Source organism: Bombina bombina, unplaced genomic scaffold, assembly GCF_027579735.1.
Source record: "Bombina bombina isolate aBomBom1 unplaced genomic scaffold, aBomBom1.pri scaffold_1432, whole genome shotgun sequence".
NCBI lineage: Eukaryota > Metazoa > Chordata > Amphibia > Anura > Bombinatoridae > Bombina > Bombina bombina.
Window position 1 is genome coordinate 1 of NW_026512776.1, and position 61,726 is coordinate 61,726.

Below are 61,726 nucleotides of genomic sequence, written 5' to 3' on the forward strand. Positions count from 1 at the left end.
GTGTTTACCTGTGTGTGTGTATGAATATATGTTAGTGTTTAGCTGTATGGTTGTGTATGAATATATGTATGTGTTTACCTGTGTGTGTATGAATATATGTATGTGTTTACCTGTTTGTGTATGAATATATGTATGTGTTTACCTGTGTGTGTATGAATATATGTATGTGTTTACCTGTGTGTGTATGAATATATGTTTGTGTTTACCTGTGTGTGAATATATGTATGTGTTTACCTCTGTGTGTGTATGAATATATGTATGTGTTTACCTGTGTGTGTGTATGAATATATGTATGTGTTTACCTGTGTGTGTATGGATATATGTATGTGTTTACCTGTGTGTGTATGAATATATGTATGTGTTTACCTGTGTGTGTGTATGAATATATGTATGTGTTTACCTGTGTGTGTGTATGAATATATGTATGTGTTTACCTGTGTGTGTGTATGAATATATGTATGTGTTTACCTGTGTGTGTGTGTATGAATATATGTATGTGTTTACCTGTGTGTGTATGAATATATGTATGTGCTTACCTGTTTGTGTGTTAATATATGTATGTGTTTACCTGTGTGTGTGTGAATATATGTATGTGTTTACCTGTGTGTGTGTATGAATATATGTATGTGTTTACCTGTGTGTGTATGAATATATGTATGTGTTTACCTGTGTGTGTGTGTGTGTGTATGAATATATGTATTTGTTTACCTGTGTGTGTGTGTGTGTGTGTGTGTGTATGAATATATGTATGTGTTTACCTGTGTGTGTGTGTGTGTATAAATATATGTATGTGTTTACCTGTGTGTGTGTGTGTATATGAATATATGTATGTGTTTACCTGTGTGTTTGTGTGTATGAATATATGTATGTTGTTACAGAAGCATTAGTTATTTTGTTGTGAAGAGCTTATTTCCCAGCAGCAATGCCTGAACCAGCAAGCCAGCGCCTAAGAAGGGCTCCAAGAAAACCGTAACAAGTATCATTTCATAAAGAGTTAACTCTTTTTTTTCAGCTTTTAGAAACTATTGTCTAATCACCTCTGGAGCCAGACTGCTAATTGATAAGATGAACTTGTAAACTTGTTATCTTAAGTACTGTAATCCTATTGTGGCCTGTCAAAGGACAGTGCTCTCTATCTAAATGTGTGATGGGGGATTTTGTGCTTCCCCCCCTCTCCCCTGGGAGTGCCCTGTGTGCATGTAACCTTAATAAAAAGCAGGCTGGGCATCCCAGTCCTGAGTTCTTGTTTGACCCTCAATCGCAGCGTTGACTCGTTCTTGTGGGCAGAAGGGTATCCTAGCTGTACTGCAGCTAAGGGAGATTATTCTATATTTGCGAGACTCATATAGAATACTATGGAAAGCAGCTTCTCCCCTCTTTAGCAATAGGGATCCAGGCTACTAAGCGGTCCATCTCTCAGCGAGACTAAGGGTAACCGTAACATATGTGTTTACATGGGTGTGTGTGTGTATGAATATATGTATGTGTTTACCTGTGTGTGTGTGTGTGAATATATATATGTGTTTACCTGTGTGTGTGTGTGTGTGTGTATGATTATATGTTTGTGTTTACCTGTGTGTGTATAAATATATGTATGTGTATACCATTGTGTGTATGAATATATGTATGTGTTTACCTGTGTGTGTGTGTATAAATATATGTATGGGTTTACCTGTGTGTGTGTGTATAAATATATGTATGTGTTTACCTGTGTGTGTGTATAAATATATGAATGTGTTTACCTGTGTGTGTGTGTATAAATATATGTTTGTGTTTACCTGTGTATGTGTATAAATATATGTAGGTGTTTACCTGTGTGTGTGTATGAATATATGTATGTGTTTACCTGTGTGTGTGTGTGTATGAATATATGTATGTGTTTACCTGTGTGTGTATAAATATATGTATGTGTTTACGTGTGTGTGTGTGAATATATGTTTGTGTTTACCTGTGTGTGTGTGTATGAATATATGTATGTGTTTACCTGTGTGTGTGTGTATAAATATATGTATGTGTTTACCTGTGTATGTGTATAAATATATGTATGTGTTTACCTGTGTGTGTGTATAAATATATGAATGTGTTTACCTGTGTGTGTGTATAAATATATGTTTGTGTTTACCTGTGTGTGTGTGAATATATGTCTGTGTTTACCTGTGTGTGTGTATGAATATATGTATGTGTTTACCTGTGTGTGTATAAATATATGTATGTGTTTACCTGTGTGTGTATAAAAATATGTATGTGTTTACCTGTGTGTGTGTATGAATATATGTATGTGTTTACCTGTGTGTGTATAAATATATGTACGTGTTTACCTGTGTGTGTGTATAAATATATGTATGTGTTTACATGTTTGTGTGTTTGTGAATATATGTATGTGTTTACCTGTGTGTGTGTGTATAAATATATGTTTGTGTTTACCTGTGTGTGTGTGAATATATGTATGTGTTTACCTGTGTGTGTGTATGAATATATGTATGTGTTTACCTGTGTGTGTATGAATATATGTATGTGTTTACCTGTGTGTGTGTGTGTGTGAATATATGTATGTGTTTACCTGTGTGTGTGTGTGTGTATGAATATATGTATGTGTTTACCTGTGTGTGTGTGTGTATAAATATATGTATGTGTTTACCTGTGTGTGTGTGTGTGTATGAATATATGTATGTGTTTACCTGTGTGTTTGTGTGTATGAATATATGTATGTGTTTACATGTGTGTGTGTGTATGAATATATGTATGTGTTTACCTGTGTGTGTGTGTGTGAATATATATATGTGTTTACCTGTGTGTGTGTGTGTATGATTATATGTTTGTGTTTACCTGTGTGTGTGTATAAATATATGTATGTGTTTACCATTGTGTGTATGAATATATGTATGTGTTTACCTGTGTGTGTGTGTATAAATATATGTATGGGTTTACCTGTGTGTGTGTGTATAAATATATGTATGTGTTTACCTGTGTGTGTGTATAAATATATGAATGTGTTTACCTGTGTGTGTGTGTATAAATATATGTTTGTGTTTACCTGTGTATGTGTATAAATATATGTATGTGTTTACCTGTGTGTGTGTATGAATATATGTATGTGTTTACCTGTGTGTGTGTGTGTATGAATATATGTATGTGTTTACCTGTGTGTGTATAAATATATGTATGTGTTTACGTGTGTGTGTGTGAATATATGTTTGTGTTTACCTGTGTGTGTGTGTATGAATATATGTATGTGTTTACCTGTGTGTGTGTGTATAAATATATGTATGTGTTTACCTGTGTATGTGTATAAATATATGTATGTGTTTACCTGTGTGTGTGTATAAATATATGAATGTGTTTACCTGTGTGTGTGTATAAATATATGTTTGTGTTTACCTGTGTGTGTGTGAATATATGTCTGTGTTTACCTGTGTGTGTGTATGAATATATGTATGTGTTTACCTGTGTGTGTATAAATATATGTATGTGTTTACCTGTGTGTGTATAAAAATATGTATGTGTTTACCTGTGTGTGTGTATGAATATATGTATGTGTTTACCTGTGTGTGTATAAATATATGTACGTGTTTACCTGTGTGTGTGTATAAATATATGTATGTGTTTACATGTTTGTGTGTTTGTGAATATATGTATGTGTTTACCTGTGTGTGTGTATAAATATATGTTTGTGTTTACCTGTGTGTGTGTGAATATATGTATGTGTTTACATGTTTGTGTGTGTATAAATATATGAATGTATTTACCTGTGTGTGTGTGTATAAATATATGTTTGTGTTTACCTGTGTGTGTGTGAATATATGTATGTGTTTACCTGTGTGTGTATGAATATATGTATGTGTTTACCTGTGTGTGTATATGAATATATGTATGTGTTTATCTGTGTGTGTATGAATATATGTATGTGTTTACCTGTGTGTGTATGAATATATGTATGTGTTTACCTGTGTGTGTATGAATATATGTATGTGTTTACCTGTGTGTGTATGAATATATGTATGTGTTTACCTGTGTGTGTATGAATATATGTATGTGTTTACCTGTGTGTGTGTATGAATATATGTTTGTGTTTACCTGTGTGTGTGTGTGTATGAATATATGTATGTGTTTACCTGTGTGTGTATAAATATATGTATGTGTTTACCTGTGTGTGTGTGTATGAATATATGTATGTGTTTACCTGTGTGTGTATAAATATATGTATGTGTTTACCTGTGTGTGTATGAATATATGTATGTGCTTACCTGTGTGTGTGTGTATGAATATATGTATGTGTTTACCTGTGTGTGTGTATGAATATATGTATGTGTTTACCTGTGTGTGTATGAATATATGTATGTGCTTACCTGTGTGTGTGTGTATGAATATATGTATGTGTTTACCTGTGTGTGTGTATGAATATATGTATGTGTTTACCTGTGTGTGTGTATGAATATATGTATGTGTTTACCTGTGTGTATGAATATATGTATATGTTTATCTGTGTGTGTGTGTGTATGAAAATATGTATGTGTTTACCTGTGTGTGTATGAATATATGTATGTGTTTACCTGTGTGTGTATGAATATATGTATGTGTTTACCTGTGTGTGTGTATGAATATATGTTTGTGTTTACCTGTGTGTGTATGAATATATGTATGTGTTTACCTGTGTGTGTATGAATATATGTATGTGTTTACCTGTGTGTGTGTATGAATATATGTATGTGTTTACCTGTGTGTGTATGAATACATATATGTGTTTACCTGTGTGTGTGTATGAATATATGTATGTGTTTACCTGTGTGTGTATGAATATATGTATGTGTTTACCTGTGTGTGTATGAATATATGTATGTGTTTACCTGTGTGTGTGTATGAATATATGTTTGTGTTTACCTGTGTGTGTATGAATATATGTATGTGTTTACCTGTGTGTGTATGAATATATGTATGTGTTTACCTGTGTGTGTGTATGAATATATGTATGTGTTTACCTGTGTGTGTATGAATACATATATGTGTTTACCTGTGTGTGTGTATGAATATATGTATGTGTGTACCTGTGTGTGTATGAATATATGTATGTGTTTACCTGTGTGTGTGTATGAATATATGTTTGTGTTTACCTGTGTGTGTGTGTATGAATATATGTATGTGTTTACCTGTGTGTGTGTATGAATATATGTATGTGTTTACCTGTGTGTGTGTGTGTATGAATATATGTATGTGTTTACCTGTGTGTGTGTGTATGAATATATGTATATGTTTACCTGTGTGTGTGTGTGTATGAATATATGTATGTGTTTACCTTTGTGTGTATGAATATATGTATGTGTGTACCTGTGTGTGTATGAATATATGTATGTGTTTACCTGTGTGTGTGTATGAATATATGTATGTGTTTACCTGTGTGTGTGTATGAATATATGTATGTGTTTACCTGTGTGTGTGTGTATGAATATATGTATGTGTTTACCTGTGTGTATGAATATATGTATGTGTTTACCTCTGTGTGTGTATGAATATATGTATGTGTTTACCTGTGTGTGTATGAATATATGTATGTGTTTACCTGTGTGTGTGTATGAATATATGTATGTGTTTACCTGTGTGTGTATGAATATATGTATGTGTTTACCTGTGTGTGTGTATGAATATATGTTTGTGTTTAGCTGTGTGTGTGTATGAATATATGTATGTGTTTACCTGTGTGTGTATGAATATATGTATGTGTTTACCTGTTTGTTTATGAATATATGTATGTGTTTACCTGTGTGTGTATGAATATATGTATGTGTTTATCTGTGTGTGTATGAATATATGTATGTGTTTACCTGTGTGTGAATATATGTATGTGTTTACCTGTGTGTGTATAAATATATGTATGTGTTTACCTGTGTGTGTATAAATATATGTATGTGTTTACCTGTGTGTGTATAAATATATGTATGTGTTTACCTGTGTGTGTATAAATATATGTATGTGTTTACATTTGTGTGTGTGTGTGTGAATATATGTATGTGTTTAACTGTGTGTGTGAATATATGTATGTGTTTACCTGTGTGTGTGTGTATAAATATATGTATGTGTTTACCTGTGTGTGTGTATAAATATATGTATGTGTTTACCTGTGTGTTTGTATGAATATATGTATGTGTTTACCTGTGTGTGTGTATGAATATATGTATGTGTTTACCTGTGTGTGTGTATAAATATATGTGTTTACATGTGTGTGTGTGTGTGTGAATATATGTTTGTGTTTACCTGTGTGTTTGTGAATATATGTATGTGTTTACCTGTGTGTGTGTGTGTGTGTATGTACACACACTTTTGAATATCGGGAAGGGGGTGCATTTTGGAATTTTGCACTGGGAATCTGGTTTCTAGAAACTGCCCTGCACATGTATCAGTAGGTGCGTCTTTGTGTGTGTACGTGGACCAGTGGTATTACATCAGTAGTTGTGCCTTTTTGTGTGTACGTGTACCAGTGGGTGTGTATGTGCATGTGCATCAGTAGGTGCGCCTTTGTGTGTGCACGTGTACCAGTGGGTGTGCATGTGCATCAGTAGGTGCGCCTTTGTGTGTGTACGTGTACTAGTGGGTGTGTATGTGCATGTGCATCAGTAGGTGCGCCTTTGTGTGTGTACGTGTACCAGTGGGTGTGTATGTGCATGTGCATCAGTAGGTGCGCCTTTGTGTGTGTACGTGTACCAGTGGGTGTGTATGTGCATCAGTAGGTGCGCTTTTGTGTGTGTACGTGTACCAGTGGGTGTGTATGTGTATGTGCATCAGTAGCTGTGCCTGTGTGTGTGCACGTGTTCCGGTAAGTGTGCGTGCACGTGTACCGGTAAGTGTGCCTGTGTATCATTGAGAGTCACAAGTCAGTGTACAATTACTGCAAAAAGGGACACATTTCTATTCAAATCACATTTTATTTTGTCATCTTTTGGCTCATTTTCCAGTTTGTTGAGTGTTGGAGGGGGCAAAGGGGTAAGAGGGCATGTAGTTAAGTATAACCCCCTCTTACACCTCAGCAGATTTGCCTGAGAACAGAGAATTTCTAGTGTGCACCCCAGTGACATACCAGATATTCAGGAGTTGACAACTACATCATGAAGACCCAGTGCACCCTTGTTCAGACAGAGAAGCTCTACGTCTTTCAGACACAGCAAGTGAAGGGCTACATAGGGACAGGCGTCGCTCCCCCACACCTCCATAGGTCATACCTGTCTCTGCTTCTTTCCTTGGGAGTGGAGAATTTCGGGGTTTAGGTCGGGATCTGTGAGGGGTCCCGATGGGTGAAGGGCAAGGTGTGTCATCAATAAATGCTGTAATCTCATCCCTAAAGAAGGAACTGGGTATGCCACCCCCCAACCCTGAAGAGCCAGTTATCCCTCCTGCCAAAAACTGGCGCAGAGAAGTTAGCCCTTCTTCCCCCTCTCCCCGTGGGGGTTGGCGCCGGCTCCAGTGCTGAGCATCATGAGTACGGCGTGGGCTGACAGGGCTGCTCCCCCCACGTATATCATCTGAGGAAGACCACCTGAGCAGGAGAGGAGAAGAGCGAGGGGGGAAGAGATCCATCTCATCATGTGACATCCGGCGGGAAAGAGGAACCTGCAGAAAGTAATAGACAACATCATCTTATTGCTGGGTATAGTAAGTCTTGCACTGGCCTATGCTGCCACTTACCTTCTCTGGGATGAGTTTATTCATGCCTAGGACAGATGCCTTGAGTTTACTCATGCCTAGTACAGATGACTTGAGTTTACTCATGCCTAGTACAGATGACTTGTTTACTCATGCCTAGTACAGATGACTTGTTTACTCATGCCTAGTACAGATGACTTGAGTTTACTCATGCCTAGTACAGATGACTTGTTTACTCATGCCTAGTACAGATGACTTGGACTTGAGTCTACTCATGCCTAGTACAGATGACTTGCGTTTACTCATGCCTAGTACAGATGACTTGAGTATACTCATGCCTAGTACGGATGACTTGAGTTTACTCATGCCTAGTACAGATGACTTGAGTATACTCATGCCTAGTACAGATGACTTGAGTATACTCATGCCTAGTACAGATGACTTGAGTATACTCAGTGAGTATAATCATGACTAGCTGGGTTTAGATGAGTAAAATCCTGAATTGAAAGGATTGCCTAAGTATATTCCTGACTTGTTGGGTTTAGTTTAGTACACATGGATTAGAGGAACACAGTACACTGTCTGACATTCACTAAACAGATGGTCCATTATTATATAGAGATTGAAGTGTCAGACTGTGCTGTGTCACCACTAATGCTGATTTTATTGGGGGACTTAAGTCATTATAAATGTTGTCCATCAACAGTAAATAAACTGCTCCAGCTTCCTCTCTTCTATCTCTTTCTTTAGATTCTCTGACAAATGACTCTCACCACCGCAAACACACTTATTGTGAGGGAGTTAAAGTGAGTGGAACTCAAGTACAGGGATAGATATGCTGAACAACTGAAGTCTTTTGAAATAGCTTTACTGAATGAATAGTAAACAGAACAACGGGTACACATACACAAAGGCGCACCTACTGATGCACAGCCACACCCACTAATACATGTTTCAGGAACCCAGGGTGGTTACAGTAATAAAGTCTAGTGAATCTGAATACACTATCTAGAGCAGATTACCCAGCAGGTACTGTTAGTGAGTCTGCCATGGAATACCAGGTAGATACAGAAAACTCAGCAGACACAGGGTACTCAGCGGTTACTGTAGGCGAAGCTGTCAAGGGATACCAAGTAGGTACAGAAGGCAAAGCAGGAACAAGGAAAGCGGTTACCGGTATAGCATTCACAGGAGACTCGGCAGGCACAGGATAACCAGTGGGTAATTTTGCTGAGGCTATCACAGGACAACAGGTAAGTAGAAACATAGATACATAGATATTGACGGCAGATAAGAGCCATAGGCCCAGCAAGTCTGCCCGACCTTACCTAACAGTATAAACTTATCTAGCTCGTAGGATAGCCTTATGCTTGTCCCATGCATTTTTAAAGTCCCCCACAGTGTTTGTTGCTACTACCTCTTGAGGAAGTTTATTCCATAAATCAATCACTCTTTCTGTAAAGAAGTGCTTCCTCAAATTACTCCTGAATCTACTACCCTTTAGCTTGAGCTCATGACCCCTTGTTCTTGAATTTTCTATTTTATGTAAAATACCCACAGCCTCAGTTTTACTAAACCCTTTAATGTACTTGAAAGTTGCTATCATATCACCTCTTTCCCTTCTCTCCTCTAAGCTATACATATTTAGGTCATTGAGCCTATCCTGGTAAGTTTTATTTTTTAGACCATGTACCATTTTGGTAGCCCTCCTTTGCACAGATTCAAGTTTGTTAATATCCTTCTGAAGATATGGCCTCCAGAACTGCACACAATACTCAAGATGAGGCCTAACTAATGATCTATAAAGTGGCATAAGAACCTTACTATTTCTACTGCAAATACCTCTACCAATACATCCAAGCATTCTGCTAGCCTTACTCGCTGCATTACTACATTGTTTACTAAGTTTTAAATCATCTGAAATAATAATTCCCAAGTCCTGTTCCTCGTCTGTAACAGTCAGTAAAGTGTCATTGAGTCTGTAAGTACAACAGGTTTGAGGAAAGCTGTCACTGGTATAGCAGACACAGGACACTTAGCAGGCACAGGATACCCAGTGGGTACTCTTGGTGAGGCTGTCACATGCCTAGAGACAAAAAACAGCTGCCACTGGAGCTGGGTCCCAGCATGGGATGCCGAGACTGGGGAAACAAACCTTGGCGTTCCCTCACATGGAATGCCTAGACCGGGAACGGCGCTCCCTAAGGTAAGTGCCTGACAGTGCCCCCTTTTTAGGTGTAACCTCCAGGGACGGCTGAAAACAGGATGATTGGCTGATACCCAACTGTTATGGTATAACCTGGATATCAAGGGTTAATACCCGATGAAAGATGCCCTGAATATGGGATCAGCAACACATGAACCCAGTTTATTCCCCCCAAACACGAGACCAAGCTCCATCTTGAGGGTAAAACAGAATGTGTTTTATTGAGGGCTATATGCCCAGTATTTATGCAGGTCTCCCACCTGGTTGACACTCCCTAGGAGACCAGATGGGGGATTGGAAGAGTATAGTACATTAGATAGAGAGAAGACGCCCTTTTACAGTATACAATAGAATTACATTACTTAAACAAATAAACAATTAAACACAAGAAAACAATGGAGTCCTTCTTGGCACCTGGGAGTCTGATCTCTGGAGGTGATTAAACAAGGTGAACGCTTATCACCTAAACTTAATTACAGTAAATAATAGCTGATGCCAGGAAACCTGTCTTCAGAAAATAGTTTCTCAAAGCTGAACAAAGTTAACCCTTCCAGTATTGACAGAGGGGTCTGTCACATGGCTCCCTCCTGGTGGGACACTCCGGCAGACCCGGCTTGACCCTTTGGCGGGTCAACTTGGGGATGACCTGACTAGGAGGTGGTAGGAATGTCAATTTGCCGGGACAATCCATCTGCATTCCCGTTATGAGAGAGAATTCCTGTCCGTATAAATAAGGGTTCAACTTCTTCAGTGCCCAGACCAGGGCTAAACAGTCCTTCAAGTTTTTGTTTTCAGAGACACTTCTTTCCAGTTGGAGACAAATCTCATCGGCTTCTTTATGAGTTTTTTGTACCTGCTCTTTATAGGTATCCACAAGCCCTTCATACTGACATAGGGTGCCCTTGAGTTGCTGCACCTCACTATGAGCCAGCGTCAGCTTTTCCTCCAGTGTCACTAAGTTTGTCTTTACTGTTTCATGTTCCACTCTGAAGCTGGTGTTTTCTGCGGTCTGTCGGTTCAGCTTGTCTAGCAGAGATTCCCGTTCTAAACACGCTTTTTCCTCTGCGCTCCTCTTCTCTCCCGCTAGCACTGTTACGTGATTGTTTAACGTGACCATTTCATCTTCTACTTGACTCTTCTCCTTCATCAATGCGTTGTAACGGGACTTTCACGTATCAATAGCGAATAGAGATTTACTGAGCTCAGCGTCCTGGAGCTTAGCAGCAGGTGGGTCGGTCTCGGCGGCACGGGTAGTCACAGGGTTAACATCGGCGGGACCCATGGGAGCGTAGGCAAAAACAAGGGGGGCCAAGTCATTTCCAAGGAGAACATCAGCTGGTAAGTCCTTCATGACCCCCAGATTCACATGTCTAGAGCCCACTCCCCAATCCAAATGTACCCGGGCAACAGGTAGGCGGAACACAGTGCCCCCTGCTACCCTCACAGCCACAGTGTCTCTGGTGTGCTGGTTCTCAGACACCAAGTTCTTTTGGAGCAAGGTCATGGTAGCACCAGTACCCCGTAGACCAGTGGTTCTCAACCAAAGTGACCTCAAGGCCCGGTAAATTTTAGCTGGACATGTCCAGGACCCGGTAGTTTATAGATAGATAAAGAGAGAGAGAGAGAGAGAGAGAGAGTAAGCAGCAGGGATTTGCCCTATCAGTAACTAAGCAGTTCAGTGTGGGTTTAGTGGGGGCCCTGGAGTGTGGGGGTCCTGCTGAGGGTCTGCCGCTGTGAGGGCCATGGAGTGTGAGGTCTGACCCTGGAGGTTGGGGGCCCTTTCTTTGGCCCTTAATGTTGGGGGTTCTGGCTCTGGAGGTTGATGGGCCTGTTGGGGTTAGGGCAGGGAGGCTACCATGTTCATTTGCATAAATTTGAATACATTTGGGTCAGTGTGAGACAGTTTTCCTGGGGCCTTGATTGGTCTCAGTCTGCCCCTTGTGTGCAGTGGGGGCATGACAGCTCAGGGCCCACCAGCAGGGCTATCACGGCCCGTACTGGGCCACGGCCCGGCTGTTGAGAAACCAGGCCGTAGACCACTGACGTCCTTCCCATACACTTTAACCAGTTGCCGGTGCTGTTGCTGGTTATCCCGGTGGGCAGCTTGCACAGGGTCTGCTTCATGTAGGATGCCCCAGCATTCTTCCTCCTCTACGCAGTGGGCAGCAGGCTGAGGGTTACGTGGGTTTCCGCCGGCGGGTCTCCTCCAGGACTGTGCTTGGTTTGCTGTGTTTAGGGGACACTCTGGTCTTTTGTGCCCTAGTTGCTGACATCCGAAGCACTGAATAGGCTTTGAGTAGTCCCGTGAGTTGAACCGGGCTGTCTGAGGATAGTTCATGGCTGAAGGCGGTGTGGTAGAGCGGTGCGCCAGGGGTTGGTAACTGGTAGCTGCTGGGGTGACTGTGGGTCTGTACTCCACTCTGGCAGTGATCTTAGTGGTAGCAGTGTCCAGTTTGCGGGCATCCGTATACTCATCTAAAAGCAAGGGGATGTTGGGATAGCGCTAACGGATAGCTGAGAGGGTATTAGATGTGGATTAATATATATTAATAGGCCACCTGAGGAGAATTATACCATTGATATCTTATAAGAAAAGGTGAATAAATATATATGGGAATGGAAAATCTTCCAAAGTGATTTACGATCTATTGGGGGACCAGATAATCAGATGTAATAAACCCTTCAATATTTTATGTAAGAAATGAGATATAACGGATCAAATATTAACAATTTAATAACAAGGAAACATGAAATTCATAACAGTGATTAATTAATGAAAATAAAAAGATGCCGGCATCAATATATTTAAAAATAATGAGCTAATGTATATATGTGGTACGCTAAAAATATAGTACGTTAAAAAATGATACGCTAAATCTTAGCAATGGAATATAACAAAGTATTAGCTAATATACATGTTAAAAAGGATGAGAAACCCTTGTCTCAGAAGACTGGTGCCTTGGGTTATTTGCACAAAAGTGCTGTAGAAAAGTACTATAGGATGACGGAGTGATCCGTGACCGGTTTACAGTGACCGGTATACAGTAGTCCTCAGGTTAGATATCATCCCCGGGATAGAAGATAAACAACAGAGTACAGAATGTACAAAACAGAGGATAACTCTGAAACCTGTTACTTCAGTTAGATCAGTCCAGCGTTCGGCGTCCGATGTGAACTGTCAGAGTGGCGTTTCCTCGCTTGTGATTAGATCAGGTCCGGGTTATAGTTCAGAGTGATTCTGTTTGAGGCTACCTATAGTCTTGAGGCACAGATATTACCCCAGTATATAGGCAAATGATCAATAAGGTGAGTCTGTGTAAGTAGATCCTGGGACAGGGATTATACATATAGATACGGTTCAATAATATTTAGAACTGCTCAATGTACCTGTCCTATCTACTACCGGTATCACACCTAATATTGGAATAGTAAGTCTCCACAGTAAGCAAAATCAACGCGTTTCAGCCGCCAGGGGCCTCTATCAAGATGCTTACTGAGGCTGTGTTTGATTTTAAATAGCATATGGTCTGTTTCCATTGGATGAAATTCGGCCTATACAATCTATTCATTTGTGAGTATGTTATGCAGTTCCTAAGAAGGTTAATATAACAAAAACATGTACAATATTGTCAAGGTATATGTAAGGTTAATAAATATATATATTTATTCAGATCTGACTGGTCAGTAGAAAATGATTCATTTCTTTCAGACAAACTGAATTCAATCATGGTTAATTCTCCCCCACTGAGAATATCTCCAGAACTCAATTGCAGACAAAATGTCTCCAGAGACATCTCTAGCTAGAGTGTAAAAATGAAATCCATACCAGATTTGTAATTAAAATTTCCCTCTGACACTGAAACATTTGCTTCTTAATTAGGAAGTGCACATTTCATAGCACTCTGTACCCCATGCTATGAGTGAGGACGAGGTGTCTGGAATACCCTCTTGAAGCTGGTCAAAATCATAGGGAAACAGTTTTTATGCACATAGGTGTTAATTGCCCCTAAACATCAAATACACGTCTGCATTGCTAGCTAAACAGAAAATATGTTGTATTGTGACTTTTACAACTACTCATGGATTGACCCCATGCTATGTGGGTGGGGCAGTGAAGGCCTTAGCCAACAGACATGTGCTATGGTGTAACTTTGAAATTTACTGAGAGCAGACAGATTAGCATTTACAATCCATGTAGCATAAGTAAAATTAAATACATTTTACAAAGGGAATGAGGCCAATAGTTTCAGATATGTTTGAAATTATTCAAATAACCCATATATGTATATATAACATGCTTTCCTGTTTTCCAGGTGGAACTAAAAGATGACACATACAGGACGATACATGGGATGAAATAAATCATATCATATGAATGTGCAATAAATGTTTATAAAGTTTTAAATACATCTCTTGAAATATAGTGAGATGGATATATGGAAGTTACTTTGATGTGATATGACTATGAAATATTGACATCTGATATTGAAATATAAATTTTCTGTTAGGCTAAATGAAATATAAATGCTAACAAGAGAAATTTACTAATGCAGTAAATTATATGTTTAATAGGAAAAATGTAATAGTTAGCAATATAAATTATTTAATATAAATAATGTTAGACACATGTTTCATATCAAAATGACCAGAGAGGTAATGTGATCCTACCCATCTGTGATTGATATTGTGAACTTATTAATATGAGGGAATTATGGCAGTTATTACACATTTTAAGAAAAATTTTAAATGTTCAGAGATGTGTTTAAATGCATTGCTATGTTGTATGTCTGCTGCCACCTAAGGGCCAATACCGGTATAGCAGTTAAAGGATTTAGCTGTTCAAAAAAAGAAAAGGATGTGTTTCCGTGGTGACCGAGGGCCAATCCAAATAGACATCCCACCTAACCAATGGGATGGTCAGATCTCGTAGGGCCACTCCCATGGTTTCATAAAGGAGTGAAAAACTTATTTAAGTAAATGCAGCAGGGATAACAGGGACACAGATTTTGCTGACTTGAATGATCTACTGCTGGGCGTTCAAAATACATTCATTCTGAGCAAGCTAATCTACCCTTTTCTCAGTGATTGCAAAAATGTACTTATTTATTTTCTGAGATGAAACAAGGAATCCTTGGTAACTGAACTATCAATTTTGGTCACTTTGGTAACGTATATATATATATATATATAAAAAGAAAGAGGGTTGCAATTAATATTTTAACACAGATATATGCATAATAGCTGTAGTTTAAAGTATAGTTGAGAGACTTAAAGGGAACAGTTTATACTGTAGTTTATATTCAGTCTGTATATTGTTAAATACATATCCTTGATGCTAAATTGTTTTATCTATACAACTATAGAGTTATAACTTAGAATTGGGTTTTACATAAATAATATATACAATTTCTGATGTTTTAATAGAAGTATAGATTGTCCTATTGTTTAAATTAGCACTGTTAGAATTGTGTTGCTTGGGTATTGAGCTGTTAAAGATTTTGGAACCTCATTGTATTAACAGGGTAAAATTAAACTGTAAATCATATTGCTGAATGTTTGTAGCTGCTATTTTAGATCTCATTGTAATATTTTAAATGCAGCTCTGAATGAAAGGCTGGTTTTAAATGTAAAATTGCATGAGCTTTGCATAGCATATTTTATTTGAATAGTTTTAAACGCATATAGGCCTAGATTTGGAGTTCGGCGGTAGCCGTCAAAACCAGCGTTAGAGGCTCCTAACGCTGGTTTTGGCCGCCCGCTGAGTCAGTGATTAAAGGGTCTAACGCTCACTTTTCAGCCGCGACTTTTCCATACCGCAGATCCCCCTACGCCATTTGCGTAGCCTATCTTTTCAATGGGATCTTTCTAACGCTGGTATTTAGAGTCGTTTCTGAAGTGAGCGTTAGAGCTCTAACGACAAAATTCCAGCCGCCTGAAAATAGCAGGAGTTAAGAGCTTTCTGGCTAACGCCGGTTTATAAAGCTCTTAACTACTGTACCCTAAAGTACACTAACACCCATAAACTACCTATGTACCCCTAAACCGAGGTCCCCCCACATCGCCGCCACTCTATTTAAATTTTTAACCCCTAATCTGCCGACCGCCACCTACGTTATACTTATGTACCCCTAATCTGCTGCCCCTAACCCCGCCGACCCCTATATTATATTTCTTAACCCCTAACTTGCCCCCCACAACGTCGACGCAAGCTACTTAAAATAATTAACCCCTAATCTTCCGACCGCAAATCACCGCCACCTACGTTATCCCTATGTACCCCTAATCTGCTACCCCTAACATCGCCGACCCCTATATTATATTTATTAACCCCTAATCTGCCCCCCTCAACGTCGCCGACACCTGCCTACACTTATTAACCCCTAATCTGCCGAGCGGACCTGAGCGCTACTATAATAAAGTTATTAACCCCTAACCCGCCTCACTAACCCTATCATAAATAGTATTAACCCCTAATCTGCCCTCCCTAACATCGCCGACACCTAACTTCAATTATTAACCCCTAATCTGCCGACCGGAGCTCACCGCTATTCTAATAAATGTATTAACCCCTAAAGCTAAGTCTAACCCTAACACTAACACCCCCCTAAGTTAAATATAATTTAAATCTAACGAAATAAATTAACTCTTATTAAATAAATTATTCCTATTTAAAGCTAAATACTTACCTGTAAAATAAACCCTAATATAGCTACAATATAACTAATAATTATATTATAGCTATTTTAGGATTAATATTTATTTTACAGGCAACTTTGTAATTATTTTAACCAGGTACAATAGCTATTAAATAGTTAAGAACTATTTAATAGTTACCTAGTTAAAATAATAACAAATTTACCTGTAAAATAAATCCTAACCTAAGTTATAATTAAAACTAACACTACCCTATCAATAAAATAATTAAATAAACTACCTACAATTACCTACAATTAACCTAACACTACACTATCAATAAATTAATTAAACACAATTCCTACAAATAAATACAATTAAATAAACTAGCTAAAGTACAAAAAATAAAAAAGAACTAAGTTACAGAAAATAAAAAAATATTTACAAACATAAGAAAAATATTACAACAATTTTAAACTAATTACACCTACTCTAAGCCCCCTAATAAAATAACAAAGCCCCCCAAAATAAAAAATTCCCTACCCTATTCTAAATTAAAAAAGTTACAAGCTCTTTTACCTTACCAGCCCTGAACAGGGCCCTTTGCGGGGCATGCCCCAAGAATTTCAGCTCTTTTGCCTGTAAAAAAAAACATACAATACCCCCCCCAACATTACAACCCACCACCCACATACCCCTAATCTAACCCAAACCCCCTTAAAGAAACCTAACACTAAGCCCCTGAAGATCTTCCTACCTTGTCTTCACCATACCAGGTTCACCGATCCGTCCTGGCTCCAACATCTTCATCCAACCCAAGCGGGGGTTGGCGATCCATAATCCGGTCCAGAAGAGGCTCCAAAGTCTTCCTCCTATCCGGCAAGAAGAGGACATCCGGACCGGCAAACATCTTCTCCAAGCGGCATCTTCGATCTTCTTCCATCCGGAGCGAAGCGGCAGGATCCTGAAGACATCCAGCGCGGAACATCCATCCGGACCGACGACTGAACGACGAATGACTGTTCCTTTAAGGGACGTCATCCAAGATGGCGTCCCTCGAATTCCGATTGGCTGATAGGATTCTATCAGCCAATCGGAATTAAGGTAGGAATTTTCTGATTGGCTGATGGAATCAGCCAATCAGAATCAAGTTCAATCCGATTGGCTGATCCAATCAGCCAATCAGATTGAGCTCGCATTCTATTGGCTGTTCCGATCAGCCAATAGAATGCGAGCTCAATCTGATTGGCTGATTGGATCGGCCAATCGGATTGAACTAGATTCTGATTGGCTGATTCCATCAGCCAATCAGAAAATTCCTACCTTAATTCCGATTGGCTGATAGAATCCTATCAGCCAATCGGAATTCGAGGGACGCCATCTTGGATGACGTCCCTTAAAGGAACAGTCATTCGTCGTTCAGTCGTCGGTCCGGATGGATGTTCCGCGCTGGATGTCTTCAGGATCCTGCCGCTTCGCTCCGGATGGAAGAAGATCGAAGATGCCGCTTGGAGAAGATGTTTGCCGGTCCGGATGTCCTCTTCTTGCCGGATAGGAGGAAGACTTTGGAGCCTCTTCTGGACCGGATTATGGATCGCCAACCCCCGCTTGGGTTGGATGAAGATGTTGGAGCCAGGACGGATCGGTGAACCTGGTATGGTGAAGACAAGGTAGGAAGATCTTCAGGGGCTTAGTGTTAGGTTTCTTTAAGGGGGTTTGGGTTAGATTAGGGGTATGTGGGTGGTGGGTTGTAATGTTGGGGGGGGTATTGTATGTTTTTTTTTACAGGCAAAAGAGCTGAAATTCTTGGGGCATGCCCCGCAAAGGGCCCTGTTCAGGGCTGGTAAGGTAAAAGAGCTTGTAACTTTTTTAATTTAGAATAGGGTAGGGAATTTTTTATTTTGGGGGGCTTTGTTATTTTATTAGGGGGCTTAGAGTAGGTGTAATTAGTTTAAAATTGTTGTAATATTTTTCTTATGTTTGTAAATATTTTTTTATTTTCTGTAACTTAGTTCTTTTTTATTTTTTGTACTTTAGATAGTTTATTTAATTGTATTTATTTGTAGGAATTGTGTTTAATTAATTTATTGATAGTGTAGTGTTAGGTTAATTGTAGGTAATTGTAGGTAGTTTATTTAATTATTTTATTGATAGGGTAGTGTTAGGTTTAATTATAACTTAGGTTAGGATTTATTTTACAGGTAAATTTGTTATTATTTTAACTAGGTAACTATTAAATAGTTCTTAACTATTTAATAGCTATTGTACCTGGTTAAAATAATTACAAAGTTGCCTGTAAAATAAATATTAATCCTAAAATAGCTATAATATAATTATAATTTATATTGTAGCTATATTAGGATTTATTTTACAGGTAAGTATTTAGCTTTAAATAGGAATAATTTATTTAATAAGAGTTAATTTATTTCGTTAGATTTAAATTATATTTAACTTAGGGGGGTGTTAGTGTTAGGGTTAGACTTAGCTTTAGGGGTTAATACATTTATTAGAATAGCGGTGAGCTCCGGTCGGCAGATTAGGGGTTAATAATTGAAGTTAGGTGTCGGCGATGTTAGGGAGGGCAGATTAGGGGTTAATACTATTTATGATAGGGTTAGTGAGGCGGATTAGGGGTTAATAACTTTATTATAGTATCGCTCAGGTCCGCTCGGCAGATTAGGGGTTAATAAGTGTAGGCAGGTGTCGGCGACGTTGTGGGGGGCAGGTTAGGGGTTAATAAATATAATATAGGGGTCGGCGGTGTTAGGGGTAGCAGATTAGGGGTACATAGGGATAACGTAGGTGGCGGCGGTTTACGGAGCGGCAGATTAGGGGTTTAAAAAAATATGCAGGGGTCAGCGATAGCGGGGGCGGCAGATTAGGGGTTAATAAGTGTAAGGTTAGGGGTGTTTAGACTCGGGGTACATGTTAGAGTGTTAGGTGCCGACGTAGGAAGTGTTTCCCCATAGGAAACAATGGGGCTGCGTTAGGAGCTGAACGCTGCTTTTTTGCAGGTGTTAGGTTTTTTTTCAGCTCAAACAGCCCCATTGTTTCCTATGGGGGAATCGTGCACGAGCACGTTTTTGAGGCCGGCCGCGTCCGTAAGCAACTCTGGTATCGAGAGTTGCATTTGCGGTAAAAATGCTCTACGCTTCTTTTTTGGAGCCTAACGCAGCATTTGATTAAACTCTCGATACCAGAGTTAAATTTATGGTGCGGCCAGAAAAAAGCCCGCAGAGCGTTAGCAGCCCTTTTACCGCCGAACTCCAAATCTAGGCCATAGTGTTGACTCTTATTCTAATTCTCACAAATATACACATTTAAATATGTTAATAAATATTTACTAATAATAAAGAATTCAGGTATTTATATTAATTTTGTTGTCTTAGTAGAAGTATATTGATTGTGGGTTCAGTCTAAAGAAAGATTGTTAAATATATTCCCTGCCATATACTCACACATTGTTTGGAGAATACTGCTAAGATTTTTATAAATATACTGACAATATTGCTCTTTAATGCAATTTATATAAAAATAAGCAGGATATTGAATATATTTAAAACTTGCAAGCAAACATTTAATATTGTCTTATTTGATACGTATCTCTCACTCTCTAATGATCGCAGATTATTATTGAAGTAGATGGTTTTAACACCAAACATCTGTTCCCAAAATAGATGATATTATAAATGAGCTCGGATTTTTGAAGTTTAATTTGAACCTTATACAAATGTATATTAATATTCATTTGTAAAATGTTTCAAAGCATAAATGAACAAATGTTTCAATATAAAAACAACATGGTTTGTTCTAAATGCAACAATCTACATCCTATGTATATAAAAATTGTATTAAATCCATATAAAAGGATCTTTTCCTTATTGTACCATCCAAAATGGAGTGTAAACAATATAAAAAAATATAAAAAAATCTATAAAAGTGTATTATAAAAATTGTTGTGTGAATGTCTGATGGGTGAAATATATAAAAAATATAATATAAAAAATAAAAATTTATAGAAAATATATCCAAATTAATATTTTTTAGAGAACATATATTATATAAAATAGTAGAAGTTTGTACATATGATTTGACAAAGTTCTCATTTCATTGGATCCTTTCTTAAAATTCTAATTAGGTGCTGATAATTAAATTTATATGAGAACAGCATAACATTATATTAGAACAGCGTGCTTAAATCCATTTCTGAATTTAGGCCATAAGGATGGAGGGTTTTAAAATTGAATATAAATTCTGCTTCTTTTTTTGATAGTACAGTATTAATGTTTCCTCCCCTAGTTCCTAAGTTTATTTGTTTAATACCCCAGTATTTAAAGTCTTTTAAACTCCCTTCATGTTTTTCTTTGAAATGAGAATATAGTCTTGTTTCTGAAGATCCATGCTCTATTTTGAGAATATGTTCTCGGATTCTGTCCCTTAAAATTCTACTTGTCTGTCCACGGTAGAAAAAATCACATGAACATTTAATACAATAAATTATATTTCTATCAGAGCATTTTATTAATTGATTGATTTTGGATCTGAAACCATTGTTGGGTGATCTTATTTCTTTTATTTTGTGACTGTATTTACATGACTTACATGAATTACACGGGTAAAAGCCATTTAGTTTTTCTCCCCTAATATCAGTATCGATTAGTTTCCGCTTTTTCTCTTTATATTCGCTGGGTGATAATATATTTTTTAAGTTTTTAGCTTTTTTAAAAATAATATCAGGTTGATTTTTCACTCTGCTGCCAAGTATATGGTCTTGTTTGATCAGATGCCAATGTTTTTTTTAAAAAAAATTCACTTCATAATGTTGTGAACTAAATTCAGTGATAAAGGGCACACATAATTCATCACAATTTGAGATATTATTTACTTTTTCTTTCCTTTGTGTTGATAATAGTGTATTTCTATCTATTTTAGCCACTTCTTGTTGTTCTCCTAATATGTGGTTATGATCATAACCTTTTTCCAGAATTCTTGTTGTTAATATTTGTGATTGTGAGTTATAACTTTCTATAGAAGAACTGTTCTTTTTTATTCTCATATATTGGCCTTTTGGAATATTACGTTTCCATTGGTCAAGATGACAGCTCTCTGAGTGTATGTAGTTGTTAGCGGCTATTGTTTTGAAATAGGTTCTGGTGTGTATTTGATTCTCAATGATTTCTACTTCAATATCTAAAAAGTTTATTTTCTTACTACTATATTCATGAGCAAAGGATATACCCAATTTATTACTGTTTAGGTCAATCATGAATGTATCCAATAGTTCAACATCTCCACGCCATAGAATAAAAATATCATCTATGAACCTGCAATAGAGCACAAGGTTCGCCTCCCAGGGGCCATTATAAATGTAAATATTTTCAAAATGGCCCATGAATATATTGGCATAACTGGGGGCGAACCTTGTGCCCATTGCAGTCCCCTTTGTCTGTAGAAATATCTCATTATTAAATAAAAAAAACTGTTATTCTGTAATATAAAACTAATGGAATCCAAAATAAATTTATTTTGTGCATTAGGTAAATCTCTGTCTTTATCAAGATATTATTTAATTGCCTCCTTTCCTATCTGATGTGATATATTAGTGTACAACGAATTTACATCACAGGTGGCCAAAATATAATTATCATGCCATTCTGAATTTTTTATTTTATTCAAAAAATGTGTGGAATCTCACAAATAGGCCGGTAGTGTGGTTACATATTTCTGCAGGAAGAAATCAATGTACTGGGATAGGCCCGAAGTAAGGGATCCTATCCCAGAAATAATGGGGCGGCCGGGAGGTTTTTGTAGATCTTTGTAGATTTTCGGCAGAAAATAAAAAGTTGGGGTTTTTGGATATGATGCATATAAAAAATTAAATTCTGATTCATTAATAATACCCTCCTCTTTTGCTTCCATGAGTAATTTTCCCAGTTTTATTTCCTGTTGTTTCATTGGGTTTTGTTTCAATTTTGTATAGGTAGTTTTATCCTGTAGTATTCTATTGGCCTCTTCGATGTAATAAGTTTTGTCCATTATGACAATCCCACCCCCCTTATCTGCCGGTTTCACCACTATTTCGGTGTTGCTCTGTAGTTCTTTTAATGTTTCAGTCTCTTTTCTGCTCAAATTCTTTTTCATTGGTTTACTTTGATCTAAAAGTTCTACGTCTCTCTTTATATTTTGTTCAAATCATTTTATATGTTCACTTTTCTCATGTGTGGGAAAAAACGTGGATTTGGCTTTTAAATTAGTATGAATGTAGTTGTTGTGAGTGTCTCTATTTTGTATAGGATTTTTAAAAAAATGCCTTTTTAGTGTCAGTTTTCTAATGTACTGGTTGATGTTTATCAGGGTCTCGAACTTATTAAGTCTGCAAGATGGTGCAACAGTCAGGCCTTTTCCTAACACTCTTTCTTGCTCTTTATTTAAAGTGTCTTTGCTTAAATTAAATATTGCAGCTGTGTTTTCCTTTTTTATCTCTTTTGGGATTTGTTTAGAGGTTCCTCTCCCTCTTCTACCTCTAATCTTCTTTTTCCTTGTATGTTTCTCTATGGTTTTGGTGTTTCTTGGAAAATTCTTGAGCTCCCCGCTATTGCGGGGGTATCCTCTAAAAAATGTGTGTTGGGCATAGTTTCTTCTGGCCTATTCGAATAGGATTGTTTTCTATATTGGTATGTTCTCTGTGGGCTATGTGTTTGCTGTAATGGTGCAAATCTATTCTGCAAAGGTATTCTCCAGTTATGTTCAACATGTGAATTTTTTGGATATATATCAGTATACACATCTGTCAGGTGAGCAGCTTCATGCAGGGTGAAGGGTTTATGGTCCCAAACCCACTCTCTAACTCCTGCTGATAACTTGTCAAAGCAATGTTCCAACAGGAATAGCTGCAGCACCTCTTCCCCAGATACGGCTTGGCACCCCGCCATCCAGTGAGCTGCTGTGCGGTGCACCTTACATGCCCACTCAATGTAGTAATCTCCAGCTAGTTTAAAAGTGTCTCTGAACTGTCTCCTGTATGCCTCCAGTGTAATCGCATACCTGGAGAGCAGAGCCTCTTTTACAGCATTATAATCCCCGACTTCCTCATCTGGAATGGCCCGAAAAGCCTCGCTGGCCCGGCCGGATAATTTTCCGGATAATATCGTGACCCAGTCCTCTGCGGGTACCTTGTATAGGGCACATTGCTTCTCAAAATCCGCAAGGTACCCATCAATCTCTCCTACTGTTTCCAGGAAGTTTTTAAAAGCTGCAAAATGTACTTTTCTCTTTTCCACTGGGGTTGCTGTGACTCGGGCTGCTGCAGCGCTGCTTTGGCGAAGTAGGTTGGCCTCCACAGCTGCTATGACCCGGTCGATAATTTAGGCAGACGGGTTGGGGCCATAATGTGCCAGTCTTATTTTAACCGCCTGGTCAAAGCTTGCTTCTTCGGGGTTCTGTCTGATATGCTGGGCTCATTGGTTCCTTCGGGCCCTGGTACTCCGTCCATCTCGGTCAGTATTGTAATAATCTCCCTCTTCCTGAGGTTACTGGCTTGTTGGCCCCGTTGTTCTAGCAGGTCTTTAAGGGTGGCTCTTTTCAGCCTTTCATACGGTATTCCCATTAGGTCTGGATGTGTAGTTGCTCTTCTGGGCGATGAGGACCATCCCGTCGCTTGCCACCAATTGTTATGGTATAACCCTGATATCAAGGGTTAATACCTGATGAAAGATGCCCTGAATACGGGATCAGCAGCACACGAACCAAGTTAATTTCCCCCAAACATGAGACCAAACTCCATCTTGAGGGTAAAACAGAATGTGTTTTATTGAGAGCTATATGCCCAGTATTTATGCAGGTCTCCCACCTGGTTGACACTCCCTAGGAGACCAGATGGGGGATTGGAAGAGTATAGTACATTAGATAGAGGGAAGATGCCCTTTTACAGGATACAATAGAATTACATTACTTAACGAAATAAACAATTATACACAAGAAAACAATGGAGTCCTTCTTGGCACCTGGCAGTCTGATCTCTGGAGGTGATTAAACAAGGTGAACGCTTATCACCTAAACTTAATTACAGTAAACAATAGCTGATGCCAGGAAACCTGTCTTCAGAAAATAGTTTCTCAAAACTGAACAAACCCTTCCAGTACAGACAGACGGGTCTGTCACACCAACTTCTCTGATCAGTACCATATCCTTTGCAATGGATGAGATATTCCAGTCTCCCTCTATGCAGTCTGGTGTTTAAGATTTCCTCAACTTCAAATTCTTCTGACCTGTCTACCATAACAGGCCCTGGGGTAGGTGGCTTGCAAGATGGAAAAGGGTATGGAACTGCAGGTTTGAGAAAGGGAGACAAGAGAAACTGTATTGATATGAAAGAATGGTGGTAACTGAAGATGAATTGCTACTGGAGAAATTATTTTCTTTATGGTGAAAGGTCCAATGAAGCAGGTACCTAACTTTTTGGTAGGGAGAGTTAATTAAAGATGAGCAGTGGACAGATATTCAAACAAAAAGAGAAGCTCTCTACCAGGAACGAACAACAGCTCAGTAGCTTGTTATATGGCAAGTTACCACCCAGGATAGCTTCTTTTAGTCCAGTTGTGCTTTTCATAAAGGAAAACTTTTCTGAAATATATCAGTCTGATCCCGCTGAGTATGGTCAGTCTGGTCCTAAATACCAAGAAGTTTTCCTCTGAACAAGGAACATGACAACCCCAGACAATTGTTTCTGCCTTCTGTAAGCATTGTCAGTGAGGTATAGCCATATTCCTCTAAGCACACTGGGTGTCACGAACTGTCACTTCTGCTTCAAGTTCGCTTAACTATAAGTAGACTTCAACTGCAGGACTAGATTCAAGTCTCTTAATTACAGTTTCAGGCTTCTGTTGAATTTAAATAAAAGAGAGAAGCGCTCAACCTGAGAACGAACAATAGCATAATAGCTTGCTCTATGGCTAGTTACCACCCAAGAAGCAGCCACTTTTTGCTCAACATGTGCCTTTCACAGAGAAGAACTTTCCTGAAGCATATCAGTATGATCCTGACATAACAGTACAGTCCAGCCCCTAAATACCAGGCAATCCCTCTCTGAACGAGAGAAACAGCAAAACCCCAGACGTACATTTCGGCCTATTGTGGGCCTCACCAGTGAGGTGCAACCATATCCCTCTAGGTACATTGAGCAACGGGTCCATGTCTGGCTTCCCACATCACACTTAGGGAGACTTCCCTAAATGTCACAATTTGCATAAATAAAAAGAGAGAAGCACTCAACCTGAGAACGAACAATAGCATAATAGCTTGCTCTATGGCTAGTTACCACCCAAGAAGCAGCCTCTTTTTGCTCAACATATGCCTTTCACAGAGAAGAACTTTGCTGAAGCATATCAGTATGATGCTGACATAACAGTACAGTCCAGCCCCTAAATACCAGGCAATCCCTCTCTGAACGAGAGAAACAGCAAAACCCCAGACATACGTTTCGGCCTATTGTGGGCCTCGTCAGTGAGGTGCAGCCATATCCCTCTAGGCACTGTTGAATTTACTTGTATCTCTCAAATCAAGACAGTGGAATTGCATCATAAAATAAATTGTTTAAGTACATACCAAAAAATATGTTAGCTGTCCCTTTAAGGATTGAAACATACATGCAAAGAATAAGGCAAGCTGCAGAGGATGATAGATGCAAATAAATATTTGTATAGTAAGAGGAAATGACTCTATACAGTTTCTCCAGGCTGTATATACTGGTCCTTGGTGAAGCTGTGCTAACCCAGAGAGATGATAATGACAGGCTGAGCACACATTCAGCTATGGCACTATATAGACTGTTCCTTGGTGAAGCTGTGCTATCCCAGAGAGATGATAATGACAGGCTGAGCACACATTCAGCTATGGCACTATATATACTGGTCCTTGGTGAAGCTGTGCTATCCCAGAGAGATGATAATGACAGGCTGATCACACGTTCAGCTATTGCACTATATAGACTGGTCCTTGGTGAAGCTGTGCTATCCCAGAGAGATGATAATCACAGGTTAAGAACACATTCAGCTATGGCACTATATAGACTGGTCCTTGGTGAAGCTGTGCTATCCCAGAGAGATGATAATGACAGGCTGATCACACGTTCAGCTATTGCACTATATAGACTGGTCCTTGGTGAAGCTGTGCTATCCCAGAGAGATGATAATCACAGGTTAAGAACACATTCAGCTATGGCACTATATAGACTGGTCCTTGGTGAAGCTGTGCTATCCCAGAGAGATGATAATGACAGGCTGAGCACACATTCAGCTATGGCACTATATAGACTGGTCCTTGGTGAAGCTGTGCTATCCCAGAGAGATGATTATGACAGGCTGAGCACACATTCAGCTATGGCACTATATAGACTGGTCCTTGGTGAAGCTGTGCTATCCCAGAGAGATGATAATGACAGGCTGAGCACACATTCAGCTATGGCACTATATAGACTGGTCCTTGGTGAAGCTGTGCTATCTCAGAGAGATGATAATGACAGGATAAGCACACATTCAGCTATGGTACTATATATGATTGTGTTGCCTTGGGTCTGGAACTCTGACTGCTGAATATGCTCAGTGATATTGGAAGCATCCTTTGAGCTTAAAGTATTTTGATGTATAATGTCCCATAAGTAAGACTTGTTTGCTAAAAAATGTCCTGTTTGGAGGATAGTAGTAGGCTCTTAATCGTTTCTCTAGAGTAATTCTCTATCCCCCACATCATAGTTTATTTTTGCCTGGGAGAGAATATGAGTCAAAAAGGCTACAAGGGGAAGCTAAACCTTATCTCCTGCTCTCTGAGATAATACAGCTCCAATGTCAGATGCATCGACTTCTACATAGAAAGGTTTTCTTTGTTCTGGTAGAATTAGAATGAGTGAAGAGGTACAAAGATGCTTTAGGTTATCAAATGCTTGTTGTGCTTTTTCAGACCATTGAAATTTGGTTGTCTTTTTGGTGAGGGCTATAATGGTTTGAATAATACGAGAGAAGTCTTTTATGAACTTTCTGTAAAAGTTTGTGAAGCCCATTAATGTGGGACAGTGGCAAAGACAAAACTGGGACTTAAAGTGCATAGTACCGGTGCCCCAGTCCATAAGTGGATTATGCCTCCGTAACTAGAGGAGGCCGAGTACCAAAGGCAACACTGGTGAGGTAACTAAATCAAAGGTCACAGACTCTTGATGCCCAGACCCAATTATGACCAACAAGGAAATAGTCTCTTTAACAATGACCCATCTAGGAGCTGAATATGAATTGTCTTTTTCTTATAGAGATGTGGTATCTGTAATCTCTGAGCTAATTGGGTGTCCAGGAAACATCTGCTGGCTTGAAAATCTATCATAGCATTTAAACTGACAGGGTTCTCATCCCACTGCAATGAGATAGGTATGGACAGGTGAGGTTTTGAATATCTAGGCATTCAATCAACAGAGGGGAGGGGAAGAGGCAGTTTACCGCTAGGAGTCTTGGGCTTGGCAGTGCATATTGCCCATGTTTCCCTCAGTACAAGCAGAGAATTAAAGACCTCCTTCTTTGCTTTTCGGTTTCAGAGAGAGGACACCTCCTATTTGCATGGGTTCTTCTGTGGAGCTGACAAGTGAAGGTGGAGGCAGAGTTGGGACATGTCGCCGTCAAAGAGGGCTATGAGCAATAATCCTTTTCATGCGTCTTTCCCTGAGGCAGTGGTCAATTTGGGTTGACAAGAAAAATCAGACTTTCTAACATCTTAGGAACCCCTACTCGTGCCAGCTCATCCTTCAGAGTGTTATAAAGGCCCAACCTGAATTGGTCAAGGAGGGTAGCTTCATTCCAGGAGATTAATGTGGCAAGATAATGTAATTCTATGATATATTCTTCCACATCTTGCCTACCCTGTCTAAGGGTATCTTGGCTTGAGCAGTGGAGGTCTTGTAGGGATCTTCGTATTGTGGTACTAGGCTTTGCAAGAATCCCAATACTCGAGAACAGGACTGTGAGTGCCAAGGAGATGGTAAGCCCATAACTGTGGTTCACCAGAGAGAAAAGAGATAACAGTGCAAACTCCTATGAAGTCTGAGTTGTATGTTCTGGGTTGCAAAGAGAACAGAATCTGACAGGAAGTGATAAAACTCAGAAATTTGGACCAGTTCCCATTAAATTTATCAGGCAAAACAACTCAAGGTTCTGGTGTGATATTCCCAGCTGTCTATGGTACAGGTAAACTGGTAGATGGAGCAGGGGGAGTAGGTCCTTGTGAGGGACTTTGGAATTGCTTTTCCATTCTATTCTGATTTTTTTGTAAGGCACATACTGATTGGGTTACTGCATTTAGTTGCTGTGTTAAGGCTTCAACTATTCTTGCAAGTTCCATGTTTTTGACTGAGTAATTCTGTGAGGGGGTTAGGGTGAGTGCAACTTAAAGGGACACTGAACGCAAAAAAAATATTTTGTGATTAAGATAGAGCATGAAATTTTAAGCAACTTTCTAATTTACTTCTATTATCAAATTATATTCATTATCTTGGCATCTTTATTTGAAATGCAAGAATGTAAGTTTAGATGCCGGCCCATTTTTGGTGAACAACCTGGGTTGTTCTTGCTGATTGGTGGGTAAATTCATCCACCAAAAAAAAAAGTGCTGTCCAGAGTACTGAACCAAAAAAAAGTTTAGATGCCTTCTTCTTCAAATAAAGATAGCAAGAGAACGAAGAAAAATTGATAATAGGAGTAAATTAGAAAGTTGCTTAAAATTGCATGCTCTATCTGAATCACGAAAGAAAAAAAGTTGGGTTCAGTGTCCCTTTAAGTGCAGGAATAGATACACTGAACAGCTTAAGTCTTTTGAAATAGGTTTACTAAATGAACAGTAAACAGAACAATTGGTTGTTCAATTTCAGGGAACCTAGGGTGGGGTTGGGGCTGAAACAGATTACCCACCAGGAACTGTTGGTGAGGATGTCATGGGATACCTGGTAGTTTCAGCAGGCACAGCAGGACAAGGCAAGTATATTTCATATTCTGGAACAAGGTGAGCATATGAAGGAACTTGGTGAGTAACTCTGCTTCAGGAACAAGGTAAGCATACAGAATTACAAGGGAAGTATGTTACTGCTTGAGGAACAAGGATAGCTCACAATAACTCAGCCCAGAGTGACCTGAGAGGAGAAAAAACCTTGGGGTTTCCTCACATGGAACGCTGAGACCTGGAACGGTGCTCCCTAAGGTAAGCACCTGACACTGATAGCCTCAGACTAACTGTACAATGCTCACAGTGTGCTCCAATACTAATTGTGAGCTCCAGTGAGTTACACTGCAGATTGCCCCTAAAGAGCCAAAGCCATCTCTTTGTATTTAGAGGTAAATCAGTATATGACAACATATAGCTAGACAAAGATAAAGAAACCCTCACTATTAGTCTCCTACTCTAATCCGTATAATAATCTGCACTTCATGGCTGTCAGACTGATATCTAACTAACAGAGACACCCCAGACACCACTGAGCTATATTACATAATTAACTAACAATTATTAGACTAGTGTCAGCATCTAACAGATAAATTCAAAAGGATAGAAAAGAGGCATCAATTATAGCACTCACTTAATAGCATTGCCCCCCCCCCCCACATATATATATATATATATATATATACACACAAACACAGTATGTGTATATATATATATATATATATATATATATATATATATATATATATATATATATATATATATATATATATATATATATATATATATATACACACTGTATATATCCAGTAGCTCAGTCCAATAATCACAAATATCACCAACTCAAAGTAAAGACAACCTCAATTGAATACACTCCGGATTACCCACAACAGCCTATTGACTGATTGAAAAGATAGTTAATCAAATCCCTGCTGGTGTCTGTTATGTCAGGGTACAGGTGGATGACATATATATATATATATATATATATATATATATATATATATATTTCTCCTGTTAAGTGTAGTCAGTCCACGGGTCATCCATTACTTATGGGATATTAACTCCTCCCTAACAGGAAGTGCAAGAGGATCACCCAAGCAGAGCTGCTATATAGCTCCTCCCCTCTACGTCATACCTAGTCATTCTCTTGCATCTAACTAATAGATAGGATGTGTGAGAGGACTGTGGTTATTAAAATTAGTTTTTATTTCTTCAATCAAAAGTTTGTTATTTTAAACAGCACCGGAGTGTGTTGTTTTTTCTCAGGCAGCATTAGAAGAAGAATCTACCTGAGTTGTGTATGATCTTAGCGGACGTAACTAAGATCCATTTGCTGTTCTCGGCCATTCTGAGGAGCGAGGTAACTTCAGAACAGGGGACAGCGGGCAGGGTTCACCTGCAAGGAGGTATGTTGCAGTATATTATTTTCTAAGGAATGGAATTGACTGAGAAAATACTGCTAATACCGGTGTAATGTAAGTACAGCCTTAAATGCAGTAGTAGTAACTGGTATCAGGCTGATATGTGTGTATGCTTGCACTGAAGTATTTCTAGGGAATGGCACTTCACTAAGAAAATACTGTATATATATAACTTATAGCCTCTCTGCAGTGAAAGCGACTAGCAACAGGCTTTTTATTAACATCTCATATATTTATATTTAAAACGTTTACTGGCATGTTAATCGTTTTTTCTCTGAGGTACTTGGTGAAAATTTATTTGGGCATTATTTTCCACATGGCTGTCGTTTGTTTTGAATAAAATCAGTTTACTGAGCTTCCCCACTGTTGTAGTATGAGTGGGAGGGGCCTATTTTGGTGCTTTTACTGCGCAGTAAAAATTCAGTCACAAGTCTTCCTGTTCTCCCTGCATGATCCAGGATGTCTCTACAGAGCTCAGGGGTCTCCAAAACTAGTTTTGAGGGAGGTAATCACTCACAGCAGACCTGTGAGACTGTGCTTTGACTGTGATAAAAACGTATATATTTTATTGTTATCCGTTTTTTTTGGTATTAAGGGGTTAATCATCCATTTGCTAGTGGGTGCAATCCTTTGCTAAATTAATAAATTTAATGTGAAAATTTGGTTTCTATAACTTATCCGGTTCATGTTATTTCAACTGTGACAGTTTTTTGTGTGCTTCTTAAAGGCACAGTAACGTTTTTTATATTGCTTGTAAATTTATTTGAAAAGTATTTCCAAGCTTGCTGGTTTAATTGCTAGTTTGTTTAAACATGTCTGACACAGAGGAATCTCTTTGTGCAATATGTTCAAAGGCCAATGTGGAGCCCAATAGAAATTTGTGTACTAATTGCATTGATGCTACTTTAAGTAAAAGCCAATCTGTACATGTAAAGAAAATTTCACCAGACAACGAGGGGGAAGTTATGCCGACTAACTCTCCTCACGTGTCAGTACCTGCATCTCCCGCTCAGGAGGTGCGTGATATTGTGACGCCAAGTACATCAGGGCGGCCATTACAAATCACCTTGCAAGACATGGCTAATGTTATGACTGAAGTTTTATCTAAATTGCCAGAACTTAGGGGTAAACGCGACCACTCTGGAGTGAGAACAGAGTGCGCTGAAAATACTAGGGCCATGTCTGATACTGCGTCACAATTTGCAGAACATGAAGACGGAGAGCTTCATTCTGTGGGTGACGGATCTGATCCAAATAAACTGGATTCAGACATTTCAAATTTTAAATTTAAGCTTGAGAACCTCTGTGTGTTACTAGGGGAGGTATTAGCGGCTTTGAATGATTGTAACACGGTTGCAATCCCAGAGAAAATATGTAGGCTGGATAAATATTTTGCGGTACCGACGTGTACTGACGTTTTTCCTATACCTAAAAGGCTTACAGAAATTGTTAACAAGGAGTGGGATAGACCCGGTGTGCCTTTCTCACCCCCTCCTATATTTAGAAAAATGTTTCCAATAGACGCCACCACACGGAACTTATGGCAGACGGTCCCTAAGGTGGAGGGAGCAGTTTCTACTTTAGCTAAGCGTACCACTATCCCGGTGGAGGATAGCTGTGCTTTTTCAGATCCAATGGATAAAAAGTTAGAGGGTTACCTTAAGAAAATGTTTGTTCAACAAGGTTTTATATTGCAACCCCTTGCATGCATTGCGCCTGTCACGGCTGCGGCGGCATTCTGGTTTGAGTCTCTGGAAGAGACCATTAGCTCAGCTACATTGGATGAGATTACAGACAAGCTTAGAGTCCTTAAGCTAGCTAATTCATTTATTTCTGATGCCGTAGTACATTTAACTAAACTTACGGCTAAGAACTCCGGATTCGCCATTCAGGCGCGCAGAGCGCTGTGGCTTAAATCCTGGTCAGCTGATGTGACTTCTAAATCTAAATTGCTTAACATACCTTTCAAGGGGCAGACCTTATTCGGGCCCGGTTTGAAAGAAATTATCGCTGACATTACTGGAGGTAAGGGACATGCCCTACCTCAAGACAGAGCCAAACCAAGGGCTAGACAGTCTAATTTTCGTGCCTTTCGCAACTTCAAGGCAGGAGCAGCATCAACTTCCTCCGCTCCAAAACAGGAAGGAACTGTTGCTCGCTACAGACAGGGCTGGAAACCTAACCAGACCTGGAACAAGGGCAAGCAGGCCAGAAAACCTGCTGCTGCCCCTAAGACAGCATGAAGTGAGGGCCCCCGATCCGGAAACGGATCTAGTGGGGGGCAGACTTTCTCTCTTCGCCCAGGCTTGGGCAAGAGATGTCCAGGATCCCTGGGCGTTAGAGATCATATCTCAGGGATATCTTCTGGACTTCAAAGCTTCTCCTCCAAAAGGGAGATTTCATCTTTCAAGGTTGTCAACAAACCAGATAAAGAAAGAGGCGTTTCTACGCTGTGTACAAGATCTTTTACTAATGGGAGTGATCCACCCGGTTCCGCGGTCAGAACACGGACAAGGGTTTTACTCAAATCTGTTTGTGGTTCCCAAGAAAGAAGGAACCTTCAGACCAATCTTGGACTTAAAGATCCTAAACAAATTCCTAAGAGTTCCATCGTTCAAAATGGAAACTATTCAGACAATCTTACCCATGATCCAAAAGGGTCAGTACATGACCACAGTGGATTTAAAGTATGCGTACCTTCACATACCGATTCACAAGGATCATTACCGGTATCTAAGGTTTGCCTTTCTAGACAGGCATTACCAGTTTGTAGCTCTTCCCTTCGGGTTAGCTACTGCTCCAAGAATCTTCACAAAGGTTCTGGGTTCTCTTCTGGCGGTACTAAGACCGCGAGGAATATCGGTAGCTCCGTACCTAGACGACATTCTGATACAAGCATCAAGTTTCCAAGCTGCCAAGTCTCATACAGAGTTAGTACTGGCATTTCTAAGGTCCCATGGGTGGAAGGTGAACGAAGGAAAGAGTTCTCTATTGCCACTCACAAGAGTTCCCTTCTTAGGGACTCTTATAGATTCGGTAGAAATGAAAATTTACCTGACAGAGGACAGGTTAACAAAACTCCTAAATGCTTGCCGTGTCCTTCATTCCATTCCACACCCGTCAGTGGCTCAATGCATGGAGGTAATCGGTTTAATGGTAGCGGCAATGGACATAGTTCCCTTTGCACGCCTGCATCTCAGACCACTGCAGTTGTGCATGCTAAGTCAGTGGAATGGGGATTACTCAGATTTGTCCCCTATGCTGAATCTGGATCAGGAGACCAGAAATTCTCTTCTATGGTGGCTCTCTCGGCCACACCTGTCCAAGGGGATGCCCTTCAGCAGACCAGATTGGACGATTGTAACAACAGACACCAGCCTGCTAGGTTGGGGCGCTGTCTGGAATTCCCTGAAGTCTCAGGGATCATGGACTCAGGAGGAGAGTCTCCTTCCCATAAACATTCTGGAATTAAGAGCAGTTTTCAATGCCCTTCTAGCTTGGCCTCAGCTAGCATCTCTGAGGTTCATCAGATTTCAGTCGGACAACATCACGACTGTGGCTTACATCAACCATCAAGGAGGGACAAGGAGTTCCCTAGCGATGATGGAAGTCTCAAAGATAATTCTCTGGGCAGAGTCTCACTCTTGCCACCTATCAGCGATCCACATCCCAGGCGTGGAGAACTGGGAGGCGGATTTCCTAAGTCGCCAGACTTTTCATCCGGGGAAGTGGGAACTTCATCCGGAGGTCTTTGCCCAAATACTTCGGCATTGGGGCAAACCAGATATGGATCTCATGGCATCTCGCCAGAACGCCAAGCTTCCTCGTTACGGGTCCAGGTCCAGGGACCCGGGAGCGGTTCTGATAGATGCTCTGACAGCACCTTGGAACTTCAAGATGGCTTATGTGTTTCCACCCTTCCCGATGCTTCCTCGATTGATTGCCAGGATCAAACAGGAGAGAGCATCGGTGATTCTAATAGCGCCTGCGTGGCCACGCAGGACCTGGTATGCAGATCTAGTAGACATGTCGTCCTGTCCACCATGGTCTCTGCCTCTGAGACAGGACCTTCTAATTCAGGGTCCTTTCAAACATCAAAATCTAATTTCTCTGAAGCTGACTGCATGGAGATTGAACGCTTGATTTTATCAAAGCGTGGATTTTCGGAGTCAGTAATTGATACCTTAATACAGGCTAGGAAACCTGTTACCAGGAAAATTTACCATAAAATATGGCATAAATACTTACATTGGTGCGAATCCAAGAGTTACTCATGGAGTAAGGTTAGGATTCCTAGGATATTGTCTTTTCTACAAGAAGGTTTAGAAAAGGGTTTATCTGCTAGTTCTTTAAAGGGACAGATCTCAGCTCTGTCAATCCTTTTGCACAAACGTCTGTCAGAAGTTCCAGACGTTCAGGCCTTTTGTCAGGCTTTGGCCAGGATTAAGCCTGTGTTTAAGACTGTTGCTCCACCGTGGAGCTTAAACTTAGTTCTTAACGTTTTACAGGGTGTTCCGTTTGAACCCCTTCATTCCATTGATATCAAGCTGTTATCTTGGAAAGTTCTGTTTTTAATGGCTATTTCCTCGGCTCGAAGAGTCTCTGAGTTATCGGCCTTACATTGTGATTCTCCTTATCTGATTTTTCATTCAGACAAGATAGTTCTGCGTACTAAACCTGGGTTCTTACCTAAGGTAGTCACTAATAGGAATATCAATCAAGAGATTGTTGTTCCTTCATTGTGTCCTAACCCTTCTTCAAAGAAGGAACGACTTCTACACAATCTGGACGTAGTCCGTGCCCTAAAATTTTATTTACAGGCAACTAAAGATTTTCACCAAACTTCTTCCCTGTTTGTCGTTTATTCTGGACAGAGGAGAGGTCAGAAAGCTTCTGCTACCTCCCTCTCTTTCTGGCTTCGTAGCATAATACGTTTAGCCTATGAGACTGCTGGACAGCAGCCTCCTGAAAGAATTACAGCTCATTCCACTAGAGCTGTGGCTTCCACGTGGGCCTTTAAGAATGAGGCCTCTGTTGAACAGATTTGCAAGGCTGCAACTTGGTCTTCTCTTCATACTTTTTCCAAATTTTACAAATTTTACACTTTTGCTTCTTCTGAAGCTGTTTTTGGGAGAAAGGTTCTTCAGGCAGTGGTTCCTTCCGTGTAAAGATCCTGCCTGTCCCTCCCGTCATCCGTGTACTTTTAGCTTTGGTATTGGTATCCCATAAGTAATGGATGACCCGTGGACTGACTACACTTAACAGGAGAAAACATAATTTATGCTTACCTGATAAATTCCTTTCTCCTGTAGTGTAGTCAGTCCACGGCCCGCCCTGTTTTTTATGGCAGGTCTAAATTTTAAATTATACTCCAGTCACCACTGCACCCTATAGTTTCTCCTTTCTCGTTTGGTTTTCGGTCGAATGACTGGGTATGACGTAGAGGGGAGGAGCTATATAGCAGCTCTGCTTGGGTGATCCTCTTGCACTTCCTGTTAGGGAGGAGTTAATATCCCATAAGTAATGGATGACCCGTGGACTGACTACACTACAGGAGAAAGGAATTTATCAGGTAAGCATAAATTATGTTATATATATATATATATATATATATATATATAATAAGACAAAAGAAATTGTCTATGTATGAAGCCATATTTGTATCAGATATTATTAAAATAGGGTTGCAATTCTGATGTCAGGAATTTACTCAAAACCCACATGATTTGAATACATATCTCAATACTCAAATGCAGACAGGATGTTCCAAAAACTTCAAAAGAAAGCATTTGCTCCCTAGCTGGAAATACAAACTCCAAAACATTTTTACCACTTCACCACTTGACGAGATTAGATCTTTTTCAAACAAAGATACACATTGTGCCTAGATCAGGATATTGCTACCTGTGGTGAGAGGGACACTGAGTCTGTAATCAGCAGTGAAAAGCTGGTCAAAATCCCAAGGAAATGGTAATTAGCATAGGCTTGTTAATTGCCCCAGAACATCAAATACACGTCTGTATTACTAGCTACACAGAAAATATATGATTGTAACGTTGAAATTCACTGAAAATATAACTGGTATAATTTTGTTTCTTGTAGAACAATGTCTTAGCTGCTGTATTTTGTATGAATATATATATGTACAGTATATTCAGACACATATTAAACATGGAGACCTGAGAGCTAAAATTTCAAGATGTTTTCACTCACACACACACACACACACATATATATATATATATATATATATATATATATATATATACAGGGAGTGCAGAATTATTAGGCAAATGAGTGTTTTGACCACATCATCCTCTTTATGCATGTTGTTTTACTCCAAGCTGTATAGGCTCGAAAGCCTACTACCAATTAAGCATATTAGGTGATGTGCATCTCTGTAATGAGAAGGGGTGTGGTCTAATGACATCAACACCCTATATCAGGTGTGCATAATTATTAGGCAACTTCCTTTCCTTTGGCAAAATGGGTCAAAAGAAGGACTTGACAGGCTCAGAAAAGTCAAAAATAGTGAGATATCTTGCAGAGGGATGCAGCACTCTTAAAATTGCAAAGCTTCTGAAGCGTGATCATTGAACAATCAAGCGTTTCATTCAAAATAGTCAACAGGGTCGCAAGAAGCGTGTGGATAAACCAAGGCGCAAAATAACTGCCCATGAACTGAGAAAAGTCAAGCGTGCAGCTGCCAAGATGCCACTTGCCACCAGTTTGGCCATATTTCAGAGCTGCAACATCACTGGAGTGCCCAAAAGCACAAGGTGTGCAATACTCAGAGACATGGCCAAGGTAAGAAAGGCTGAAAGACGACCACCACTGAACAAGACACACAAGCTGAAACGTCAAGACTGGGCCAAGAAATATCTCAAGACTTTTTCTAAGGTTTTATGGACTGATGAAATGAGAGTGAGTCTTGATGGGCCAGATGGATGGGCCCGTGGCTGGATTGGTAAAGGGCAGAGAGCTCCAGTCCGACTCAGACGCCAGCAAGGTGGAGGTGGAGTACTGGTTTGGGCTGGTATCATCAAAGATGAGCTTGTGGGGCCTTTTCGGGTTGAGGATGGAGTCAAACTCAACTCCCAGTCCTACTGCCAGTTTCTGGAAGACACCTTCTTCAAGCAGTGGTACAGGAAGAAGTCTGCATCCTTCAAGAAAAACATGATTTTCATGCAGGACAATGCTCCATCACATGTGTCCAAGTACTCCACAGCGTGGCTGGCAAGAAAGGGTATAAAGAAGAAAATCTAATGACATGGCCTCCTTGTTCACCTGATCTGAACCCCATTGAGAACCTGTGGTCCATCATCAAATGTGAGATTTACAAGGAGGGAAAACAGTACACCTCTCTGAACAGTGTCTGGGAGGCTGTGGTTGCTGCTGCACGCAATGTTGATGGTGAACAGATCAAAACACTGACAGAATCCATGGATGGCAGGCTTTTGAGTGTCTTTGCAAAGAAAGGTGGCTATATTGGTCACTGATTTGTTTTTGTTTTGTTTTTGAATGTCAGAAATGTATATTTGTGAATGTTGAGATGTTATATTGGTTTCACTGGTAAAAATAAATAATTGAAATGGGTATATATTTGTTTTTTGTTAAGTTGCCTAATAATTATGCTCAGTAATAGTCACCTGCACACACAGATATCCCCCTAAAATAGCTATAACTAAAAACAAACTAAAAACTACTTCCAAAACTATTCAGCTTTGATATTAATGAGTTTTTTGGGTTCATTGAGAACATGGTTGTTGTTCAATAATAAAATTAATCCTCAAAAATACAACTTGCCTAATAATTCTGCACTCCCTGTATATATATGTATATATATATATATATATATATATATATATATATATATATATATATATATATATATATTTGGAAGCATAGATTGTTTTGGGATTTAAAATTAGCATTCTAACAATTATTTCTTATGATGATTGAAAACATATATAAGTCAATGCAAAAATAGGAAAAGGACATGCTGCTGAACTTGTAACTGGTTACTGGGCGTTTGAAATACAAGTATTACAGCAAGGCTAGCTACCTCTTCTCATTGATTGCAAAATATATTTAATTGTCTTCTCAGATGAAACAAGAAGTTTTCTGAAAATTGCATTGTCGATTTTGGTCATTTTGGTAAAGTATTAAAAGGTTGTTAATTACAGATAAATGTCTAAAACAAAAATATGTGCATAGTCACTGCAGTTAAATTACAACTGATAGATTTAAAGAGCATATTTATATTTTAGCTTACATTCATAGCCTGTGTATTTTAAACTAATCCTAAATTTTAAGTTGTTTATCTTTGCAAAATATATATATATATATATATATATATATATATATATATATATATATATATATATATATATATATATATCTTAGAATTGGTTTTAATTATAAGTAACTGAGAATTTATTTCAGTTTAAATAAATGGAAATTTAAAGTAATTGTTTACATTAAGAATAAATGTACTTTTAGTGTCCTAATTAGAATTGTATTAGAATCAATGGTGGCTATATAGCTGATTGTACTGTTGAATGTTAATAGCTTATATTTTAGTCTCATTGTGATATTTTAAATGCAAACTCTGATTTGGGAGGCTATTGTGAATAAGGCAACTTTTATGAACTTTCCATAGCATATTTTAATAGTTTTAAATGTGTATAGTATAGACTCATATCATGGTTCCTACAAATATATTTCAATGTGTTTATAGATATTAACTAATAAAAAGAATTCAGGAATTTATATTAATTTTATGGTTTCTAGTATATGCATATTGATTGAGGGTTTATATAATAGGATAATTATTAAATATATTGTGTTATAACCTGGCCATATACTGACATATTATTTGGAGGCATTGTGTGAGATATTATTAATATTTATCATATTGATATGATATATTTGTAGTAAATAGAAATTATTAGCAAAAAAAAAATCATATTTCGAAATTAATATTATTGAAGGTATAAATTATTTTTTTTGGAAATTTGAAATATTAATTTTCATATTTCAAGATTGATATTAATATTTTGAAAATATTTTTTTTTTTTTGAAAAATTAAAATATTGATTTTCATATTTCAAGATTAATATTTTGAAATATTATTAAAAATGATTTTTTTAAAAATAGATAAAAATATAAATTTTTCATATTTCAAAATTAATACAAATTTATTTTTTATATTTCAAAATTAATAAAAAAATATTTATTTTTTATTTTTTAAAATTAATATTAATTTTTTTTTTTTTTAAATATAATTTTTTTTCTCCCTCTCTCTTATTGGTCAAAATTGTTTTAGCGTTTTTATCTTATTAAGTACAACATGTCTTCAGCAAAAAGTAATGCTAGCGTTTCTGTACATGATGAAATTGTGCCCTCCCCAAGATCCTCTGTCCATGAAATGGTTCAGGCAAAAACTCTCAAATTAGAAGCCATGAACCACCTCATGACTAGACTTGATATTGGGGACAATGTCTCCATGTATATTACGGGGTGTAAAGCTAAGGCCAAAGATTTAGTTAGATATATGTGGTTCGAAGATGGTGAATTATACCAAATTTTACTGCAACTTAATAAATGCACGAAATTTAGGGGGCGTGATGAATTAATTTTCAAAACTTGGTCGATCCTAATGTATTTGAGCTGTGAGATGTCTAGCCAAATGGCAAGACAAGACAGACAATTAGGATGGCTAAGGGATGAAAATGATTCATTATGAGAATTTGAAGAAGCCTTTATTCACGGAAAGGTAGAGGTTCTAGAAGCTAATAAAAAGGTTTCTGACTTAAATAAATATAATCAGAAATTAGTGGCTGAATTTAAAGCTTTAGAAGAAGAATAAGAAAAATGCCAAAATGAAAATAAAACTTTAAAAGCTAGATATCGTGAGGCTGAAAAAGGATATGAACAATACATAAATAAATTAAAGAGACAAATCCGGAAGAAACCTTTAAGCAATAACACTAATGCTGAAATGTTTAACTCAATTAAGGACTGGGTCAGAAATGAGTTTCCAGATACCAGGCGGGAGGATAGACAAAAGTACCCAAATTATAGCCCTAATTCAGGCCCAGAGATAACTTTTTCCCCTATGCAATTACCTAACTCTGAAGGACAAGATTATTACGTCTCAGAGGAAGAGGGCAGTTACTATAGTAGGTCAGAAAGGGGGGCTAGCTTCTCAGACAGCCCATATAAAAATACACGGGTAAGATTTCAGCATAGTAAAGACAGGACAGATGAAAGGCACCCTAACTCAAACAATAAGTTCCCAATGAAATCCAGTAATGTACTAAATAAAGTGTATGACACCCCTACAATAATTACATTCCTAAAGAATGCAGTACGCCCATTTTCCAAAGGGGGGGCCACTTCCATAATTGACCACTTAGAGGCCTTTGAAAATGCTTTATCTATAATGAATGTTACAAGTGAGCAGATAAAAATTGAATTTCTACCCTGGGTATTTGAAGGTAAATATCACAAATTATTTGCTTCACTTAAGGATATGAATATTCATTCCTGGAATGAGACAAAGTGACAGTGCAGAAAGGAATTCAGGCAACATCGCACTAAAACTGCAGCAAAAATAGCTGTATATGGTTTAAAATGTAGTGCAAATCAAAGCCCCATAGAGTTCCTTTCTATACTGAAAAGTGCGTACAGTATGGCTGAAGATGATCCCATATTTGAATGCTCAGAATTTGTGAATTTATTTTTTGAAGCACTGCCTGCACCCATCAAAATTAATTTAGCTAGAGATTTGGATGAGAACTGCTCATTGGAATGGCTGATCAAAGAGAGTACAAAGCTATACTCTATTCAGCAGTCCGGTGAACAGGGGAATAAAAGGGAGAGAAAGCCCAATCCTAAAGTAGTGGCTGAAACTAGGGTGTCACCTAGCCCCCTCAATTTGGAGTCTAAAAAGAAAACCTATGCGGAGGTGACCAGAGGAAACAGGCCATCTTCACAGAGGTTTAACTTTACCCCTCCCCCAACACGGGCTCCGGTGCAGAGAGACTATACCCACAGTGGGGGACATACCCAAGTAAATAATTACTCCCAAAGAGAATACCCACAAAATAATTGGTATCCCCACAAGAGTAGATACAATAAATGGTGAAAATACTCTCAGGGTAACTAGACACCCCAAGTAAATAGTGCTCCCCAAAATACTAACGCTGAACAAGTTGAACCCCAGGGGCAACCACGCCAGGATAGAAACAGCAGCCCTGATTCTGAGGGGACCCAAGGGCCCAGGAATCACTACTATGGGGCATCAAGGGATAGGCCCAGGGGTAGAGGTAACTTGTACAATCAAGTAGATCAGCTTAGTACCCAGCTAATTCGGTTGAGCGAACAAGTTGCTAATATGAGTCAAGCATTTACGGCTCAACAACCTAACAATACTTTTTTAGGGGTACAGCCAGTGGCCAGCAGTGGGCCACAGGCACGGTCATAAATATTGCAGTATCCCCTGAAAGGGAGGGGAGAGATATACAAAATAAAATGATAAATGTCAATAATGGTACTAATCATATTCTCTCCCCACAGACCGGAAACAGACGATTTAGCTGTGATGACGAGCAACCTCGGCCAGAAAGCATTAACAAATCTCTTCCTTTGCAGCATTCTCTTAACCTTATTTCCACAGATGCAGTACACAAGAACCCAGTCGACCCTGTCATAGAGGTAGGTATGAAGTTTCCTCTGCATCAGGCAACACGGCGGATTCAGGTAACACGTGGCAAAGCCCACAAGTGTGCAATCATGCCAATTTCATGTGTGAAATGGTAGAAACTGCAGGGAGATATTATGTATTAGCTGAGCTGCAGGATTCAGTTTCCAACCCTATCATGGGATTAATTGATACTGGGTACTACACACAGCTAAATGAGCTAACATCCCACAAACCTAAAATGAAAGAATTTGATGGTCCTCTAATAGGAGTTGGGGGTGACTCTCTAAAAGTCTACGGTACGGCCTGGTTAAAATTTAAACTGGGGAACAGGGTCATAAGACACCCTGTCATTATAGTGGATCTGCCAACTGATCGTTTAATAATTGGTAGTGAACTCCTGAAGTGATTAAGCACCATAATTGATTGCATAAATAATGTAATTTGATCACAAGTAAAACGGCCAATAAATTATGAGCAATACGGTATATCTCGCACCCGACATAACTGTCACATGGTGGAAGAGAAGCCAGATGCTGTGGAGATTCATTTCAGGAATAACTCTGTACCTGAAATCACTATTTTACAAATAGATGATCAGACTCCTTTAAGTGGCTCTGATGGTAATACTTTTAAAATTTCGCCTGGGAAGATAGCGAATATTTCCTTAGACGGCGATGTATTAACCATATCTCTCCACAAGGGGGATCATAAAATCCCTAAGGGGGGAAGCCACGCTCAATACCTCGCAGGGATTGAGAGAGTTAAAGAGGATCTATTTATCCCTATACAAATGAATAACCTTGGTACAACAAAATATGCCAAGTTGAGTTTAAAACAGGAAGCTAGCTATATAAGCGAAGGCTTATTAGCGCAGATAGCTGAACCTAAAGTGATTAAATATCTTTCTCCCCAAGACCACTGTGTCCACAGCCTGGATGACAGGTTTGAAAGCTATAATATCACGGCTAAATGCTTATTATCTATCTCTATTGGTAATAAGTCAGTGAAGCACCTGTTTTTAGTTTTAAATACTCCCCATAATCAAATATACATTGGCAATGATATCTTACATAGATATGCCATACAAATAGATTTGATTAACTCTTGCCTCTGGAGCCGGGTTAAAGGGGGACCCTGAAGTATTTCAGGGTGAAAATGCAACCCTGAAATCAAACCATCAATTGCCATAAGCTGTAAATATGCAGGTGTCTAACGATGTTATAATCCCTGCTGGGGCTGATAAATTTATTTTAACATTAAAGGTAAAGAGAGGCCAGAAATTAAAAACTTCTGAAACACTAATTTGCCTCTCCCATAGAATTCAAAATCTGGGTATAACAATGGCCCACACTCCTTTGGTAAATATTGGAACTATTCCAATACATATTATTGTACATAACATGACCCCACAGGATATAACCTTATCCAAGGGGACTACCATAGGATATGCACTGGAATCAAGTTATTACACTTTTGGATTCCAGAATAATATAATTAGGCTAATACCTGAAGGATACTTAACTGAAGAACAGTTAATAGAACAATCCTTTGCATCTATGCCAGAGGGACTATTTACAATTCAGTCTATTTATCCCTTCAGCTCAGAGGAAGGCATCTGTAAAATTGAAGAAGCCTCTCTAGTGTTTAATCAGCCGATCAAAGATCAAGAATACCCCAATACCCAGAGTCATGGGGGCAATGTAAAGTATAATCAAGGGGATCTCACCTCTAGTTTGGAAGAAGCCTATGAAATAGGACAGCCTGAAATCTTTCCAGGATTTCAGCAAATAGACGAAGAGCAAATATCCTTAGCTAATGGCTGTCCCAGCAATGATGAACGCCAACAGCTGTGAGAACTCCTGATGGAATACAAGGATATTTTTGCTAGGGATTCTTATGACTGTGGGACTACAGACTTGCACATTGCAAGAATACAAACAGATCCCAATGCACCACCTGTCTTTGTTAAACAATACAGACTTCCTTTAGCCTCATATGATTCTCTTGCAGAAATCATAAGGAACCTGGAAGAAAGGGGTATTATACGACAGGTGTGCAGCTCTTATAACAATCCTATTCTAGGTATTCTTAAGCCCAATGGACAATGGCGTTTGTGTGCTGATTTAAGACAGCTAAACAAACAAATGTACATGTCTGACTGGCCTGTGCCATATATTGACCAGTGCCTAGCACAAATGCAGGGATCCAAAATATAAAAAGAATCCTCTCGCACAGGGCCTTGCTGAGCTCCACGACTGTACTGCTAGAGATCCTGGGGAAGAATTATCAGAAGATGATTTCCTGGAGGAACAATTGCTTTCCCCATATAAAATGTACAATGAGGACCATTGTCAAACATTACCTTGGGTATTTGTTGATGGTTGTTCTTACCATGCCACTATTGATGATGAGCGCAGACTAGTCACTGGCATTGGTATAACTTGGGCAAACGGATTCCCAAATATATCTGTAGGTTTCAACATTTGACCAAGATCCAGTCAAGTTGCAAAACTCACTGCTGTTCTAAAAACCATTGAAATGGCTATTGAACATGGAATTCATGAATTTGTGATCATAACTGACTCAAATTATGTGCCTGACAGATTTGTTGAATAGCTGACAACTTGGAAAATAAATGGCATGCAGAAAAGTAACAACAAACTAGTCAAGCATGGCAAGTTGTTCTGCAAAATTGATAATCTGGTGGTATCCAATGATTTAACCATAAACTGAAAAAAGACCAAGGGTCATTCCAGGGTTCTAGGTCCTGATAAGGAAGGCAATGATCTTGTGGATTCATTAGCCAAACAAGGAGCCATAACTGGAGAACTCCTTAATATTGACCACTTAATGGGTGCAATTCAGGTAGAAGCCATTACCAGAAACCAGGCAAAACAACAGAGTGAGCCTAACCTGGTACAATGGAGTCAGGATTCTCCTAGTGAGGACCTGATCACTAGTCAAAAAGAAGACCCCATTGTAGACATCTTCTATAAACACATAGAAGATCCTGAAAGCAACCCCATCTCAAAAGATGATTGTATTGGCAAAGAAGATCTTAGAATCTTAATAAAATCCAGATCACAATTTAAGTTACAGGATGGTTTGTTAATTAGAACCTCCAAAACTGGCATCCAGCAATGGGTAGTACCCACCAAGTTCAGAGGTCTCATGCTTCAACATGCCCATGATGCTCCCACATCTGGTCATCGTGGTGCCAAACTCACGTATGAAATATTGCGTGACTATGCCTTCTGGCCACACATGTTGAAAGATGTTCAAACCTACTGTCAAGGTTGTTTAATCTACCCACAGTTCCAACCCACTGCGCCAACGCATAGAGCGCCATTGCAGAAAAGGGGGATGGTAATGCCATGGTCAGACATACAAATTGATTTTATTGGTCCAGTAACAAGGTCATCAAGAGGTAACAAATACATGTTAACAGTGACATGCCTGTTCACTAAATGGGTAGAGTGCATCAGTGCACCTAACAATAGTGCTGAAACATGCGCAGCATTGCTAATCAACCACATGTTTTCCAGATTTGGTTTGCCCCAAAGAATCAAATCAGATCTGGGAACCCACTTCACTAGCGAAGTGATGACCAAAATGTGGAAAATACTAGGGGTAAAAAGAAAGCTCCATATCGCATATAGAGCTGCCTCAAGTGGTGGTGTAGAGCGTTACAACCAGTGCATTGTTAAAATCCTCAAAAATTTGTGAGTGAAACGGGTAAAGACTGGGATGTAAAACTACCTCTAGTCTTAATAGCATTAAGAGCAACTCCAAGTAATGCTACCAAGATGTCACCTTTTGAACTGATGACTGGTAGAAGAATGGTTCTACCTCAGCATCTACTATACCGTACATCAGACCAGAACTTGATAAACGCTCCAATATGCATCAATATGTGGAGAACCTAAGAAAGCACCTGCAATATGCCTTCGCATTTGCTCAAAGGAACTTAGAGAAAGCCGCAACTGCCACTAAAACCTATTATGATCTCAAAACGTCCAAAAAGGAATATGAAATAAATGATAAAGTTTATCTTTATAAATTTGGAAGAGATCAGGTTAAGGAGAAGAAATTTCTCCCATTATGGAAAGGTCCTTTTGTCATTAATGACAAAATATCTCTAGTGGCCTATAAAATAAGGCTCCCCAAAAATGATAGTTTCATAGATAAATGGGTCCATATCAATCAGTTGCGAGCGTGCCATCCTAGGTCCCAACTACAAGTCATAGAGGGAGAATGAAGTGTCATATCCCCAAATGCACTAACAACATACTGTAGTTTAAAGATGCCTAGCTGATAAGCATGAAGGCTCAAAAATAACGGACTCTCTCCATAGAAGACTGTCTATGATGCGTACGGTCAATACCCTCACCAAGTACCACTGACTTTAAGCCAATTCAAATACATGTGTCCTACATCTATTTAAAATTGGAAGGGGGAATTATGCATTTTACAGATAAATGTCTAAAACAAAAATATATGCAGTCACTACAGTTAAATTACAACTGATAGATTTAAAGAGCATATTTATATTTTAGCTTACATTCATAGCCTGTGCATTTTAAACTAATTCTAAATTTTAAGTTGTTTATCTTTGCATATATATATATATATATATATATATATATATATATATATATATATATATATATATATATATATATATATATATATATCTTAGAATTGGTTTTAATTATAAGTAACTGAGAATTTATTTCAGTTTAAATAAATGGACATTTAAAGTAATGGTTTACATTAAGAATATATGTACTTTAAGTGTCCTAATTAGAATTGTATTAGAATCAATGGTAGCTATATAGCTGATTGTACTGTTGAATGTTAGTAGCTTATATTTTAGTCTCATTGTGATATTTTAAATGCAACTCTGATTTGGGAGGCTATTGTGAATAAGGCAACTTTTATGAACTTTGCATAGCATATTTTAATAGTTTTAAACGTGTATAGTATTGACTCATACTCTGGTTCCTACAAATATATTTCAATGTGTTTATAGATATTAACTAATAAAAAAGAATTCAGGAATTTATATTAATTTTATGGTTTCTAGTATATGCATATTGATTGAGGGTTTATATAATAGGATAATTATTAAATATATTGTGTTATAACCCGGCCATATACTGAAATTTATTACCCAGTATGGGCCATTATGGGAGAGGCCCCTTTCTGCTATATTGGTCATGGTAGTTATGTTAAACAGTAGAGGGATCCAGGTACTGAAGCTTGACAGCCATATATAATTACATCAATAAACAAAAGTCTTTGCATACAAATACACTTGCACGGATGGGGAGCAATGGTCCCTGTGCTAATATCTTGGCATCTGGTTATGTTGGGATCTGTGTCACCTGCAAATTTGGATTTTGGGAATGCTGGGGACTTACTGGACTTGGTGACATGGAATGACACATTTTCCAGTCTATACTTGTCTCACCTGTTGCCTGTGCACCTGTAGATACTGGCCACGGTCTGTGGGCAGCAGGACATGTCTGACCGGCAAAAACTTTCCATCCCTCAAGTCTCCCCCCAGGTAGTGAGGAGGCCTTTTCATGGCAGCTCCATTGGCATCAAAACGAACCTCACACAGCCGTCCATCAGCAAAGTCTTCTCGTCCACTATCTGCAACATTGCAGAAATATAATAAAGCAGGAAATAAGTAGAGAAGATATTCAGGTAGAAGAGATAACAGAAGAAAACAATTATGGGGCAAGGAAAATGGAACAGATGGCAGGACAATGAGAATACAGAGGAGCAGGATAACAAGGATATAGATGAGCAGAAGAATACAGAGGAGCAGGAAAATACAGAGCAGCAGGAGAATACAGGGGAGCAGGAGAATGAGAATACAGAGGAGCAGGACAATGAAAATACTGAGGAGAATGACAATGAGAATACAGTAGAGCAGGACAATAAAGATACAGAGGATCAGGACAATTAGAATACAGAGGAGCAGGAGAATAAGAATGCAGAGGAGCATGAGAATGAGAATACAGAGAGAACTGAGGAGAAGGACAACAAGGATACAGAGGAGCAGGACAATGAGAATACAGAGGAGCAGGACAATGAGGATACAGAGGATCAGGACAATGAGGATACAGAGGATCAGGACAATGAGGATACAGAGGAGCAGGACAACGAGAATACAGAGGAGAATGACAATGAGAATACAGTAGAGCAGGGCAATGAAGATACAGAAGAGCAGGGCAATAAGGATACAGAGGAGCAGAACAATGAGAATACAGAGGAGCAGGACAATGAAAATACAGAGGAACAGGACAATTACAATACAGAGGAGAAGGACAATAAAAATACAGAGGAACAGGGCAATTAGAATACAGAGGAGCAGGACAATGATATTACAGTGGAGCAGGACAATGAGAATACAGAGGAGCAGGAGAATGAGAATACAGAGGAGCAGGACAATGAGAATACAGTAGAGAAGGACAATGAAGATACAGAGGAGCAAGAGAATGAGAATATAGTAGAGCAGGACAATGAAGATACAGAGGAGCAAGAGAATGAGAATACAGAGGAGCAGGAGAATGATAATACAGAGGAACAGGACAATGAGAATTCTGAGGAGAATGACAATGAGAATACAGTAGAGCAGGGCAATGAAGATACAGAAGAGCAGGGCAATAAGGATACAGAGGAGCAGAACAATGAGAATACAGAGGAGCAGGACAATGAAAATACAGAGGAACAGGACAATTAGAATACAGAGGAGCAGGATAATAAAAATACAAAGGAACAAGACAATTAGAATGCAGAGGAGCAGGACAATGATATTACAGTGTAGCAGGACAATGAGAATACAGAGGAGCAGGAGAATGAGAATACAGAGGAGCAGGACAATGAGAATACAGTAGAGCAGGACAATGAAGATACAGAGGAGCAAGAGAATGATAATACAGAGGAGCAGGAGAATGATATTACAGTGTAGCAGGACAATGAGAATACAGAGGAGCAGGAGAATGAGAATACAGAGGAGCAGGACAATAAAAATACAGAGGAACAGGACAATTAGAATACAGAGGAGCAGGACAATGATATTACAGTGGAGCAGGACAATGAGAATACAGAGGAGCAGGGGAATTAGAATACAGAGGAGCAGGACAACAAGGATACAGAGGAGCAGGACAATGAGAATACTGAGGAGAAGGACAATGAGAATACAGTAGAGCAGGACAATGAAGATACAGAGGAGCAAGATAATGAGAATACAGAGGAGCAGGAGAATGATAATACAGAGGAACAGGACAACCAGGATACAGAGGAGTGAGCAGGACAATGAGAATACAGAGGAGCAGGACAATGAGAATACAGAGGAGCAGGACAATGAGGATACAGAGGAGCAGGACAATGAGAATACAGAGGAGCAGGACAACGAGGATACAGAGGAGCAGGACAATGAGGATACAGAGGAACAGGACAATGAGAATACAGAGGAGCAGGAGAATGAAAATACAGAGGAGCAGGAGAATGATAACACAGAGGAACAGGACAATGATAATACAGAGGAGCAAGACAATAAGGATACAGAGGAGCAGGACAACGAGGATACAGAGGAGCGAGCAGGACAATGAGAATACAGAGGAGTAGGACAATGAGGATACAGAGGAGCAGGACAATGAGGATACAGAGGAGCAGGACAATGAGGATACAGAGGAGCGATCAGGACAATGAGAATACAGAGGAGCAGGACAATGAGGATACAGAGGAGCAGGACAATAAGGATACAGAGGAGCAGGACAATGAGGATACAAAGGAGCAGGACAATGAGAATACAGAGGAACAGGACAATGAGGATAAAGAGGAGCAGGACAATGAGGATACAGAGGAGCAGGACAATGAGGATACAGAGGAGCAGGACAATGAGGATACAGAGGAGAAGGACAATGAGAATACAGAGGAGCAGGACAATGAGGATACAGAGGAGCAGTACAATGAGGATACAGAGGAGCAGTACAATGAGGATACAGAGGAGCAGGACAATGAGGATACAGAGGAGCAGTACAATGAGGATACAGAGGAGCAGGACAACTATGACACCAAAGCTTCATTGTTGCTAACTACCTTTACCCCAGTTACATTCCACTTAGTCCTTACCTTAGACTATCTTCTAGTAATTCATTAAATTCCTCCTAACAAATTCTTTACCCAGTAATGGAGTCAGTTATGGGCAACCAATATTACTCCAAGCCCCATGTACTACTTTTATATTAGACTCCAGTAAAAGTGGTACATTTCCTGTGTATGTGGGGTCTGTGGATTAGGAGGGTAGTATGTGAATAGTTAGCATAAATTTCTTGTGGAGCAAAGGTTAAAAGGGCACTGTACTATAAAATTAGTTTTGCATCAATTTGTTCCAGATTATTTGTTATACATGCTGCAGATTATTTGTTATACATGCTGCAGATTATTTGTTATACATGCTGCAGATTATTTGTTATACATGCTGCAGATTATTTATTATACATGCTACAGATTATTTGTTATACATGCTGCAGATTATTTGTTATACATGCTACAGATTATTTGTTATACATGCTGCAGATTATTTGTTATACATGCTGCAGATTATTTGTTATACATGCTACAGATTATTTGTTATACATGCTGCAGATTATTTATTATACATGCTGCAGATTATTTGTTATACATGCTGCAGATTATTTGTTATACATGCTACAGAGTATTTGTTATACATGCTGCAGATTATTTATTATACATGCTGCAGATTATTTGTTGTTATACATGCTGCAGATTATTTGTTGTTATACATGCTACAGATTATTTGTTATACATGCTGCAGATTATTTGTTATACATGCTGCAGATTATTTGTTATACATGCTGCAGATTATTTGTTATACCTGCTACAGATTATTTGTTATACATGCTGCAGATTATTTGTTATACATGCTGCAGATTGTTAAAGGTATGTGAGGTTCTTCCTTAATGTTTATTTTTGCCTGTTAAAACCATAACATATTGTTCTCAAGGACACGCTTTTATAAATGAGCTGAGTCTGCAAGTAAAGCAGACCTGTTCATGGTATCTCTGCACAAACAGCCTAATAGTTAGGTATTAAATTTAGGTATTAAATATTTAGCATGGCTGGGGTGCTCAGTTAGAACAACTGGCTATTTCTGATACAAAAATATCTATCTCCCCCCTTCCCCAATGGGAGATTAATTAGTAACATGGTCTCCTGTGTACATAGCTTTTCTACTGAGAATAGGTTCATATTTTCAGTATAGGTGGTGGCTTCAACAGGCAAACAATTTAATTAACAATGTCAAAATGTCACTTTAAAGAGATGGAATATGTATATTGGAGTAAATATCTTGTAGTTCAGTCGATAAGTACATGTAAATGTCCTGTGTTGCTATTGTTAGAAATCAGTGAAAATTCAATCTGCCCCCCACACAGTGCTTATACTACATTAAAGCTCTGGGTACTCACCCTCATCGCTCCCATACAGTGCTGAGTCTACAGTACAGCTCTTGGTACCCACCCTCAATGCCCAATACAGTGCTCATTGTACATTATAGCTCTTGGTACTCACCCTCATCGCCCCCATACAGTGCTCATTGTACATTATAGCTCTTGGTACCCACCCTCATCGCCCCATACAGTGCTGATTGTACATTATAGCTCTTGGTACCCACCCTCAATGCCCCATACAGTGCTCATTCTACATTATACCTCTTGGTACTCACCCTCATCACCCCCATACTGTGCTCATTCTACATTATAGCTCTTGGTACCCACCCTCATCGCCCCATACAGTGCTCATTGTACATTATACATCTTGGTACTCACCCTCATTGCCCCCATACCATGCTTATTCTACATTAAAGCTCTGGGTACTCACCATTATAGCCCCCATTCAGTGCTCATTCTACATTATAGCTCTTGGTACTCACCCTCAATGCCCCATACAGTGCTCATTGTACATTACAGCTCTTGGTACCCACCCTCATCGCCCCATACAGTGCTCATTGTACATTACAGCTCTTGGTACTCACCCTCATCACCCCCATACAGTGCTCATTGTACATTATAGCTCTTGGTACTCACCCTCATCGCCCCATACAGTGCTCATTCTACATTATAGCTCTTGGTACTCACCCTCATCGCCCCATAGAGTGCTCATTCTACATTACAGCTCTTGGTACTCACCCTCATCGCCCTCATACAGTGCTCATTCTACATTATAGCTCTTGGTACCCACCCTCATCGCCCCATACAGTGCTCATTCTACATTATAGCTCTTCGTACTCACCCTCATCAGCTTCATAGAGTGCTCATTCTACATTATAGCTCTTGGTAATCACCCTCATCACCCCCATACAGTGCTCATCCTACATTACAGCTCATGGTACCCACACTCATCGCCCCCATACAGTGCTCATTCTACATTATAGCTCTTGGTACTCACCCTCATCGCCCCCATACAGTGCTCATTCTACATTATAGCTCTTGGTACTCACCCTCATCACCCCCATACAGTGCTCATTCTACATTATAGCTCTTGGTTCTCACCCTCATCGCCCCCATACAGTGCTGATTCTACATTATAGCTCTTGGTACCCACCCTCATCAACCCCATACAGTGCTCAATCTACATTATAGCTCTTGGTACTTACCCTCATTGCCCCCATACAGTGCTCATTCTACATTATAGCTCTTGGTACTCACCCTCATAAACCCATACAGTGCTCATTCTACATTACAGCTCTTGGTATTCACCCTCATCGCCCCCATACAGTGCTCATTCTACATTATAGCTCTTGGTACCCACCCTCATCGCCCTCATACAGTGCTCATTCTACATTATAGCTCTTGGTTCTCACCCTCATCGCCCTCATACAGTGCTCATTCTACATTATAGCTCTTCGCTCTCACCCTCATCGCCCCCATACAGTGCTCATTCTACATTATAGCTCTTGGTTCTCACCCTCATCGCCTTCATACAGTGCTCATTCTACATTACAGCTCTTGGTACCCACCCTCATCGCCCTCATACAGTGCTCATTCTACATTATAGCTCTTGGTACTCACCCTCATCGCCCCCATACAGTGCTCATTCTACATTATAGCTCTTGGTACCCACCCACATCGCCCCCATACAGTGCTCATTCTACATTATAGCTCTTGGTACTCACCCTCATCAACCCATACAGTGCTCATTGTACATTACAGCTCTTGGTACCCACCCTCATCGCCCCATACAGTGCTCATTGTACATTATAGCTCTTGGTACTCACCCTTATCGCCCCCATACAGTGCTCATTCTACATTATAGCTCTTGGTACTCACCCTCATCGCCCCATAGAGTGCTCATTGTACATTACAGCTCTTGGTACCCACCCTCATCGCCCCATACAGTGCTCATTGTACATTATAGCTCTTGGTACTCACCCTTATCGCCCCCATACAGTGCTCATTCTACATTATAGCTCTTCGTACTCACCCTCATCAGCTTCATACAGTGCTCATTCTACATTATAGCTCTTGGTACTCACCCTCATCAACCCATACAGTGCTCATTGTACATTACAGCTCTTGGTACCCACCCTCATCGCCCCATACAGTGCTCATTGTACATTATAGCTTTTGGTACTCACCCTTATCGCCCCCATACAGTGCTCATTCTACATTATAGCTCTTGGTACTCACCCTCATCGCCCCATAGAGTGCTCATTCTACATTATAGCTCTTGGTACTCACCCTCATCGCCCTCATACAGTGCTTATTCTACATTATAGCTCTTGGTACCCACCCTCATCGCCCCATACAGTGCTCATTCTACATTATAGCTCTTCGTACTCACCCTCATCAGCTTCATACAGTGCTCATTCTACATTATAGCTCTTGGTACTCACCCTCATCGCCCCCATACAGTGCTCATTCTACATTATAGCTCTTGGTACTCACCCTCATAAACCCATACAGTGCTCATTCTACATTACAGCTCTTGGTATTCACCCTCATCGCCCCCATACAGTGCTCATTCTACATTATAGCTCTTGGTACCCACCCTCATCGCCCTCATACAGTGCTCATTCTACATTATAGCTCTTGGTACCCACCCTCATCGCCCTCATACAGTGCTCATTCTACATTATAGCTCTTGGTTCTCACCCTCATCGCCTTCATACAGTGCTCATTCTACATTACAGCTCTTGGTACCCACCCTCATCGCCCCATACAGTGCTCATCGTACATTACAGCTCTTGGTACTCACTCTCATCAACCCCATACAGTGCTCATTCTACATTACAGCTCTTGGTACCCACCCTCATCGCCCCATACAGTGCTCATTGTACATTACAGCTCTTGGTACTCACCCTCATCAACCCCAAACAGTGCTCATTCTACATTACAGCTCTTGGTACTCACCCTCATCAACCCCATACAGTGCTCATTCTACATTATAGCTCTTGGTACCCACCCTCATCGCCCCCATACAGTGCTCATTCTACATTACAGCTCTTGGTACTCACTCTCATCACCCCATACAGTGCTCATTCTACATTATAGCTCTTGGTACTCACCCTTATCACCCTCATAGAGTGCTCATTCTACATTATAACTCTTGGTACCCACCCTCGTAACCCTCATACAGTGCTCATTGTACATTAAAGCTCTTGATACTCACCCTCATCGCCCCATAGAGTGCTCATTCTACATTATAGCTCTTGGTACCCACCCTCATCGCCCCATACAGTGCTCATTCTACATTATAGCACTTGGTACCCACCCTCATCACCCTCATACAGTGCTCATTCTACATTACAGCTCTTGGTACTCACCCTCATCAACCCCATACAGTGCTCATTCTACATTACAGCTCTTGGTACTCACCCTCATCAACCCCATACAGTGCTCATTCTACATTATAGCTCTTGGTACCCACCCTCATCGCCCCCATACAGTGCTCATTCTACATTACAGCTCTTGGTACTCACCCTCATCACCCCATACAGTGCTCATTCAACATTATAGCTCTTGGTACTCACATTTATCACCCTCATACAGTGCTCATTCTACATTATAGCTCTTGGTACCCACCCTCATCACCCTCATACAGTGCTCATTGTACATTATAGCTCTTGGTACCCACCCTCATCGCCCCCATACAGTGCTCATTCTACATTACAGCTCTTGGTACTCACTCTCATCACCCCATACAGTGCTCATTCTACATTATAGCTCTTGGTACTCACCCTTATCACCCTCATAGAGTGCTCATTCTACATTATAACTCTTGGTACCCACCCTCGTAACCCTCATACAGTGCTAATTCTACATTACAGCTCTTGGTATCCACCCTCATCACCCCCATACAGTGCTCATTCTACATTATAGCTCTTGGTACCCACCCTCATCACCTTCATACAGTGCTCATTCTACATTATAGCTCTTTGTACTCACCCTCATCGCCCCCATACAGTGCTCATTCTACATTATAGCTCTTGGTACTCACCCTCATAAACCCATACAGTGCTCATTCTACATTACAGCTCTTGGTATTCACCCTCATCGCCCCCATACAGTGCTCATTCTACATTATAGCTCTTGGTACCCACCCTCATCGCCCTCATACAGTGCTCATTCTACATTATAGCTCTTGGTTCTCACCCTCATCGCCTTCATACAGTACTCATTCTACATTATAGCTCTTGGTACTCACCCTCATCAACCCATACAGTGCTCATTGTACATTACAGCTCTTGGTACCCACCCTCATCGCCCCATACAGTGCTCATTGTACATTATAGCTCTTGGTACTCACCCTTATCGCCCCCATACAGTGCTCATTCTACATTATAGCTCTTGGTACTCACCCTCATCGCCCCATAGAGTGCTCATTCTACATTATATCTCTTGGTACTCACCCTCATCGCCCTCATACAGTGCTCATTCTACATTATAGCTCTTGGTACCCACCCTCATCACCCCATACAGTGCTCATTCTACATTATAGCTCTTCTTACTCACCCTCATCAGTTTCATACAGTACTCATTCTACATTATAGCTCTTGGTACTCACCCTCATCAACCCATACAGTGCTCATTCTATATTACAGCCCTTGGTACCCACCCTCATCACCCCCATACAGTGCTCATCCTACATTACAGCTCTTGGTACCCACCCTCATCGCCCCCATACAGTGCTCATTCTACATTATAGCTCTTGGTACTCACCCTCATCAGCTTCATACAGTGCTCATTCTACATTATAGCTCTTGGTACTCACCCTCATCAACCCATACAGTGCTCATTCTACATTACAGCCCTTGGTACCCACCCTCATCACCCCCATACAGTGCTCATTCTACATTATAGCTCTTGGTACCCACCCTCATCACCCCCATACAGTGCTCATTCTACATTATAGCTCTTGGTACCCACCCTCATCGCCCCCATACAGTGCTCATTCTACATTATAGCTCTTGGTACTCACCCTCATCACCCCGATACAGTGCTCATTCTACATTATAGCTCTTGGTACCCACCCTCATCGCCTTCATACAGTGCTCATTCTACATTACAGCTCTTGGTACCCACCCTCATCGCCCCATACAGTGCTCATTGTACATTACAGCTCTTGGTACTCACCCTCATCAACCCCATACAGTGCTCATTCTACATTACAGCTCTTGGTACCCACCCTCATCGCCCCATACAGTGCTCATTGTACATTACAGCTCTTGGTACTCACCCTCATCAACCCCATACAGTGCTCATTCTACATTACAGCTCTTGGTACTCACCCTCATCAACCCCATACAGTGCTCATTCTACATTATAGCTCTTGGTACCCACCCTCATCGCCCCCATACAGTGCTCATTCTACATTACAGCTCTTGGTACTCACCCTCATCACCCCATACAGTGCTCATTCTACATTATAGCTCTTGGTACTCACCCTTATCACCCTCATACAGTGCTCATTCTACATTATAGCTCTTGGTACCCACCCTCATCACCCTCATACAGTGCTCATTGTACATTATAGCTCTTGGTACTCACCCTCATCGCCCCATAGAGTGCTCATTCTACATTATAGCTCTTGGTACCCACCCTCATCGCCCTCATACAGTGCTCATTCTACATTATAGCTCTTGGTACCCACCACCACCGCCCCCATACAGTGCTCATTCTACATTATAGCTCTTGGTACTCACCCTCATCACCCTCATACAGTGCTCATTCTACATTATAGCTCTTGGTACCCACCCTCATCACCCTCATACAGTGCTCATTGTACATTATAGCTCTTGGTACCCACCCTCATCGCCCCATACAGTGCTCATTCTACATTATAGCTCTTGGTGCCCACCCTCATCGCCCCCATACAGTGCTCATTCTACATTATAGCTCTTGGTACCCACCCCCATCGCCCCCATACAGTGCTCATTCTACATTACAGCTCTTGGTACCCACCCTCATCACCCCCATACAGTGCTCATCCTACATTACAGCTCTTGGTACCCACCCTCATCGCCCCCATACAGTGCTCATTCTACATTATAGCTCTTGATACTCACCCTCATCGCCCCCATACAGTGCTCATTCTACATTATAGCTCTTCGAACTCACCCTCATCACCCTCATACAGTGCTCATTCAACATTATAGCTCTTGGTACCCACCCTCATCGCCTTCATACAGTGCTCATTCTACATTACAGCTCTTGGTACCCACCCTCATCAACCCATACAGTGCTCATTCTACATTATAGCACTTGGTACCCACCCTCATCGCACCCATACAGTGCTCATTCTACATTACAGCTCTTGGTACCCACCCTCATCACCCTCATACAGTGCTCATTCAACATTATAGCTCTTGGTACCCACCCTCATCGCCTTCATACAGTGCTCATTCTACATTACAGCTCTTGGTACCCACCCTCATCCCACCCATACAGTGCTCATTCTACATTACAGCTCTTGGTACTCACCCTCATCAACCCATACAGTGCTCATTCTATATTACAGCCCTTGGTACCCACCCTCATCACCCCCATACAGTGCTCATCCTACATTACAGCTCTTGGTACCCACCCTCATCGCCCCCATACAGTGCTCATTCTACATTATAGCTCTTGGTACTCACCCTCATCAGCTTCATACAGTGCTCATTCTACATTATAGCTCTTGGTACTCACCCTCATCAACCCATACAGTGCTCATTCTACATTACAGCCCTTGGTACCCACCCTCATCACCCCCATACAGTGCTCATTCTACATTATAGCTCTTGGTACCCACCCTCATCACCCCCATACAGTGCTCATTCTACATTATAGCTCTTGGTACCCACCCTCATCGCCCCCATACAGTGCTCATTCTACATTATAGCTCTTGGTACTCACCCTCATCACCCCCATACAGTGCTCATTCTACATTATAGCTCTTGGTACCCACCCTCATCGCCTTCATACAGTGCTCATTCTACATTACAGCTCTTGGTACCCACCCTCATCGCCCCATACAGTGCTCATTGTACATTACAGCTCTTGGTACTCACCCTCATCAACCCCATACAGTGCTCATTCTACATTACAGCTCTTGGTACCCACCCTCATCGCCCCATACAGTGCTCATTGTACATTACAGCTCTTGGTACTCACCCTCATCAACCCCATACAGTGCTCATTCTACATTATAGCTCTTGGTACTCACCCTCATCAACCCCATACAGTGCTCATTCTACATTATAGCTCTTGGTACCCACCCTCATCGCCCCCATACAGTGCTCATTCTACATTACAGCTCTTGGTACTCACCCTCATCACCCCATACAGTGCTCATTCTACATTATAGCTCTTGGTACTCACCCTTATCACCCTCATACAGTGCTCATTCTACATTATAGCTCTTGGTACCCACCCTCATCACCCTCATACAGTGCTCATTGTACATTATAGCTCTTGGTACTCACCCTCATCGCCCCATAGAGTGCTCATTCTACATTATAGCTCTTGGTACCCACCCTCATCGCCCTCATACAGTGCTCATTCTACATTATAGCTCTTGGTACCCACCACCACCGCCCCCATACAGTGCTCATTCTACATTATAGCTCTTGGTACTCACCCTCATCACCCTCATACAGTGCTCATTCTACATTATAGCTCTTGGTACCCACCCTCATCACCCTCATACAGTGCTCATTGTACATTATAGCTCTTGGTACCCACCCTCATCGCCCCATACAGTGCTCATTCTACATTATAGCTCTTGGTGCCCACCCTCATCGCCCCCATACAGTGCTCATTCTACATTATAGCTCTTGGTACCCACCCCCATCGCCCCCATACAGTGCTCATTCTACATTACAGCTCTTGGTACCCACCCTCATCACCCCCATACAGTGCTCATTCTACATTACAGCTCTTGGTACCCACCCTCATCGCCCCCATACAGTGCTCATTCTACATTATAGCTCTTGATACTCACCCTCATCGCCCCCATACAGTGCTCATTCTACATTATAGCTCTTCGAACTCACCCTCATCACCCTCATACAGTGCTCATTCAACATTATAGCTCTTGGTACCCACCCTCATCGCCTTCATACAGTGCTCATTCTACATTACAGCTCTTGGTACCCACCCTCATCAACCCATACAGTGCTCATTCTACATTATAGCACTTGGTACCCACCCTCATCGCACCCATACAGTGCTCATTCTACATTACAGCTCTTGGTACTCACCCTCATCAACCCCATACAGTGCTCATTCTACATTATAGCTCTTGGTACCCACCCCCACCGCCCCCATACAGTACTCATTCTACATTACAGCTCTTGGTACCCAACCTCATCACCCCCATACAGTGCTCATTCTACATTACAGCTCTTGGTATTCACCCTCATCGCCCCCATACAGTGCTCATTCTACATTATAGCTCTTGGTACCCACCATCATCGCCCCATACCGTGCTCATTTTACATTATAGCTCTTGCTACTCACCCTCATCACCCCCATACAGTGCTCATTCTACATTATAGCTCTTGGTACCTGTGACAGACCCTTCTGTCAGGACTGAAGGAGTTAACTGTGTTTAGCTTTAAGAATCTAATTTCTAAAGACAGGTTGCTGGCTACAGCCATAATTTAGTTAGTGATAAGAATTCCATTGTTTGATCACCCTCAGAGAGAAAACGCCTAAGTGATAAGAAGAGCCCAGAGTGTCTTGTGTTTAAAGTATTCAAGGAATGTAATTCTATTGTTTCATAAAAGGACGTCTTCCTCTTTTTTATCTAATGTACAAGAGTCTTTCAACCCCCCCATCTGGGGTCAAAACCTGTATAAATACTAGGCATTCAGCCTTTAATAAATATATTCTTTTTTAAACCTGAAATGTGGAGCTTGGTCTCATGTTTGCAGGGAAACTGATCGAGGTTGTGAAGTGCTGATTCTGTATGCAGGACATTGTTCCCTGGTATTAACCCTTGGTATCCTGTTGGTACCGTAACAGTACCCACCCTCATCGCCCCCATACAGTGCTCATTGTACATTATAGCTCTTGGTACTCACCCTCATCACCCCCATACAGTGCTCATTCTACATTATAGCTCTTGGTACCCACCCTCATCGCCCCATACAGTGCTAATTCTACGTTACAGCTCTTGGTATCCACCCTCATCGCCCCCATACAGTGCTCATTCTACATTATAGCTCTTGGTACCCACCCTCATCACCTTCATACAGTGCTCATTCTACATTATAGCTCTTGGTACTCACCCTCATCACCTTCATACAGTGCTCATTCTACATTACAGCTCTTGGTACTCACCCTCATCGCCCCATACAGTGCTCATTCTACATTACAGCTCTTGGTACCCACCCTCATCCCCCCCATACAGTGCTCATTCTACATTATAGCTCTTGGTACTCACCCTCATCACCTTCATACAGTGCTCATTCTACATTATAGCTCTTGGTACTCACCCTCATCACCTTCATACAGTGCTCATTCTACATTATAGCTCTTGGTACTCACCCTCATCCCCCCCATACAGTGCTCATTCTACATTATAGCTCTTGGTACTCACCCTCATCACCTTCATACAGTGCTCATTCTACAT

At 40.1% G+C, this 61,726-nt stretch overlaps 4 protein-coding genes across 4 annotated transcripts; 3 read left to right on the plus strand and 1 right to left on the minus strand.

Annotated features, from left to right (window-relative positions):
* Positions 1-6,894: 6,894 nt before the first annotated feature.
* On the minus strand, positions 6,895-48,212 carry LOC128644535 (probable G-protein coupled receptor 162). The gene is made up of 2 exons (XM_053697114.1): positions 48,045-48,212; positions 6,895-7,596 (listed from the first exon to the last, which is right to left on the minus strand). The coding sequence occupies exons 1-2, from the start codon at positions 48,159-48,161 to the stop codon at positions 7,093-7,095; spliced, it is 621 nt and encodes a 206-aa protein (XP_053553089.1). The 5' UTR covers positions 48,162-48,212; the 3' UTR covers positions 6,895-7,092.
* Positions 48,213-48,311: 99 nt separating this feature from the next.
* Positions 48,312-49,076, plus strand: LOC128644537 (uncharacterized protein DDB_G0290685-like). Its single transcript, XM_053697116.1, has 2 exons — positions 48,312-48,506; positions 48,549-49,076. The coding sequence occupies exons 1-2, from the start codon at positions 48,312-48,314 to the stop codon at positions 48,939-48,941; spliced, it is 588 nt and encodes a 195-aa protein (XP_053553091.1). The 3' UTR covers positions 48,942-49,076.
* On the plus strand, positions 48,945-49,337 carry LOC128644534 (uncharacterized; the record flags this gene model as incomplete). Its single annotated transcript, XM_053697113.1, has 1 exon — positions 48,945-49,337. A coding segment is annotated over one exon (381 nt), but the record flags the coding sequence as incomplete, so codon positions are not given.
* A 420-nt stretch (positions 49,338-49,757) lies between these two features.
* On the plus strand, positions 49,758-50,237 carry LOC128644536 (glutamic acid-rich protein-like). The gene has a single exon (XM_053697115.1). It carries the CDS (start codon positions 49,801-49,803, stop codon positions 50,194-50,196), a length of 396 nt encoding a protein of 131 aa, XP_053553090.1. The 5' UTR covers positions 49,758-49,800; the 3' UTR covers positions 50,197-50,237.
* The last annotated feature ends 11,489 nt before the right edge of the window (positions 50,238-61,726 follow it).

Bases quoted from the DNA above. Each gene is read 5' to 3' on its own strand.
- LOC128644535 (XM_053697114.1), bottom strand. From the start codon at position 48,161: ATGAAAAGGCCTCCTCACTACCTGGGGGGAGACTTGAGGGATGGAAAG. The intron at 7,597-48,044 runs GTGAGACAAGTA...TACTTTCTGCAG, and splicing joins TACAGGTGCACAGGCAACAG to GTTCCTCTTTCCCGCCGGAT.
- LOC128644537 (XM_053697116.1), top strand. From the start codon at position 48,312: ATGGGGCAAGGAAAATGGAACAGATGGCAGGACAATGAGAATACAGAG. The intron at 48,507-48,548 runs GTAGAGCAGGAC...CAGGACAATTAG, and splicing joins AGAATGACAATGAGAATACA to AATACAGAGGAGCAGGAGAA.
- LOC128644536 (XM_053697115.1), top strand. From the start codon at position 49,801: ATGAAGATACAGAGGAGCAAGATAATGAGAATACAGAGGAGCAGGAGA.